Raw genomic sequence first — 72,089 nt, forward strand, 5'->3', positions numbered from 1 at the left:
AAATGATAAAACTGCGTTTGAGACAAAATCTGGCTGGGTGGTACCCAAAAAAAAGATGCAAAAGCGCCCATGGCCCGGAAGCGGCGGACTGTTCCTCCGGTAGCGTGGCTAGTGTGTCATGAACCCTTGTGCAAGAAAGGAAATGGCTCACCAGTCAGTGGCCCCCTCAAGCCCTGGAGCCCGGTGCCACTGCACCTGCTGCACCACTGGGAGCTACTCTCTCGTACCCGACCTGTTTTACAAATCTCTCGAGACTTCCAAATAGCCCATTTCTCTCCCGGGAAAGCTTCTGCTAAAGGTTTTGTTGGTCGCCGGTGGGAGGAGCCCGTTTCCATGCTGACAGGCCACAACAAACGCTCACAAAAGCAGGGAGCGGTGGCACCGTGACCCCCTGCCTTCAGCAAACAGATTCTGAGAAACGCAGCGTTGTTTTTTTTCCCTGCATGTTCTACGGCGGCTCCGTTTCAGCTGATTCAGGAAAAAAACAGCTGAAGAACTTCATTTTAAGCACGAGGCTCCCTCCTACGCAGAAATCAGGGCATACGGCCGCGAGCCAGAGGTGATCCATTCCTTACACTGTATTTAGTTCATTGCTTAAATAATGCTGCAGCTGTACTTTTTTTCTTTGGATAAAAGCACATGGGAATATTGTTGACGTTTTGTTTAGTGCATGTTTTATTTACTGTCATGTTTGCCAAGTTTCAGATTATTTATGTGTGACAGTTCCATGGTTTTAGTGTGCTTTTGTGTGTCATTCCATGCTTTTTGTGTGACACTATGAGTGAAACTTAATTGCGATAAAAACCAAGCAGAAAAATACACGAAAAGATGAATATCAGAAAGGGCCCCACTTGGTGCCATATGAAGAGGTAGAAGTGCCAATTGCTTTTGATTCAAAAGTGCATGCACCGAGGTAGTGCTAGTAACTTGCTGCCAGGGTTGGATGGGGATGCTAAACAGGCCTGGGAGCCCTAAAAAAGTGACCCACATTTGCGGATTGCACCTTTTTTTGCAAATCACTGGTTCAGTGTTATTATAAGAAGGGGGAGGGGTTTTCTAAAGGAGTCATGTTTTCTTAACTTCACTGAGATAAAAAAAAATGCAAATGCTGACTGGATTCTCTTCATGGATTAGTTCATAGTGGTGAACCACACATGAATATAAGCGATGCCACGTCTACTCAGGCCCCCAGCCCCATCTCAATCTGCATTCCTTAATGGGCTGTCTCAGAAAGAGACTGGGAATGAAACCTCTGCCCTGTTGGTAAAAGAGAGGTAAAACAGACTCATCTGCCTCTGGTAAGGCCACTCCAGCGCCCACTGGGCCTCTGACGACATTAGAACAGCACAGAAACAGCCCAAATCGGCCACCATGCTGCCCAGAAAAGCGTCCCACAGCTGCAACTCTGATACCAGCCCCTCGCTCTTTGCCTGAGTGCCCGCTTTACCAGTCCGACCCTGCTGGTCGCATACTGTCATTGAATCACCACCCACCAACAGCCTGGTAAAACAGTGCACACTGTCCGAGGTTTATCAATGACAGCTCTTAATCTTTTATTGACCCCTTATCCTCTGTCCTGGCTGCAGACACTGCTAGCAGCTGAATGCTGAGTTTCACTGACTTCCTTAGGATGCTGACAAATAGCTTTTCACACTTGTGGAACATAGAGAACTACTGCTGAGTTAAGAGGAACTCTCCAAATTGCTTGACAAAATGTTCTAGAGAGGGAATGACTAACAGTGGTGTAATCTGAACAATATCAGTGGGGGTGCAGGGGAGTGGTAAAGGTGTGGTATGCAGCATTTAGGAGCACATTGTCACAAATATATTACAAAAGGACGGTGTGGTAGGCAGCACACTCAATTACAGACAGCACATTTTCCATCGAAACGATCATTAAGGCCGCACAGGCATACAGTTTTACTGATATGCCTGTATAGTGCACAAAGTAGGTGTGGAAATTGAGTTTCTGTAAAAAATTTATAATTTCTGTTTCACATAGTAGTTTCTTATTCTTAATTTGTTTTCATACTATTAACATTTTTGTTTCCATCATACTTCAAAATTATTAAAAAAAAGTGATTCATTTGTGCTTTTCTAATGTATTTGTTTTGAAATATTTTCACAGTTCATTTACAAGTATTTAAATGGTATTGTGACATGGAAGAAAAAGACATCCTGCAGCCATTTCTTTCACACAAGCAAGATTTTTACATAGTTTACTTTACAAAATTCTTACACTTTGCAGTAAGAAAAGAAATGATAGTTTCAAAAATAGTAAGTAAGAACAGCATGTTGTTGATACACTTTTGTGTTAATAAAAGTGCATGTGGTGATTGAACACTGAACCTTTTACCGTGGCACCAAAAACCAGTGGTATTACAAAACTTGACGGGCCCCCTTGCAAAGTAACCCAGTCAAGAGCTCTCAAGCTAGGGGCCTGTGCACAGTTGCAGAGGGGCCCCCTGGAGCTCAGGCCCCCCCTGCATCGCGGGGCTGCGGGGTCTATTGTTACGCTACTGCCATACAGACATATAATTTTAAAAACTCTAGTAGATGGTCGCAGCTCCTCTTGCATTATGCATTGGCAATGTCATTATCCCATAACAGCAGTGACTGGGCCGAAGCAGACACAATAGTTAGTTCAAGATCCGATGACTTAATCAGAAGCATTATATGTAAAACTTACTCGCCGATACCAGCCACTGCCATGGAGAGCCAATGCCTAAAATGTAAGCCTGTCTACTTGATTGTTTTAAGGTGCTCAACTTTCTTCGGGTGGGTTTTCTGGGCGATGTGGCATTAGCAGCTGGCACTGACAAGTCGCCTATTCCAGGGCTACCCCACCTTACCTTGGAAATCTGCTGCCGGCCATTCCTGCTCAGCTAAAGTTTGTTTGCTGTCAATTCCTCACTACAATCACACAGCTATGCCATTAATTACCATGCTTTTCACACCCAATAGAATCCCCTTCTTCTCACTTCCTAGGGATGAATGAAAATATACCATTACAGTGTACGGGTAAACTTATACACTGGTTTACCTTCCTGATACGGAAGACAGGATTGTAGAAGGCTCAATGTGCAATAGTAGATATAGGACCATTCCTGCAGAAAGTACTGTTCAGCTTAGTAAACAGCTCGTTCAGACGTTATTATAAGGGGAACCAGTTTCAGAGTCCCCAAATCTAGTTTTCGTGGCCTTTGCTCTCCTTGCTGCTAATGCACCTCCTCTCCTCTGTCTCACCTTGTGCCTTGCAGTGCCGGTGGTGTCAGGAGGCGCAATGAATGCATGAAAAATGCACTTTAGTGCAGTGATGAGGACCACTGCACTAAAATGAGTTAGTCTACCTCCTGATGCGTGGTACTTAGCAGGTCTGTACTGTTGTGTTGCCTAATAAATGCTCTATGGCAATAGTTCTTAATCTTTTGACTCCTGAGGACCCCCACTTAATCATAACTGGGATCTGTGGACATGCAAAGAATCTTTAGTAGAATCTGGGGACCTCACTGAGGGCCAGACGTAGGTCGCCAAATACCACTCGGTAACGGCCGAATTCGGCCATTACCGACCGGTATTTGGTGATTGAGATGTAGGGGCCATAATTACACAGAATCGGTAATTTTACCGATTCAGTAAATCCCAGATGTAGGTAGCACTGTTCACAGTGCTACAGGCCTTCAGAATTCGGTATTTTACCACCCAATCCTATTTGGTGGTAAAATACCGAATTCAGGTGTGCATGCACATCTGTGCCATGTGACACACAGACATGCCCTTAGGGCATGTCTGTGTGCCACATGGCACACATGCCTGTACTTGGGGTGCTAGAGGGTGTCAAAGTGACACCCCCTGCACCCTTGCAGGATTCGGTATTTACCGAATCCGTAAATACCGATTCGGTATTTCACATTGATTCCTATGGGCTTCAAGGCCCATAGGAATCAATGTGAAATACCGATTCGGTATTTACAGATTCGGTAAATACCGACTCTTACATATTCGGTAATTTTTTACCTACATCTGCCTCCTTCCTATTTACCGACTCTTAAATACTGATTCGGTATGAGTCGGTATTTAGGAGTCGGTAAATAGGAATTACCTACATCTGGCCCTGAGTAATTATTGGAACCCAGGGATCTCGACCTAAGCAATTTAGATGATTTGAACCACCAATAATATTGAAAAATTAAAAAAAACAAGCATTCTTTAAACAAACACAAAAATTGTGAAATATTTAATTGAATTCATGAATACAAAAAATTTCAAACATTTAATTTTAATTGAAAGGTTGGAGCTTTTCTAAATGCAACTGAGGCCACCCATCACCCATACTATATTCTGTTTCAAGCCCTTGCACCATTAACCAATCTGAGAACACCAATGTAATTTTTAATCTCTAAATTCGAACTCCTTTATATTTATAGAATAGTTTAACATTTTCAAATTTGCATTTTGCTTCTTATTTATATTTATTTAATTTTCTAAGCAGTCGTGGACCCCCTGAGTTGGCATCGCTGATCCCCAGGGGTCCCCAGACCACAGGTTTAGAACCACTGCTGTATGGAATGAAACGTTGCAGTTTAATAACAATTCATTGCAGAATGTCAGAGAATACAGAATCACGTATTTCTAAAAATTGTGGCACGATTAAGAACATTTAATAGGGTCCTTGTTTAGCCGCAGTAGGAGATAGCAATTGCTACCACTTTTTGCTGTTTTCACCCACTGTGATTTGTTTTCCACTCAGTGATATTATCAGTCCAACTAGTAATCCTATAAAAGTAAGAGTGCTTCTAGCCTTTGCTGGTTTTGGTAACTGATTGTCACTAATATTAACATTTGTTCTTGAACTTTCTGTACCTTCTAGTAGAGAACAAATAAATGGCCTGCCATCAGGGTCAAATGGCGAGCAGCGACACGTCTTAAGATGTCATGTTAGAAGGGGAGGACATTAAGACAACACCACGAACATATGTTTAACAAGGAGTGGTGAACATCTGCACAATGTACAGGGCAGCCTTTTGATGGACATCCATCAAATCTAGTAGCTAATAATAGGGATGGGCAGAGTCTGTCAACTTTGCTCTCTTTACCGCAGGTAATAAAGTTACCCCGCTTTACTCAACTTTCCTTGCCACTAAGGTTTTCAGAAAATAAAAAGTTATACCAAGAACATATTCTTGTAAAATCTTTATTTGTGAGAGAATTTTCCCACCAAATGTGTATTCCCCGAAATTATCCTACTGTTAACCTTCTTTTAGCAAAAAGAATATCCTGGTATTTTTAAAAAATAAATTTAAGCTGTACAAACTTTTGAAAGTTTACTGAATGCAAAATTCGAACAATAAAAGTAACGAATCTGCAGAGGTAGAATCTTCTTTTGTACAGACCTCCGACTGTCATGCTAAAGCTAGTGGCATTATTACTGAGTGAAGTATGTTGACCCACTGCCCCATGCTCTCTGCTGTAGAGGTGGAAGCAAAATGGGAATGACATAATTACAAACTAATGGATGAAGAGAGCTGTCTGAAAGCCCCTTTAAGTATATACACACCATTCATATTTTGAGTAAAATCAAAAGGTCTTGGCTAAGACCAGAGCTAATAATAAAGCAGGCTGTGTGTTTACAGCACAAGATGACGCCAGACACCATGTTTTCTCTTTCTTTGAAGCACACTTTTTAATACTCAGGAACCAGTGCTCCTGGCCAAAACAGAAGAAGCATAGAGAGGACCCTGCATTATGTTTGACCCCAGGTCACACACTACCTTCTGACAAACCTTCCTCGTGAACCACAGAGAGAGCAGATAATGCTCACCCCAGCATTGCTCTGCCCTGCGGTGCCCTAATTTCTCTCTCTTTCCCTCTGCCCGCTGTCCGCTGACACACAACACTTCTGACATTGGCACTTACCACTTGCTCAAAACAGTTGGTTAAAATGGCACCTGTTATTAGGCTTGTAACTTAGAAAGATATGTGGAAGACCCGATATTCAAGGGTCTACATTTTATTTCCCATTCCAGTTTCATTAACTTGTTATCCCAGTTATTCGGTCTGTGGCTCTGGCACCTCACTGTCCCCTCTTTAAATAAAAGGCAGCGGCGACTCCTCCGCTAAGGTGGAGTAGCGTCACCCCACTGCTTTTCAGCAGTGCAAAAAAGGACAAGCATTTAAGATACAATAGTTCCTGCAATAGCGAGATTTTCAGCTTTTGGCATTGTAAATGCAATGTCTTTTATAATATTAAAAGGCATTGTCATTTACAATGCCACTAGGTCAAACTTTAGCAAAAGCCAGACATATTGATTTGTAGAGCGTGGTGTCCATGAGGCGGCCGTCACGCTCACCAAAAAAGTAAAAAAAAAAAGAAAAAGAATCAGAGCACGGTGTCCCTGAAGTGGGCGCCGCGGTCATCATTAACGTTTAAAAAAAAAAGAAAAAGAAACAGAGCAGAGTCCCTGAAGCGGGTGCCGCACTCAGCATTACAGTAAAAAAAAAAATTTAATTGAGCGCGGTGTCCCTAAAGCGGGCGCTGCGCTCACCATGCAAATAAAAAAGTTGAAAGAACGCGCGGTGTCCCTGAAGAATAATGTGGTGTTCTTCTAAAAAGTAATAATAAAATAAAAAGCTTCACCATTGTGCCGTGAGTGCTGTGGGGGCAGGGGGAAGCCGCTTTTAAAATTAGAGCGGCATAGCTCTCTACACGAAAAGCAGTGAGCGCGCTGCAAAAACAAAAAAGCAGCCGCCATTGTTTGTCCCCATAGTCAATAAACAAAATAGTGCTCACCTACCAATAATGCAGATGTTGTAATAAGCCAAATAAAAAGGTCCAGTCGTTATGGGAGCTAACAAATGCAGAATCAGAACCTAGCATTTATGAAGGGCAATGACACAAGCCAATGACAAATATGGGCGGAGAGTGGGAGGGGCTTCCAGAGCATACTCCAATACAGCATGCCTCGCAGAGCGAGCAACACATGTGCACTGCCCTTAGGCGCGACCTAAAAAATTTAATTATAATAACACAATGTTATCATTTTATTTTCCCGTGTTAAAGACAGTTTTGGAGTGGGGTGGGGCTTGGCTGTCATCACAGCCAGCAGGGGCAGTGGTTTGTGCACTTAAGTGTGCATGATGGTTTGGATGGCCATCTTGGACCAACGAAACAGTCAAACACACTTAGTATGTTCTCCACCCAGCTGTATTGCCCAGCCTGTGAGGAGAACATGCACAGGCTCCCACTCCCTGCCTGAGCACCGAACCAGGTCGCTCAGACCAATCACGACGCTGCGGTCATGCTGGTGCCACCAACATTGTGATTGGCTAGGGGAGGCTGTGAGCCTGTGTGCTTCCAGTTGACAAAAGAGGACAGAAGAGAGGTTACAGTCAGCCGGCAGATAAGTGATATTTTCTTTCTTTTGTTTAACCCCCGCCTCACCACTACTGCCCTGGAGCTGCCGTCCATGATAAAAGTATACTTGTAATTAGGACCTAAATGGTAAGCGCTTTTGTGAGAAACTTAATCACCAGGTAACTGGCTCATCTGTGCTTTGTTGGGGGTCTTTGAAATGTTCTAAGTGGGATGAGTTTATTTAAAGTGCGTCTGATGGTGATTGTTGTCGGTAATTATGTTAAAGTCTTCAATTTTGCGTGTTGTGTTGGTTATGCCTGAGATGTTCTGTTGCGACTGTGAGTGGTGTGTCTAGGTGGCTAGTGCATGTCATAGGTGTGGTGCATTAGAATCATGTGAAATATGTCTTTCCTCAGGTGGATGCATGTCCGATTTTCTTTCTAATGCATTTTGTTGCATTTGGCTTGGGAATTATATCTGGGCAGTGCTATTGGAAACACTATTTAGTTGTGGGCTTTCGTTCATAAATTATGTGAGGATAAATGCATTTAAGCCTGGTGTGAGATTGTGGTGTGAATAGGATCAAGGATGAAGTCTCCCGGGTCATGACTTTGCCTGTTTTATATTGCATGAGGGGCAAATGTATTTTCCTTGAGCTTCATCCCTATACTTAGTGCATGCTGAGTTTGTTTTTCTTAGTAGATATAGGCTTGTTTCTTCATGGTGTGTTGACTGGTCAACCTTTCATAACTAAGCTTACAATTTAGGATATTACTGTATCACCTTGAATTCCAAATGGAACGAACTGATGTCTCCGTTAGAACTCCCACTGGTAAATTTACTAGAAGGCAGTAGCTTTTGGATGTCTTTCGATCCACTATGATAATCATCCAATCCATCAACACAGCTCCGTTCCAAAAAGTTAGCTACTTGTAATCTGACTTCACTGGGTTAGTGCTTCACTCTGTCTGGCTGAGCAGGACACTGCCAGACAAGGTACTAGGACAAATCCACCCTACTATTAAGATTGGAACTCAAATATTTTAAGAAGTTGCACCATCTAATTGATATGGACTTTCCTTTGCCCTTAGATATATGGTCATCTTCAGCACTGCAAAGTGACCATTCGCAGTGTGGAAGAGCGGTCATTTTGCAATGAAATATCAGTACTATACAGTATACTAAACAAAATAAAATAAGTTAATAATGTTGTGATGTCTGCATGTGAGGGTGAAGGCTTTGAACTTCCTTTAAAATACATGCACAGTTTCACTGTAATCATCTAGAGGATCTTGGAATGGACAGTTGCCTACTGACTAGTCAACTCTATATGGCCCAAGGGGCTCTGGGGGGCAAATGGGCAATGCCACTGGCTATTGTGAATCTAATCATGGAAGCCATATACAACTTCTAACTACATGGATCGGGAAGTACCTCCTTTTCAAACCCAAACTTTCACTGGATATTTAGGACAAACCATCAAGGCTTACTCTTGAAGTCTGGCGTGGTATACAGAGTTAAATACAGTTTACACATGGATAACTCTGATTGCTATCAGATAAACAGTGCAGCTAACCGGTGTGGTTCAGTAAAAAGGTTATTTACCAAGCCCGTCATATCTGATCAACATTTCCTGGTGCCTCTCTTGCTTTATCCTTTGTTAGCCTCCAAAATCACCCCACTGCCCTTATTTCTTCCTATTATGCTCATGATACCTCACAGGCAACCCACTTTGTTTCCTCTCTGTCACGTTTTTTTGATGGTGGTGGGGCCGCCATGAAAACCGTGGTGGAGAAGAAACTCATAATATGCCTGGCGGGACCACGGTGGTCCTGCCAAGCATATTGCGGCCTCAGTACCGCCATGCAACCTCCAGGAAATGGTGGTTCCCTGGTGGCAGTGGCAGTACCATGGCGGTTTGACTGCCCCACTACAAGAGGGGCGGTTGGCCCGCCGGTGCGGTGGTGGCTGTACCACCACTGCCGCGCCCCATGAGACTGCGACTTGTAATCAGGGCCTCAGTGTCCAACTGGCTGAGAGAGACTTCTGGAGACTAGCAAAACTGATTCCATGGAACATGATAGACAACATTGGTTCGTATTTCATTTTCCAGCAATCTTTATATAAAACTGGAGGTTGTAGTATTGAAAGTAAATAGCAATTGACAGCAAGCACAAACAGCCAACTACTAAAATTGGCAAAAAAGGAACTTATATTGTCCATGTTGTTCCAGCCTGTGATAAAATGTCGGACATGACAGAACTTCACCAAGCGGCTGCTTTGGGAGACTACGACCTTGTGGCGGAGGTTTTGAGGACAGGCTTGTGTGATCCGAATCACAAAGATATGGATTGGAACGACAGGACTCCTTTGCACTGGGCTGCAGCCAAAGGTAAGCCTTTATTTTGTTGTATATTTTCTTGTATGTGATTGTATATAAGGTAAAGATGGTATTTGCAAAAACAAAATAGGGTCCCTGGATACCATAAATACCAGGAGAGGGAGGCAGGGAACAAAGAAGAACAAGAACAAACCTCTCCTAGGTATCACATCAATATATCGGTGATACTGTGTTTCCTTACCTCATGCAGACCTTCTAGCCTTTTTATATGTAAATATTCTCTAATACATGCATTCCATTTTACTGTGTATTTATGTACTGTATTTTATTGCATCTTTTATGGCCCATGTGGCCGAAATAAAGAATTTTTGGAATTGGAATTGGTAATATATCCTTCATTGAAAAAATATCAACATTGTCCCACAGCAAAGCTTATTTAGAAAACATTATTCTTTTTATTATAATTTTCTGACATAAAAAATATAATCATAACACAATGGTGTAATCAACATACTCATTCTATATGTACAGTATTTTCAAATTTACAAATATAATATATACAGTAACCCCCAAAGAAAAATAGCAAAAAATGTAATTCATTCATCTGATAATACCAAGCATCCAAACATTCATCCAGAACTACCAAACACAGCTAAACCACAGTGAAGCAAATAAGACAAAACATGACAGTGAAAAATTACATACATTTTACATATACAACATAGCAACAAAAAAGAAGGTGCCGACGCGCGTTTCGGAAAAGGACCCTTATCCACAGTTCCTTCGTCAGGGCGCAGTAGATAAAGTTCTTGGTTGACGTACCTTTTCCTTTGAATTTTGCGAAATAAATCAAGATAATAGAATAACAACAAGGGGGCTCATTCTTGAAATTGAATCAGACATGATAATATCATCATGTGTTCCGCTATGATCCAAAAATATATAAAGTTGGTAGGTTTGCACGACACAGACTGGTCGTGCTAAGTACCGTAATCCTGATAGCCTAATCCTGGTAGGTGAAATGCCAAAACCTATCACAGAAGTATCCGAGGTAAGGTAAAAGGCGGAGCGAATACCCCAGCAGTTAGCAGGACGGCCGATGTCCTAATGCGCTATAGGAATAGCTGACAATGGTAGCACAGGAAAGTGACTTCAAAGTTGACTGGCGGGGTCCAATGATAAACCTCCGGAGAATTTCGTAAGCACTGAATGAAACAAGCGAAACCTCGTCAGGCTAAGATGGTATTTGCACCGCAGTAACTTGGCACAAACGCAAAATTCCGCTATTTACTCCAAGAGCGATCTTTGTCTCGAACAGAGACTGAAATCACAATTTCAGTAACATTCCATTGACAGTGAAGCATATTTTTCCCCACAGTAATGACAGAGAGGAGCAGATTGCAAACCCCTGAAGGGTTATTAAAACGTTAGTAAAGTTAAAATCTCTAATCAAATCAATAAGTCAAAATCGATACTCTTCTGAATACAGCATACATCAATATGATCCAAGCAGTTCAATTAGGAATGGCAATTTTGCATTTTGCAGGGTAGCTTATGCAAATCAAAGCAAACTCTATTTCCTGAAAGGAAACTCCCTAATTTTGAGATAAAGTTGTTGGCAGGTCAGGGAAATTCGGAAACAGCTGATATTAGCAAATATAAAATCGAAAGAAGAACCAGATAAAGGAACCAGATAAAGGTTCCAATAAGAATGGGAAGAAATGTACTTGCTTTTGAGAGTATCTCTATGAGCAGAAAAAAAACACATTGGTCTCAAGAGATGAGAAAGGATGTCAGCCTACAAAGGTGGATAGGGCAAGTGCAGGGCCGTTCTTGCCTATAGGGCAATCATGCTGTGCCCGATGGGCTGGTCTAACAGATCACTGTGTGGGCCGTTTTTACAGCTGGTGTGGGCTGGTTTTATGGCTAGGTGGGCCAGTTTTTACTTTGGAACTCCCTAATATAAAATTGTTTTAGTTATATGCTTCACTACTGGGGGCCACTTTTATTTTGGTGCCTGCACCCATTGTGTGTCCCAGTCCGACCCTGGGCAAGTGATCTAACTAACTAAAAAGCTTCACACCGTTAAAACATAACATTCTGGTCAAATGATGCAATTTTCAGGTTTTCCCACCAGGTGATGACCAATCAAAGCCCAGTGTTCTCTCTGTACTTGGTTTCGGCCTCCTTCTCGCAGAATAATACAATCCCAACTTCTTCTCCCACCAGGACCTTCACAATATCACGCAAAGGAGTTTTGCGTCCTCAGTTTTCTCATCCACAGCAGGAGTTGAAGTTTCGTTCCAACTCAACTAATCACTACACTTTGTAAGCAAGCAAACAAATAACATTTTAAAACAGCACACAGGGGCTCTGGTGTTTGAAACAAAAAAGTGCAATGCACTGCAAACCGAAATAAAACTTTAATTCCAAGATGGAGTGAGGTACCTAGGCCCACCCATGTCAAATTTAAATGTACTTTGTCTAAATAAAGATAATAAATATATGGTTCATTCTGCTAAATCTCAATTGAAACAATATGCAAAATAATAAGTGACATAATATGAGTACATAATGAATAAATCGTGTGTTAACCATGAAACTAGAGTTAATGCGGGTTACAGATTAACATATTATTTAAGTGCAAATAACCAAAATAGTTTCTGCGTCATCACCTGGTATACCGAGGGCTACTAATTGAATTTCGGCTCACCTTAACCTCCTTGTGACCCATCAGTGGAACTGCTATATTTTTGGAGCCCGATCTCCTCGCTACCAAGATTTCTCTCTCAGCCCCTCCCCCCCCCCCCCTCCCACACCCCCACCTCCAGCTGGGACTAGAAAAGCAGATGCTCCCAAGGGAGCAAAAGTCCATCATGTTCTCCTCCTTCTGGACCTTGGCAGTTTTTCTTCTATCAAGAGCTTACTTACTTTGCTCTTTGTTTGCAGTCCGATGTGGCCCTCGGTTGTGCTGCTGAGCGTGAACAAAATAAGGTAAATAGTACATGTAGGCAGAGACATTATGCAAGGTAAATGTTGAGTGTGCGTTACTCACATGAATGTAGCAAAACAACAGAGCCACAATTTTGCAGATAAGTCAACAGACCTTTAATTTTCCAGCTAAGGCATAGCGAGGCTGATAGTGTTTTTTTGTGGTGTCATTTTAATTATTTTCTGAATCTTATAAAGTTTTACACCTTTTGATTTTGACTGGTCGGGTGGCTTGACTCTGACTTATAACTGAAGAGCACCCGAATGCAGATATACAGATTTAATTTGGAACACAACACGGTACACTCCAACGCTTGCGCAATATTGGGAAATAGTGAGGTGCTAGATTATGATAATAGCTACACCCTTCATCCCACTACACTTTGTAAATGATGAACAGGTTTACGTTTTATTCTGGATTCCACCAGAAGCCAATGTATTCTTGATATGGTTGAGTGTTTAAATACACACATTTTTTGGCCACTTGATTGTAGAGTCTTTGAAAAAGGGAAATTAGATTTTAAGAAAGTCATAGATCAAACATTTTATAACCAAGGATCATTTCAACTTTACTCAATGTTTAGTTTGGTTGAATGGGATACTGTTCCTTATCAGTAGTATTTTAATGTTGTTGAGCTCTACAACTGTGTTTTGGTGTAAACCAAATGTTTCATCCCTAGGCTTTATGCCAACTTTACACGCAGGTTTGTGGACTGAAGGAGAGATTGGGTTCTTACTTTTTGTAGTTAGTAAGAAGTATCTTAATTTTAGGATAAAATTCTGGAGAAAGGTTTGGATCCACGTTAAAGAGAGGCAAGTCAACTGATTCAGCCCTATAGACTTTCAGGTGCATGGTGAGGTCATCCTTATCACAACGTGCTGATTGGTTGAAGAATATCAAGGACACTTGTTCACCTGCGTCAAGGGTGATGCATAATTCTTCCCTGACTTTAGCCAAAGGGGATTCTGTCCCTTGTATTTTATTTTACAGAGTTTTATATAGCGTGAACTTGACCTGAATCGGGTATCAGAGCGCTTTACATAGCACCTGTTGCGTTACACGAGGACACATTCATTTTTGTTAGGCACAGGGAGATTAAGTGATTTGCCTAGAATCACATGATGTTCAGTGTCATTGCCAAGACTCCAACCCAGTTCCCCAGATTCGAGGTCGACCGCCCTAGCCGTTAGGCCAAATCCTCTCCCCTGTAGAGATTTGTCACTTCTCTGAAGATCAATCTAGATACCGTTTTGCTCCATATATTATTCTAGTTGTTCTTTTCCAGGATAATAATAATAATAATAATAATAATAATAATAATTATTATTATTATTATTATACCGTTTTGCTCCATATATTATTCTATTTGTTCTTTTCCAGGATGTGACTCACAAATGGGAGGTTAATGATTGGATAGTAGTCATGCCTAACTGATACAGTCCAAAAAACATATGTCGGGTTTATCATGCTTAAAATGATTCCACCGTTTAAGGTAAAAAGAATAATAAAAATAAAATCGTAAATCTATACCATAAAATGTTATCACGTTGTAACTGTGCTGTTTAAAATACTCGGCTTTTATTAAAGCAATGTTCACTAAGAATTCTGATTGCTATTCTTTCTTATGAGAAACCATGGGTCAATGTTACCGTACTGAGTTTCAGCACCATGGACAGCAGTAGCGCTGTCCAGACAGCTGAAAGAATTCAACATGGGACATAATGGAGAAGCTCCTGTGGTGCTTTACAGAGAATATAGATATCGACTTTAAGAATACCCTTGTGGGACTGTTTGTTGATCCTTCCACTAAAATGTGTATTTTTTATGGTAAATTTTTTAACAAACCCAAATGCAAAAACAGTGAATTCACAATGATATCAAACGTTGATTAAACATTTTAAATCCTATTAAAGTGTCAATTTTACCGTACGTTTCTCATCAGCCCTGGTGGCCTAAGAGGGCCCTGGACAAATGAACTGACCAGGTTTTTTTACCTGCCGAAATCACTTTCTTTAACATGGCAAGAGCACTTTGGGTGAAAAAGGAAAGATTGAATGGCAGTCCGTCGTGTCATGGCTATAGTTTTGTTTTCCAAACACAATCATTTAAGGAGGAAATTTGTCTTTGAAAAAGAATAAAATAATGTCCTTGTTATGATGGGAGTTTTTAGATGTTCAGTGTGTGGGACAACTTATCATTTCGGGCGTAAGTATGATTGACCTATTTCTGGAACATATGACCACACTGGTGTCAGAAATGCTGGACTGTGTAAACTGGGCACTATGATACCGTTCTCGCGAGGGTGGGAGATTGTTTCTGATGGCAGAAGCTGGTGAGAATCTGAAATCAGAAACAGTATTTCCTCCACTTTTAAATGAGGCGGGGTACCAAGAGTCAGGTGGGCGGGTCAATCGATTTTTGATGATGCCCGCAACCCACTCCCCAACACTGAGGATTGCTCAGGGAGAGGAGGATTTTCACTATCACAGACGTCAGTGTCTCTTTACTTTTTTGGGTTGGAAATCGTTTTCTGGGTATTTGTTTTGAATGGGTTTGTAAAACTTTTCATTTTTGCAGTTTAGATTTCTCAGTTGTGCCAATCTGTGTGCCCATGCGTGAAGGAGATTTCAGTACGTTCGGTGACCCTTTATTTTAGGTTGCTCAATTACACTTTTAGTTCACACAAACGCATACACCTTGGTGAATTTAGCCTTCTGTTTAGATTGACAAAAGATTCTGTAATGGGTATTTTCTGCCCCATTTGCTTGACGTGATGTTTGATTTCTGTTTGTGATGACAGAACACACCGCAGTCTGTCTATCTTGGCCACTCTTTCTTCCAGTAAGCCACATGAGTACTAACGAGTAGCATAATGGTACTGTTTGTTATGGTTCTCTTTGTTAACCGCAGCGATTGCCCGAAGAAAACGGAGAAACGATTTGTCACTCTTATTTTTTTTACCGAGAATGAATAATAAACTGATCATGGGCTGGGGAAATATGTATTTGGTTTTTTAGGCTCATTAAGGTGTTGGGCGTGGATCCTATTAATGAAAGGAGAGTACGATAAAAGTAACAGGAGAAGAGAGAATCACACAACCCATGCATTTACCCATCTATTCATTTATTTAAACACAAGTATTCTTCTAGCCATGTAACCATATCTTCTGAGCATTCACCCACCTGCCCACTAATACATGCATTCACCTACCCATTGATCCATCTCGTCATAAGGTCAAGCGTCCATTCTCTCACTCACGCAGGTGTGCATCCAGCCATTCATTCATACAATAATATGTTGGCTGCTTTAAGACACTCAGTGAATCCATGAGGCTACTTCACAATGCTGGAAGGTGAGAGGAAAAGACGTGCTGGGAGACAGGGAACCATGGTGGAATCTAGTGAATAGAAAGTGCAGCACCAAAACAGTTATAATGCATCAATTGGCTGGACAGAGGGTAGGAGCAGAAGAGCATTCGTGCAACACCCTCTGGTGCACTACACATACAAATACTGTTGCATGTTTCCATCCATCCCTCCAGACATCATCCATACCCTACTGACATCCATCCATCCCCTACTCACAAAGATAAGTTCCTCCTCATCCAACAATTCACTCACACTCAGTCACCCTCGCCAGTCAATTCATTGACCCATCAACTTATGCATCCACAAATTCATGTATTCACCCATTCAGGTATTTTACATATCAATTAACTCATTTATACAGCCATCCCCCACGTATGCACATCCGTATACATCCATACTCCCATTTATGCCTTTATCAATGCATGCACCCATCGTTCCATGAGTCCACCCACAGATGGACGGACTCCCTTATCCATCTCCCCAGCATGTGCATCCATCCATCTGCCTAGTCATATACCCGAACATTATTCCTTGAACCTTCTCGTGCATCCATCTGTTCAGGTCCTGGTTGTCAAGCAGTGTCAATCTCCAAGCCGAGTGAGCCTCTGCTTGCTTTCAGCAAAGCGCAGAAAACCTGGCTCTTCTCTAACTAATGTGTTGCCTCTCAGGCTCTGGCTATGCTGTCCTGCGCATCTGCCATCGCCAGGACACTTTTTAGGTATCTACGTGCTCTTACAAATTAATGAATAAAAAAATAGTCAACCCCCCTCTCCCATGAATGCATCCATATGCAAAGCAACTGATCTGTCAAAGCAATAATATATATCAGCACTTATGCATCCTTCAATCTATGCATACATTCTGTCATGCATGTATCCACCGCCTGATGCATCCATCAAGCGCCCTCTCGAGCTTCTACACTGACACTCCCATGGACTCACGTACATATTCAGCCATCCATTGACTCACCCATGTGCCTTGTAACAACTCATTCATTCATGGTTCTCTCATGCATCTATCATGGTTGTAAGTTGCTACCTTGCTTGTTTTTACTCCAGTGCCCGTCGTAAAAGGGAGGCAGACTCTTTTCCACCCCAGTGTTAGAGCTGTCTCAGGTCCCGAGCTGATGTCTGAGCTCAGATCTGTATGCACAATGTCTTGCTGTAACCTGTTCTGTTCTTTCCTTTCCGCAATGGTGTCAATTTGCGTGACAAGGTGTAAACATGTACTATCTTGTAATTACTATTTAAGTGTTGTACTTCAGAAATATGAATAGCAATGAATAAATTAAATGTAATCCTGCACTATCTTGTAATTACGTTTGACTCTCAGGTATTATATATATATATAATCATTATGACACTCAAAACATTAAGAAAAGTACTTCATTCAATGTAAAGCGCCACGATGGAAAGATAATGAAAGCAGCTTTAATTGTACTCACCTACGATGTACCAAATCTATTGCTGACTTGTCTGACATCTGTCCATCCGTCTATTGAAACAATTGTCCATCCATTCATTGATGCATCCAGTCATCGGCACATGCATCCATTTACATGCATTCGTGTAGTGATCTGTCCGACTGTACTTTCATCCTCCCTTTAAACCTCCTATATCTATCCCTTCATTTGTTAGCCATCCCATCTATCCACCTCCCTCTATATCCATTCACTGACCTACTCATGCACCCATTCATCCACCCCTCCCTCCATTTACATTCATTCATCCATCTACTTAAGCACCCATCCCTCCACCCTTTCTTCCTCCATCCATTCATCCATTCGCATGTGAGTCATCCGCGTTCTTGTGAGTTTGTTTTCTGTATGTGCATATCTGGCTCGTTGTGTTGTCTATTATCTGGGCTCATGCATGTGTTTCTCTTGTATGCACGTAGGTACATATGTAGGCCTGCATGCCTGTGGTTTGGGTGTCATGGGTGCCTATATTTGCTGGTATGTGTTTTGGTCTTAACCCCTTCCACGCTCATGACGAGCTGGGCTCATGAGCCTGCTGCTACACTGATGACGAGCCCAGCTCGTCATGTTGTGTGGGATTGACGATTTCTCAGCACAGCAGGGGAATATACTGAGCATCTATGGGTGATTGTGTATCAGTAAGTTTGCTGTCTTCTGTCGGCATAGATGCCCGGAGATGTGTTGAACTGTGTGCATGTGTGAAGCATGTGTGCACGCATGTCGTATGCTTTTATCTGCAAACATTAGACCCGTTTCGCTTGTTAATGCCATGTTTGACGGTTCTGGCAGTCTCCCCTTTAACCCTGCCTGTCCCCTGCAGGGCAGTCGGACATGGTGAAGCTGCTGATCGAGCATGGGGCCCGCCCCTGCCTGCGGACCGACTCCGGGTGGACGCCGGCCCACTTTGCCGCCGAGTCGGGCAGGCTGGTGGTCCTGAGGTGCCTCCATTCACTGCACGCGCCCATGGATTTACCAGATCTAAGCGGCGACACCCCGAAAAGGATTGCACAGATCTATGGGCACCAGGACTGCGTGAAATACCTGGAGACGTGAGTATTTGTCCAATCAAGTGGAACTGCTTTATTGGTGTCATAATAGGAGTCACAAAATACAGCTCGCATATCAAAGGAACACACACACTTAGCCAGCATGTGTTCCCACTTACCTTCTTTTTCAGGGCACCACAGACCTTATTGTATCTTTTACTTACCTAGTACTGTGGATTGGTTGTACCTTTCCTGTGTCTTTTTAGGCCTAGGTCTCTGACAGCTTTAGCTGCCTGTTGTCAAATCCTGTTGTCTCGAAAACAAAACATACACTTGGTCCTTATTAGGGTCTGCCCGCACTATTAGGACTGTGGCGGTTGGACTGTCATGGCACCGCTGCTGTTGCCAGGGATCAATGATCCCTGGCGGTGACGCAGTGGTCTGAAGCCCCTGATATGCTGGTGGTGCTGCAGTGGCACCACCAGCATATTAGGAGTTTCCTCAGCTGCGCTTTTCATGGTGGTGAGGCAACAAATGGGGCCCTACAGGGCCCCCTTGTGTCTTTGCACCATATAGTGCATGCACGGGGGCAAATGGTGTGCCCCACTGTCTGCATGCACCGAAATGCACAACATTGTGCATTTTGGTCCGCGCAGGAGCATGCTTTGACGTTCCCATTGCGGTGCCTAGTTCAAAGGTACCGCCATGGGAACGCCAAAGAACTACCCGACAGCGACTTAAAAAGGAGTAATCTGGCTGGCAGTCTGTTTTGGTGGTGTGGGAGTGGGACAGCAGCAGATCAGCCCCGCTCCCACACTGCCAAAAGTCATAATAAGGCCCTTGGATTGTGATTTGTTCCAGTTCCTTGTTCATGGTTGGATGGCTTTGATGACCATCCCAGGTATCCTTCAACCACTGACTTGATCAGACTCTTTAGGCTCTGGCTACAGACAACCATAGCTGTCTAGGAATATCCTTAATTCACCACTACCCACGACACACAACTCGCAACGCAACAAGCAACACACAGCATATGCATACATACAAAAATTAGCTTTTAGTCAGCCCTGTCAACCACTGGCTTCTTTAGGTGAGACCCTTTTAGCCATGAACTACCTGCCACAGGACGCCTCTCCAAACTCTTTCCATGCCCCTAAATCTCCCAAGGTTGATTGCGGAGGGGGGTCAAAGCTCCGCAAAGGCCCGCTGGAGCCCTCTCACACCAACAGCCTGACAGCACCCAATAGAGCCCTCTCCCACCACCTGCAGATGTACAAAGCCTTTTCAACCTCTCCCGCAGATTGACGTCACCACCAGCGCACGCATGTGACTCCACCCCCTTTCCATACAGCGCCTAGCGAGCTTGTAGCTGTAGCTACCAATGGGGCATTGGCACCAGAAGGCAAGTCTACCACGGTCGGAGTGGAAACCAAAATTAGTCCTTACAAAAATGTTGAAATCAGACCCCCTCTGCAGTAGGACTCAATTAAAATTGGGTCAGATGGCATACTTGGGTCATGACAGCCTATCCTGCTCTGAAAGCCTTGAACTTGCAGCCTACTGGGGAAATGCCCGTGCAGTTGAATGGCCAACCTCTGCAGCTCGCCCTTGAATACTGCTGCTCTCTAGGTTCAGGTCTGCAAGCACAGAACAGTGCTCCAAAGACAGATATCACAATCTGGTGAGATTCGTAATCCAAGGCTGTTGGTCCCTACTGCACCTCACCTCTTTTACTGCTGTGTAGTGGGAAAACACAGCAATATTTGCTAACAGCTAAAGCCAAAAAGAGCAGAAAAGTCCATGGAAATTATTCAATTCTGGAACTGGGCTATTTCTGCCAAGAGAAGTACAGTCGCTGAAGTACTTAATGAGATGGACACCACTCATCCAGTATTCAATGCCCCGTAACCCGCTGATGTGTCCTCTTGTGCTGGGCCGGCAAGTCAGGCTCATGCATGTCCTGAGACCCCCCTCACACACTGATGCCCTAGTGTACCATCCCAACCCCATCGGACACTTTCAGTTGCAATGACATGCACCACGTAGCATTTCTTAAAGTGTCTCTTAGCCAACCTGGTATAAACACATTTCCCTGGTGGGTGGGGTGCTGTGAAATTCAAAGAGTTTTGAAAAGCAGGCCACTTTTCAGAACATCTTTAAAGCTCACAGTGCAAAGAATACATAGCTGATATCACAACTAGATGCGGATCACAGCTAGACATTTTACTTGCTCTTGTACAGGATAGATATATCTAGTTCAAAATCCACCGCTCTAAGATAAATATTCTGGCGGTATGCTTCACTTTGCTCACTTCTAGGAAAGATGTAGATTCTGTCGACATTTTTCACTTGCTCACTTCTCAAACTGAGATCAACGCATTAGCCAGCTTGATCAAAGGAGCGTGTCTTGTTATTTCATTTCTTATTTTCAGACAGGGAAACAGTGATTTTTGCCAAAGGGCTAAACCAGGAGAAGCAGCATAGCCTGTGAGATTTATTGAAGGAATACATTGACTAACATAACAATTGACTGTTTATCCCCATTTCCATTCTTTGCCATTGTAGGTTAGATTGTATGCTTTACTCAGCTAGATGTTGCCAGTGTTTTCTCTGTGTTACTTATCTTTGAAGACAATGGCAGCAGTTTCCAGGTGTTTGTTCTTACTGTTGGTTACAGGGAATAAAGTAGCAAACGTAACCATAGTGAAGAGAGGAGGAAGATGTTTTGGCGAATGTGCTCGCGTCTCAAAGTGATGAGAAGACAGAAGTATAGTTTTTCAGGTGAATGAATGGATGAATGCATATCGGGATTGGTAAAGCGCATGGCTACTACTAGAGTGTCCTGGCACCAGGCCAATGCAAACGATAGGAAACCCCAGTTTAATCTTTGAAAAGGTGTGTTTTCAATTGTTTGCGGAAGGTTTTAGTATCAGTGATACCTCTGAAGGTGTGCCTTTAAAACCAACACTCGGGCCAAGATTGGACTTCGTGGACATAAAGGTGTGGAATGGTGTTTACTGAGGGCTCGATTCACAAAGGTACTTACATGTAGTAAAGATACGAGCAGGGGCGGCTCTAGGCTCATGGCGGCCCTGGGCAGGGAGCGTAGGTAGGGGGCCCCAGAAGAGGGGGTCCGGGCGGGGCGGAGCGCGGAGGCCAGTGAAGAGGGGGGGGGGGGGGGGTCAGGGTGTTTGGAAGTGGAACTGAGCCGGAGGCCGCCAAATTCCTGCCAGGGGCCGCCACGCAAATATGTATCCATCCACAGAGGATTATTATATTAAGGATATATATTGGCGTGGTGGCCCCTGGGGTTTGGTGGCCCTGTGCAGGTTTACAGCTTGCACATGCCTCAGGCCGCCCCTGATACGAGGGTGGAGTCTCCGCACTTGTGGCGGAATCCCAGAACAGCATACTAAGTGCACTGTTTGGAGATTCCGCAGTGATTGCAGAGACTCTGCCATGAGTGTTGCGACTCCACAATCGTAACTTTACTACACACAAGTACCATCGGAAATCGGACCCAAAGTGGTTAACATTTCATTGCAAACCCCCACAAATATAAAATGGAAATGCCATTCGCTCTGTAAGTTTCTATTTACAGTGCACTTGCATGATTGTCTGGCAGCTATGGACTACTGTTCCACTGGCCACTGCGTACATGATAAGTCTGAATCATCGTACACATACACTTTCATACTGCTCTTGAATGACAGCATCTTGCAAGCCAGCATCTGTGAGTGACTTTTTCTTCTCGTAACAGTTTAAGATATGCTCCAATGATGTGTCTGTGTTAGATTTTTTTGCTGTGTTCATTTTCATTTTTCGAAAGAGTCACACCATGGCAAATTTATAACACCTTACAGCAGGGGTCTTCAAACTGTGGGGCGCGACCCCCAGGGGGGCCATGTAGCAATGCAAAGGGGGTGGCGCCTTCACAGTGTCACTTCTGCCCTGGCTTCCAGGGCTTCAGCCCCCCGCCTCCCCCATCCTGTGTCTCAGCCCAGGCTGCTGCAGTGCAGCTCGCGCTCCTGGGGAGTTTTTCACAGGTCTTTAAAGACCATTAGAATATTTACATGCCTTTGTTAACTGATTACCAAAGCTTAGTTTTTTTATGGTGCCAGTACCCCCTGGGCCCCCACTCTGCCTATTCCTTACATTTGTATTTTTACTGCTGTAGTGTGAGAATGCATTTAATGAAAAGAAACATAAAGTTGGGTTACCAAAAGAAACATGCCTGCTATGTGTTGTTTAAAGATCCTGAAGAGACCTGCTCTTGACAATAAATTGTTATAAATAAAAAAGTATGTATTAATTAGTTATGTGACTTTTCTGTCTTTATTCTCTTTAATTATTAGTCATGGGTCATTAAGGCATCCCTAGAACACAATTAAAAGTGCTTTCTATTTATATTTGCTGTTCTAAGTATTCACAGATAAGTGCAAAAAATACAGCTGTAGGTGACTGCTTATTTCTGGGCCATCAAAATAATGAGCTGGTAACCCTAATCATTAGACTGGAAGTTTTTTGCAGGATCAGCACATTTTTATTTCCTCCACCCTCGAACCCTGATTAATGCCATTATAGCAATAGTTTAACTTATATCTGAAAACCTACGCTTCAAGTTTCTGGGAATGCACCCTGCTTTCAGACTACTCACTTCTCATTCTCGCCTTCACTTTCACGTTCACCCTGCACTCCCAGCGATCACCATGCACTCACACTGATCACCATGCACTCACACTGATCACCATGCACTCACACTGATCACCATGCACTCACACTATTCACCCGCTCACCCTGCACTCACACTATTCACCCGCTCACCCTGCCCTCACACTATTCACCCGCTCACCATGCACTCACACTATTCACCCGATCACCATGCACTCACACTGATCACCATGCACTCACACTGATCACCATGCACTCACACTGATCACCATGCACTCACAATGATCACCATGCACTCACACTGATCACCATGCACTCACACCATTCACCCGCTCACCCTGCACTCACTCTGATCAGTGCACTCACACTGATCACAGTGCACTCACACTGATCACAGTGCACTCACACTAATCACCATGCACTCACACTGATCACCATTCACTCACACTGATCACCATGCACTCACACCAATCACCATGCACTCACACTGATCACCATGAACTCACAACATTCACCCACTCACCCTGCACTCACAGTGATCATAATATACTCAGTGATCACAATGCACTCACACTGATCACCATGCACTCACAACATTCACCCACTCACCCTGCACTCACAGTGATCATAATGTACTCACAGTGATCACAATGCACTAACAGTGATCACAATGCACTCACACTGATCACCATGCACTCACAACATTCACCCGCTCACCCTGCTCTCAAAGTGATCACTCTGCACTAAAAATGAAATGAAAAATTGCACTTGTATAGCGCGTAACTACCCGGAGGCCTGTCAGGAGGGGGTCCTTACGCTTGAAAATGTTGACAGGGGGGGTCTCGGCATCCAAAAGTTTGAAGACCTCTGCCTTACAGGCAGCCGCGGTCCGTGCAGGTAACAGCGGTGGGGCAGTGGGTCTGGGCAAGGGGGGATTCCGAGGGACAATGCCGAGGGAAAATTAGTAGGGAAAATTAATTATTTATTTATTTCGTCCCTCAGAATCCCCCCTTATCTGGCCCCACCGCCCCACCGCTGCCACCTGTGCAGGCCGCAGCTGCTTACAGGCAATGACATAGTTGCAGAAATCAAAGTAACATGTGGATTGTTCACTTAGATATAACAGGTTTATCTGAAATAGATTAGTTGTCCTGCAGTACCCTTGTTCTTATGAAATTGATGTTAATGTATGAATGTTTATGCATTTATACCAGGGAAAGATGTTTTCATATAGCACACACTAGAATGAAATGGCCTCTAAGCTCTCAAGAAAATGCACACTGTGGAAAAGGTGATCATAGTTGGAGTGCGCAGGGGAGTGAATCATGAACATTTTACATATAACCATGAGATTGGATGTACAGATCATAAAGATCTTTACACGGTCAAACTTCTCAATCAGTGCGGCTCAGCTCTGCGCCCTCTCAAGCACCCTCTCAATGCAACCAGTACCAGCCTGTGGTACTGCAGGCTTCAGGGTGCTCACTCTTAGAAAATACAGCAGCAGCTTGCGGTGATGCTCTCTCTTGGGACATCAAGTAACAACCTGCACCGCAGGCTTTAGCTGCTGCAGAGGCGTTTTTGTAATAACATCGGAAAATAATATTATTATAATAATATCATTATAGTCTATAATAAATGTGCAGGATTAATGAAAATAAAATGTGTTTAAATGCAAACATTGTAGTAGGCAACCATATTTACTTGTACTAGGTCTCAAATGGCTAAAGAAACACTGCCTGACGAACTGACTTGACTAGAAACGCTTAATATGCATAAAACGTTTATTTCGTTACCTTTCTGTGAACATGTTTTTCATAATAAATACCGGTTGCATAAAAAGTTTTAATATATTTCCACAGAATCTTCCTGTTTACACAAATATCACTGTTAACAAATGATTAGAAAGTAGTCTTTTATTGGGAGTAATGAAGAGTTCATATATGAAGATGCAGCATTTTTAGAGAATAAGAATGGTTGCTGTGCTAAATGTTTTTCTTTTCGTTATATTTATGTTTGAACTTCTGCATAGACCATTGTTAATAAACTTGATATATTAGAAGGTTGGAAATGTAGTTTATATGTGGGAAGTAGACCTGAGTGGAAGAATAACCCGTATGAACTTAGAACTGATAAAACTTAGTTGCAAACTTTAACATTGTTGTCTACGGATTATAGTATTCCTGTGAGAAGATGAGGAGTGATTCTGTTCCCATGAGAGCATTGAAAGCTGATCGGCTGACCGGAGACGGAAGGATCAACATGTTGCAAAGCTTCAGAATGTGCAGTCTATAACAGTGTGTGTTCCTAGAGTATGAGTGACTTCCCTTTTTTCAGACCATTCTACCATGCCATATACTCTGCCAAACACTCACGTTGTTGGAGACTTTACTGACTTTTTTTAACTTCTCTTTATGGGAAGTTCTGCTTTGATCTATTTCTGATGTACTGAGCTGACTTTGATGCTAAAGCTGTATGTTTTTCGTACTCTCTTAAACTAGAACTCTTTATGGGTTCTGACTGACACCTTTTCCCCTATTCTTAGAATAGGAATTCTTTCCTTCATGGAATGCACTTAATGCATTTTATTATGATTTTCATTGATTATTGATTTCTGTTCACATTTGATGATTGAGATTAATATGAATTAACTTGCGACCTTAATAAAGATAAATTACTAAAAGATTTGATTATTAAGACGTTTGAACTGATACTAAACCCTCCCTATTGACTGAAAATAGATTATTGATTATGATTATAATTTATTTGATATACAGCTCCTGATCTTCTCTAGAACAACAACAAAGATCCATATGCCTCAGTAAATGGACTTGGATTAAGCTTGAATGATGGTAAACCGACATTCTTTAAACTGAAAACTAATTACCTCTCCAGCACTGCTCAAAATTGCGACTCTTGGCATTGGCAAAACCAACAGGTCTGGCTTTGATGTACTAATGGCTGCAAATAGCATTTGTGCATGCATGTGTTGGTTTGTTTGAGGACGTTGAAGATAGATTGATTGGCCTTGCCAATCTTTCTTATATTTTTCCTTCCTACTCAACGGAAGCACATATGTTTACTTGCTCTCCCCACTGCTTGTTCCTGGGCCTTCCTGTGCACGTTCTTTTTCTTCATCTCCCTTCTCTGATAGTCTCCATCTCACTTTCCATTGTATGTATTTATTTATTTATTTATTTATGAAAGGCCCAGAAGTGTTATTGGGCCACATGATTCCTTATTTTGTGGTCATGCACACTTTATTTTAATTTTTGTTGTTGTTATTCATTACCCTACAATGGTTGTCCGGCATTTCAGAATAGTAAAGAAAAAATGGCCACCACCTGTCACTATGGAAGTGCATGCACATATCACAATTTATGATTGCAAATCTGTTGTGACACGTGTGCGCATCCATCATGATGCACACATGTGCATGAATTACAAGATGTCTACACAGTGGTGGCCATCCTGGAATGGGACTGCTTTAGTTGAAATCCTAGTTCAAAATTGGGCTGTGTGTTCACATGCATGCACATTGATGTATTTGTGTGCAAAAGCAAATAAAAAATCATTGTTATAGCCAATACCTTGACCGAGACATATTGTCTTTGCCGTTCTGTGTTTTAAATGCTTTTCAGTTGTGTCTCACCTGTGCTAGCCAATTTCATCATGCATTTGTTTCAGTTCCTAGATTTGTTTTGGAATATTATTCTGAATTTTTGTCTCCAGTTTTATATTTTGACCTCTAGTTCTAGGGATAGCCGTAGGCTGACAATTGCTTCAGTTTAATATTTATTCATTTTATGAGTAAATTTGTGCCTATCAATGCAATCAAGCAATCAATCAGGGGTTTTAAAGTGTGCTACTCACACGTGAGGGTCTCAAAGCACTGGAGGGTGGGGGGAGGTGCGTGCAGCTCCGTAGGTAATTCAAAGAGCCAGGTCTTGAGGTTCTTTCTGAATTGGTGCAGTGTTGGGCTTAGTTGGATGCTGTGGGGTAGTTCATTCCAGGTCATAGCCGTGAGGTAGGAGAAGGATCTGCCACACGCTCTGGTCCTGTGGATGCTGGGGACTGTGGAAAGGGTTAGGTCGGCAGAGTGGGGCGTGTAAGGAGATTCGTTCGTTGAGGTAGTGGGGTCCCAAGTTATGGAACGCTTTGTAGGCGTGTGTGAGCAATTTGAAGGTTATTCTTCATTCGATAGGGAGCCCGTAGAGGTTGCGGAGGTGTTGGGTGATGTGGTCATGTCATGGGATGTCGAAGGTAAGTCTGGCTGAGGCGTTCTGGACGGTCAGGAGTTTGCGGAGGAGTTTTTGGTTGATTCCGGCGTAGAGGGCGTTTCCGTAGTCCAGTCTGCTAGTGATAAGTGCGTGCGTGACGGTCTTGCTTGCGTCAAGGGGGATCCATTTGAAGGTCTTACTAAGTATGCGGAGGGTGTTGAAGCAGGTGGATGACACGGTGTTGATCTGGTGGTTCATGGTGAGTGAAGTGTTGAGTATGATGCCGAGGTTGTGAGCGTGGTCCATTGGGGTGGGTGGGATTTAGAGGGCGGGGGGCCACCAGGTGTTGTCCCATGTGGAAGGAGTGGTGCCGGGGATGAGGACTTCCGTTTTCTCCGAGTTGAGCTTCAGGCAGCTGCTGCTCATCCATATTGCAATGTCTTTCATTCCTTCTTGGAAACTGTGCCAGGTGATGTCGGGTTCCTTGGTGAGGGAGAAGATAAGCTGGGTGTCATCTGCATATGAGACTATGTTGAATCTGTGTTTTCTGACGATGGATGCGAGGGGGGCATGTAGACATTGAAGAGCGTAGGGCTGAGGTAGGATCCTTTGGGTACTCCACATCTGATCTCTGTAGGTTCGTAGAGGAAGGGAGGGAGTCTTATTCTTTGTATTCTGCCTGAGAGGAAGGATCGAATCCAGTCTAAGGCTGTTCCCTGGATGCTGGTGTCGTGGAGTCTGGCGGCTAGTGTGCGGTGGGAGACGGTGTTGAAGGCTGCTGAAAGGTCCAGGAGGATGAGGGTTGCAACCTTCATCCTATTGACCCACATTTCTCCAGCGTACATGTGCTCAGTGCTTTTTGTAAGGACTCCACCTTTGTGTGGTTGTCTGTTTTTATCCTTCTGAACATCTGCAGCCATATTCCGAAGTAAGGAAAATGTATGAAACGACACTCAGTGTACGTTTTCATAGGACACTCACAGTCTGGAATTTCCTTTCTACACTTCATTATTCCGAACTAAGGCCAAGTAAGGGAAGAGAAGATGGGCTTATCAGAAAAAGCAGAGTTCACTGTACCTGCATTATTTATTTCCCATAAATATTTAAATCCGGAGTCACATGAGTAGTTGCAGGTTATCCTGAACACGTAGCATAAGTGCTGAACTATCTCAATAGGACCAGGCCCCCCCAAATGAGCAAGAAAGAGCAGTGCATCTCCTTTTGCTTGAGCACCATTCGCCTCAATTTGTAAAACACTGTTCTGCTCAGGGGTGTGGGCCTTGCTCCTGAAGGACATCAGGCAGCCTCTGTACTAGGTTTGCACCTAAGTTCATCCTGTCCAAGCTCTACACCATGTTAACCCTTCTAAGCCGAGGGTGGGAAAGACCATATCAACCCTCCACATCATCCAATGAGATCGGGTTGGGAGTCTTTCCTAAACAAGCATTGAAAATGCAATAGGTCTCGCAATAGAAAAGTTTGACCTTTTGGTGTTGCAAATGTTTTTTGTTTATATTTTTTCAAATTATAAAAGTATTCATTTTGTTTTTTGTAAAGTGAATAGTTATAAATCTACCAAATGTTACATTTATAGCATTAGTAAAGTTACATGTTTAGTTTTGTCCTTTTTTACATGTAAAAACTTTTACCATTAAAAATTAAAAACAACATTAGGTCACTATCCTTTATTTATAACATTTTACACAAAATTGTGAGTTTGCACATCAATACATGTAAAAAGGGACAAAACTAAACATGTAACTTTACTAATGCTATAAATGTAACATTTGGTAGATTTATAACTATTCACTTTACAAAAAACGAAATTATTACTTTTATAATTTGAAAAAATATAAACAAAAAAAAAGAATTTACATTTGCAACACCAAAAGGTCAAACTTTTCTATTGCGAGACCTATTGCATTTTCAATGCTTGTTTAACATTAAGGTAGCTACTTAGGGTTTGGTGCAGCGTAAGTATTATCAACCCACAACCTGACACACAGAACTGACAATTCTTAGTTCCAGATAACAAACCTTGGCCGCATCTCACTTTGAAACAAGCTCTTGGCATTGCTGTGGGCGGGAGCGCATTGCAATTAAGTCTGATGGCGTGCGCGATGTAGTGGGACGGAGGGAACGACCTGAGCCGCATTTGACAAACTGAAAGTCACCCGGCAGCTGCGTCCTGAAAAATCGAGCTATTTGACCTATTGCATTGTAAAGTGTTATTTGTTTACACGGATGGGTGGGCGGATCGTGGAAGCTACACGAGAAAAGGAGGTGGGTAACAGCAATATGGGGAGGTAACAGCAACGTAAGAGGGGGCCCAAAACCCAACTGGGGTGGAGAGCTGGAGGGGCCACATTTGGGGAAAGTAATGAAGAGAAACACACCAGCGAGTGAAAGAGGGAGAATTTCTTGGGAAACAGCAATACAGAGTGCATGGAGTGCTTGACACAAAGTAAACGAATGAACTGCAGGGAGAGAGAGGGGAGGTGCTGGTGGCTGGGGAGGGGGGGAGGAGAAATGCGAGCCTGGCGGCCGTGAAACTGCAGGGAGAGAGAGGGGAGGTGCTGGCGGCTGGGGAGGGGGAGGAGAAATGCGAGCCTGGCGGCCGTGAAACTGCAGGGAGAGAGAGGGGAGGTGCTGGCGGCTGGGGAGGGGAGGAGAAATGCGAGCAAGTCTGTGTGCGGGGAGAGAGAGGGGAGGTGCTGGCGGCTGGGGAGGGGGAACAGATGGCGAAGACTGGCGATTTGATGCTGTGCACGTGCATTTTAACTCATTGCGCTTGAGCATTGAGCTAAAAGCGCACATGCACTGCATCAAATCGCCAGTCTAGTTAAACTCTGTTTAAGCCCCTATAGTCTTGCTCCGCTCAATGCGCATGCGCATTGACAGGCGAGACCCAAAAATGGCATACTATGTGTTTAAGAAAAATTGTATAGTGCTTAAATTTGGGCCGCTTTCAGGGCCAGATGATCTTCCTCCACCCGGCTCTTATAACACCCACTGGTAATAAGTCCACTGGGAGGTAGTGCAGCCATGCCTAGGAATTTGTATTCTGAATGTGTGTATTTAGCACAAATTATGTTGGAAGCAACAGAATTTTGTACATTATTGGGGTTGGGGTGGGGGGGTTGTGAGAGACGATACAAAATTTCACACACAGAGTATTGATTCGAATGTTTGAATTGCACAATTATATTTTATAACTGTGTCACTAAATTACATATTTACTGTTTCAGGCATGGGGTAAAGCAATTTGCACCAAAACAAACATTTTCGAACTTAATGCTAATGTTAATAGCCAGGGCTTAGCACCCGAGTTTCAGAATCCAAATCTAAGCCACTATAATACATCTTCTAATGTACCTGACACAATCAGACGGAGCAGGTAGGTGAAAGAGTATATATGCTGCTTACAATGAATAGGAAACGTAAGTTGATAAACTCAAATCTGTCCAGAGTCCAAGAGGGAGCATCATAGTCCCATCAGGTCAACAGAACCCCCCGCCCCCAACATACCCAACATCCCATAAATAACACACAGACACCAGTGTTAGATTGGGAAAAAGTTGCTGCAGGTTTATTACATACAACGTTATGTAATCACGGTGGGTTATCTTACGGACGATCCAAGGGCAGGCCGCATTCTTGCCACCTGCCCGCCTGATGAGCCAAGCAGCACAGTGGCGAACCACCCATCTGCTGCGCCATTATGGTAATCACTCTACTCACGCCCCTTGCGGGGCGTATCTAGGCAAACCCCCGGTTGCACAGGCCCACAACCGCCCGAAGGACTACTGGGGTGCCGACACGGGTTCCCGGATCTCCCATGAGGTTCGAGGTTAGGCTCTGGCATCCCTATGTGCCCGCTGAAGTACAATGTTGCACCTCTCTGTTTTCGGATCGCCCTGTAACTCCGCCTGCAACGACAAAGAACACATTAAAGCTCCCCCAGGTGCCCACCCCCCCAAGCAGACACTCAGGGTAAGAGGTAGGGAGAAAAAGAGTGTCCCGATGCACGACGCGTCCGGAGCGACAAAGAGGCAACTAAAATGGCGAGGGGGAGATATATACCCCCTCGCCTTGCCTGCCGCCCCGGACGCGCGTCACGGCCTACTAGGCTCCCCCTGCCCGGGGGAGGAGTGGAGGTCCACAGGCTGGGGGCGGGGGAAGACCTTTGGGACTAAGAGGCCCGCCCTCCTGATGGCCACCGGGTGGCCTCAGGCAGCCGCATTACACGAAGGAGTCTGAGCTATCTAAACTTTAAAGTTCCCCAGACTGAACTTACCTGGGCCAGAACATTCAGTACTTCATTGACGAGGAAAATTGGACATTAGTGTCACTGTATGCTAACATACCCCTTTGTCTCATTTCTTTGTTTACTAGCGCTGAAATGGAATGCCGGGACTTCCGGCTCATGGCGGCACTACGGGGAGAAGCCTTGGACGAGACAGATGAAGACTGGGAAGACAAAAAGAGAGAGTTTGAGGAATCTGAACTATTAAAGAAAAAGCAACGCGCAAAAAACACAGAAAAGCCAAAGGCGCCGCCCACCACCTCGGCCAAGAAAAGATACGGGAAAGAAACACAAACAGGAAGACGCTGAGCTGCGGCGGAGGCAGCTGATGGGTGTGTGATAAAGCAGCAGGAAAGGACACGCTATTCTGGAAGCAGACCATTGAGATGTACTTTAAAGCAGCAATTCAAATGAAAAATGTTCTCGGAAAAAAAACATATTTCTAATTTTGCAGCGTCTTTCTGTTTCTTACTGCCTGACGAACATACCTCTTTACCCCACTGCCTAAGAAGATGGTATGGCCAGGCTTCCTTTAGCATAGTATATGTGACCATGTGTACCCACAGAACATCTAGGGGCAGCCATATGAAAAGAGAAGGTACCACACATTTTCTGAAAGAAAAGGATGCTGCTGGTAAAGCCGTCGCTGCAGAGGCTGTTCGTCGGACGGAGGTCACCGTGCATACAATAGAATGTTTAAGTGTTTTTTCCTCAGACTGAAATTTAAGTCGTAGACTTGCCGGGGTCCTTCTCTAGTTAGCAGAAACAGCACTTTTTTGGGAAAAGCTCCAAAAAGTCTCAAAAGAGCATCCTCACTGCAAAAAGTTACAGAGTGGAATCTGGAAATGAAATCCAACACTTACATTTTGCCTGATTTATACCTTTGAACATTATTTCTTAGGGCTATACCTTGGTGAACCCTAAAGAAGGCACTGTTTACTGAATAATGATTTGTAGTTGCTCTCTGTATGTGATATTTATTCATTCAAATATTGTAAGTTTTGATTCCTTTCCTTGCCCTAACTGAACTAAAATGCCTCAGTGATACAATGTAGGTTTCATAGTTCCAGAGACCACTCTCCAGCAGGCAGTGATGCATCTAAAGGGGGCATTGAGGCTCCCACTGGAAGTTAATCCATTGTGCCATTGTTGAGTTTTATTTTGATTAGTCTAATAAAATCAAAACAGTAGTGCTTGCATTTTTAGAATCGCTTTCACTTGTTCAGCCATTCTTTGGATATGTGTGTTGTTTGCATAAGCACCCGCGTTCCAACACTATATGACCTTCTGTATCTTGGGACACATGTTCTTTATTGACAGTTAATTGTGTAGTAAATGAAGATGCTGGGTAGCTAATAGTGTATGTGAAACAGGATAAGGATTATTCTCAAGATAGGAGTCTCAGGTTTCAGGTAAAGATGGTAGTAAGGAAGCAGGAAGGCCCCACTGGGAGCAGCATCCTTGCTTCTCAGCCCATGCATTCCAACTGACCTTCACTCAAACCAGGCACACGTCAGCATTCTATCGCCTCACAGTGGCTAAGCAGCAGGGGACATAACACTAAGGGGAAAATGCATCCACAGAAATGGAGGTCCACCAGTCAAAGCACACCAGCAACTCGTGCCAGTTCAGTCATCTGTCAGAGATGCCCCACATACCCAGCCTATAACTGAGAAAAAAGATGTCTTGTTCTATTTTTTAAATGAAATGTACGGTAATATGAATAAAAAAAAATAGTCACAAGGTGTATGGTCTGCCCTGGTGACCTGACAATAGCTGAATGGGTAGGGATTGCCGATAAAGTGATACATTCTTTGAGGTCTCTCCTTGTACTAGTTGCAACTCTATCTTGGAATATGCAAACAAAGTGTAAAATCTGCACTTCTAAGCCCTAACAAAAAGTCCCTTCCTAAATCCTGCCTCTGTGTTTGGCTTTAGGATAATTGATTATTATAAAAACAACCATCAAAAGCATTAAATGAACAAGCAAAAGTAAGGGGTGCATTTTTGATGTAATTATTTGTAGTTTTATAAAATGTAGATCATGTCCAGAGGGATGCTGGGATGCTGGGCAGTAGGGGGAACATCCAAGATCCGAACAGAATTTTCTGATTCAACCAATCTTTTTGCGTGATGCATCCAGGTGCTGGGTTGGAAATGTGCTGACCTTCGAACTGCAAGGCTAGTGTTGGTCTTTCAACCTTAGCTCAAATGTTTAATGGCCTCCTTTTGGATACTCTAGCACAGAGGTGTTTGTACATCTGGATCATCTCTTACTGGCACTATAGCTATAGTACACTGCCACAAAGCAGTAGCAAAAGCATTTTTAGTTTGGTCTCCTACATTACCTAATACATATATTGGTTATTAAAAGGGATGAGGGCTGCCTTAGGCAATTCTATTTAGGAAACAAACTGTTGGTCCCACAGTTACCAATAAACCATTAACAAGCTAGAAGAGAATCACTCTAAGAGTCTGTAGACATTACAGCCAAGATCTTTCACTGGATCGAACATGTGATACCTCTCACCGCTATTCATATCGAGGGTCGTTCATCCCATGACTTTTATCTGAATGAGAAAGTGTTCAAAACCATTTGTATGAAATTAGATGTTCCAGCGGTGGACCTTTTTGAAGGGGGATACTCATACTCTTCTTTTTTGTTCTACAATTCAGTAAGAGAGAGCTTGAGGGATATGTGCTCTGTCTTGACCTTGGCCAAAGGGTCACATTTATGCCTTTTCTACTCATTTAAGAGTTCCAAGAAGGATAGGAAAAGAAGCTTGTTGGAAATGGCCCTTTCTGCAAGCTCAACCCCAAACTATTTGCCTTCCTCCTCACCTTTGTTTGCCAAATTTCTTTTTGCTGGCTTTGAGACTCTGGGCACTTTACCACTGCTAACCAGTGCTAAAGTGCTTGTGTTCCTTCTCTAAAACATGGTAACATTGGTTTATCCATTTTTGGCATATTTAATTTACTTATACGTCCATAGTAAAGTGCACTACCTGTGCCCAGGGCCTGCAAATTAAATGCTACTAGTGGGCCTGTAGCACTGATTGTGCCTCCCACTTAAGAAGCATGTCAGGCCTTCCATTGCAGAGCCTGTCTATGCAGTTTAAACTGCCATGTTGCCCTTTAAGTTCAATTCTTGCGAGGTCCAAACCTTTCTTTTTTATACATAAACATCTCCCCTAGGGTAGGCCCTGGACAGCCCAAGGGCAGGGTGCAGTGTAATTTAAAAAGTAGGACATGTACTTGTAGGTTTTGCGTGTCCTGGTACTGAAAAACTCTTAAAATCGTTTTTCTATACTGCAAGGCCTACCTCTCCCATAGGTTAACAATAGGATTACCTTAGTACATTTTATAAATGTAATTCCTAACTGCGAAGAGATAGACTTTCCATGTATGGTGTCTCTGGAGTCCAATTTAAAATCACAATTTATGGTGAAGTCGGATTTTAAATTGCAATTCTGAAAATGCCATTTTCAGAAAGTTTTTTACTCAAGGGAGACTTGGATCCTTGTGCAAACTAGATAGGACCACTTCTATTTTTATACAAACAAATTATCTAGTTGCTATGTTTGTCAATAGTTAAACAACAAAACAAACCAATGTTTTTAAGTCATTAGCCTGCAAGATTTATTTCACTTTCCTTTGGCTTATTCAGAAAAATATTTTTTTACATTTAAGGCATGTCTTCATGAAGGGCAACACATAGTTCTTGAACACATTTGAAAACAAAATATTTTAAACACAGTTGTGTTGACATAAGCGACATATACAAACTTACTGACATATTGCTTTACTTAAGTTACATATACAAGCTTACTGACATATTGCTTTTTAAGACATATTTGACCAGTCCTAATTAACATATGAAACACTAGGCAGAAACATTCACTTTCAAATTATGTATTTTATCCTGCCATTGTGCATAGCTCTGGGAGTGTAAGCCTAAAGTGTTATAAACATGGAGAGTAGTAGCAATACAAAGTCTCTCCCAAACACACTACGAATGCCTTTTTGCAAGAGCGGGGGTCAACGCGTTTCAAACCCCAAGGGCCAGATGTAGGTAATCCCAGATTACCGATTCTTAAATACCGAATCATACCGATTCGGTATTTAAGAACTGGCAATCGGGATGTAGGTAATTTTACCAAATTAATTACAGAATCGCATGATTCGGTAATTACCGAATCGGTATTTGCCGATTCAGTAATTGCCATTCATTCCTATGGGCCTGGAGGCAGAGGACAGGGGGACAGTGGGGGCCAAAAAACGATAATACAGTAGAAAGTGGCACAAAATATACACAGTGAAACAATAGCAATCAGGAAGAGGAACCAAAAAAGAACCAACGATGGGCAGAGCCTAAGCGGGCTTGAACCCTGGCAGGAGCTGGCTGGGAGCACTGGCGCCGAGCAGGTGGAGCTGCGCGGTGCATGGAGCGACCTGCCAGGAGGCAGGGAGAAGATCACATACATACTCATATGATTTACAGTGTACCTTATATTGCTTGGAAATGTTGAGGGGCGCAGTGATCCTCAAATGAAATTTCCATGACTAATCATTTTGGACGGAGACAGCGGTATTTTCATGTATGGTAACAATTCTGAGCCCTATCAGGAGAAAGATTGCACCATTTTCAATGGTTTTGTCGAAATGCAATATGTATTTAAAGCAAAGACTGAGAGGGTGGAAAAATTACTTGGCTTGTGACTGGGAGCATTAATCATATGAGTATGTAGAAGTAGAACAGGGATTTTTGAGTCATTAGGTTGTAACACAATCATTTTCACTTATTTTCAGCTGAAATGACCAGGTCCAGGTCCTGAAGAAAACCCCCCAAAAGACTTGGGGTTTGAAACGCGTTGACCCCCGCTCTTGGGAAAAGGCATTCGTAGTGTGTTTGGGAGAGACTTTGTATTGCTACTAGTCTCCATTTTCACAACACTTTAAGTTTACGCTCCCAGAGCTATACACAATGGTAGGATAAAATACATAACTTGAAAGTGAACGTTTCCGCCTAGTGTTTCATATGTTAATTAGGACTGGTCAAATATGTCTTATTAAGCAATATGTCAGTAAGTTTGTATATGTCACTTATGTAAAGCAATACATCAGTATGTTTGTATATGTCACTTATGTAAATACAACTGTGTTTAATATATTTTTGTATTTTGTTTTCAAGTGTGCTCAAGAACTATGTGTTGCCCTTCATAATGACATGCTTTAAATGTAAAAAAACATTTTTCTGAATAAGCCGAAGGAAAGTGAAATAAATCACGCGGGCTAATGAATTAAAAACATTCGTTCGTTTTGTTTTTGAACCATTGTCAAACTTTCAGAAAGTTGGCATTTTCTTACTTTAGCCATTTGGTACCTGCTGCCTGTCTCTGATCACTTGTCTGGAGTGGGTGACAGCTGGGCTTTGTGTATTCCTTCTAGACAGCCACACCCTATGGGAGATTAAGTGCAACTTAATGTGCCATCCTGGAAGGATTCGGAGGAGGAGCTGGAAGCAGCCTCACACTTACACCTGAATAGGCTGCGTCCTGTCCCAACACAAAGGACGACTTAACACTCTGTAGTGATTCTGGAGCTAGGGTAGGAAGGAAGGACCTCTGTGCACTTCAAAGCTTTCCTCCCCCATTTCAAAGGGTTGTATGTCAATACAACGCGGGCTTTTACCCCGCATGCCATTACAACGCGGGGATTACAACGAAAGTCGTTACAACGACTTTTGCTGGAGGGCACTGGATAGTGGAATAGTTTAATTTTCTATTCCAACTCTAGCCCACGTTGACAGTAGGGAAGGTGTTGGATAGAAAATTAAACTATTCCCTATCCAACAGCGCCCTCCAGCCAAAGTCCTTGTAACGACTTTCGTTGTAATCCCCGTGTTGTAATGGCAGTGCGGGGTGATCCCCACGTTGTTATGGCTGTTCTCCATTTCAAAGGCACCAGTGGGTATAAGAACTGGACCTCAGGCACCACTACTTCAGTACACTCCTGGATCTGTGGATACTCTACCAGGAATAAGGACTACTATGCTGCTGAAAGGATTCCATTCTGCTGGACTCCTTCCTGCTCTGCTTGACTCCTGCTCTGCTGTGCTGACTGGCTGCCCTCTTGCCTGTGTGAGAAGGATTGGGGCCCACATCACTTGAACCCAGAACCCAAAGTGACTCCAGGGCTTGCTGCCTTGTCTCCTGTTCTTAAGTCCCAAGGACATCAAAGACTTCCAACTCACCCTATTACAGATGCTGGACTCTACTGTCTGTGATCTGCAGTGCCAAGTGGTGCCAACCCAGTCCTGGATCCTTGAAAACGGGTCTGAAGTGCTGTTCCAGCACATTTTACGCATCGCAGTCAAAGCGAAGTGCTCGGAACCGGCACATCTCCTCATCTGCAGTTGCATCATCACCGTTGCAAGGATCAACTGAAATGCAACGGCGACTGGACGGTGCATCAGCTCTATTCCTGATGCATTATTGTCACTGCACAGTTTTTAACCGACGCATCGCCTAAATCTATAGATTGTCAAGAACACATCACCTCCTGTGCTCCTCACAACTCATCCTCGACGTCCACGCAAACAAGATACTTTGCAGCTGGCCAAGGCTGGACCCTGTATCCAAGCACTGCTCCATTACAGTTGGGCTGAACTTTTGGATTTAACCAGCATGACCTGATAGTCCCGGTTGGCACTTTATGCTTTTAAGCAGTACAATTCTGTTTATTCTTTAAAATTATTAACTCCGGTTATACTTATTAGATATTTGTCGTTTTATTCTTGTTTTGTTCATTATTTTACGCCCCAAAAATCCAACCCATGAGTAGTATCTTCTTTTATGATGTTTTCAGTGTTTTAAGTGTTGCACAAATAATTCACATATTGCTGTTTAAGTTATGTTCTCCTGCTCTGTGTCAAGCTACAACGAGGTAAGCACAGGTTCATTTAGGGTGTGTTTGTGACTTACCCTGACTAGGATTTTGGTCCCTACTTGAACATGGTGTATAACTGTTCCAACCAGAAACTCAGTTTCTAACAGAGCTGTTCAATGATTCTGGTTGTTTTGGCTTGGCCCAACTCATCTGTCGGTCTGTCTGCAATTTTACTTTCCACCTTGCGCAGGAATCTTAGTTCCAGAAGTAGCTGGTTTTGTTTCTGCTGATTATAAATGCCAATTCATTCATTCTGCCATCACATTTTACTCTTCATGCATCTAGTAGCAAGGTGACAGAATGGGTATTTCCAACTTGGCCATCTCCTGTTCGATCTCCAGTTGTAACTTCTGATCCTGTCTGACTTCCTATTGTGAGACTGGAGGTTGAGAAGATGGGTTTACACAATAAAAGTCTAATCGGAAAGTTAGTAATTGCAGGGCAGGTCTCTAGGCGAGATCTACTATTCGATCTTGTTCTCTTTATTGTTTTTTTTTCCTGTGGCCTATCTTAAGCTGCAATGGGCCTCTCAAAATCTGTCGAGAATTCTGTGGAGAGGTGGGCTCGTTTGAGTCCTACGCATTATGCCATCTGAGGAGTAATTGAAAGTTTTAATTTATTTTTTCCTGTGGCCTATCTTAAGCTGCAATGGGCCTTTCAAAATCTGTCGAGAATTCTGTGGAGAGGTGGGCTTATTTGAGTCCTATTCATTATGCCTTCTGAGGAGTAATTGCATTTTCCGTGCTACCAGGAAAAGTTCAGTTCCAAGTTAGGATTTAATAGTGTTGCTTGATGCAATACAGCTGGAACCTCTAGATATATATCCATGCTTACTTTATCACACTCACTAATTATCGGGAACAATAAACGTCACCCCACTTTTAACTCTGATCCCTGTTCATTATGTGGGCCATAATCAATATGACTAGAAAAAGAAAGAACTCTGAGCATTGGAATTAATTGAAACATTGCTCTCCCATCTTTTTCTTCATGTACACACTGTCTCCCTTCTATTAGCTGCTCACAATCAGTCAAAACATCCCGTCCTATCATGAAGAGCTACTGTGATCACGTGACCACAGTTTTAGTGTGCCACCAGACACACTTGTAACACTGTCACACATTTACTTATCCTGACGCCGGGCACCACAAAGGAAGCACTAGTGTGATTGTGCACTAATGTCAGTTAACCACAGCAGTATCTTCTTTACCTTGACCTGTGCCTACTACATTGGGGACGAGGAAACCCACATGGATATAGCCCTGTGGTTCCCAAACTGTGCGCCGCGGCACCCCAGTGCGCCGTAATGAGGTGCCAGGGGCGCCGCGCACAGTCTAGGGTGACCAACTGCCCGTAAATTCCACGGACCGTCCCTACGCCTTTTATCTGTAATTGTGGCCATCACAGGGAGCAGCGCTGCTCCCCTGTGAGAGGCCTCACCCTGCTGCTGGAGCCGCCTCGCACTCCTCCAGGAGCACAAGAGCAGCCCCTCCCGCCCATTGAAAATTCTGTATGGGGCTGATTGCCACTTACTGAATGACAATGGGGCAGTCTGGGGTGTTCAAGCATGTGGTGGTGGCCTCCTGCCTCAGTGTACAGAAGGGCAATCTGTAAGAAAAAGGTAAAACGCCCAGGCTGCAACGTTAGAGAACACTTCATTTAAAGAAGCCTGTGAAATAAGTTTAAAAGAACAGGTTATCGTTCTTTCACTGTCTCATCATTTTTGAACTGAAGTATTTTCAATATTATATTCAACAAAGCCATGGTTGCTGCTTTTTTATTTTAAGGAACTAGCAACCATTGACAAAGCCAATAGTCCTGGCTTGTTGTTTGTGCAATGATACTTGCTGTATTATATATCTGGATGCAATGACATAAACAACATAATACCAGTCGGGCGCAACACTATGCTAAGTGCAGATTTTTAGCCTAGGTGTTTTAAACTGCGCTCTTAATTACATCCAACACCCCCTTTGAAGAGACCCCCCCCAGTTTTTTACACCGCTTAAAGCCCTGGAAACAACACCATGTTACAGTAACCTCACATCCTGGCACTGTCCATCATGTGTGACTCACGACTTCTACTTTTTCAGTCTGCCTATGTGCAGGGGCATAGTGAACTCTCCCCCACCGCACCCCACCCCTTGCTGTAGTTCGTTCTTGATAGGACTCTTCTGCCTGCAACTCTGCAGACAAAGGCTCAGCTCATAATGTGGAAAGGTGGGTGAGTAAATAAGTGAAGGAATGTCTGAATGGCTGGATGGATTACTGAAAGGATGAATGCATGAATGAAAGGGGGAATGATAGATAATGAAAGAAAGGATGGATGGATGAGTGAATGAGTGGAAGTATGGATGAGAGAAAAGGTGAATAGATGGATGTATGGGTGGAAAGGTAGATGGATGGGTAAAAGTGTGTTGATGAGTGTGTGAAAGGATGGATGGATGAGTGAAAGGGCAGCTGATGGGTGAGTGAATTGGTGGATGGGTGTGTGAAAGGATGGATGGATGAATGAAAGGGTAGATGATGGGCAAGTGAATGGGTGGATGGATGAATTGATAAGTGAAATGGTGAATGGATGGATGAGTGAAAGGGTGGATGTAAGGATTCATGAGTTAGTGAAAGGGGGTAGATGGACAAAAGGATGGATAGATGAGTGAAGTGAAAGGGTGGATGGATGAGAGAACGGATGGCTGGATGAGTTAACGGATGGTTGGATTATTGAAAGAATGCGTCCCAATTACTTTAAGGAAGATAACAGGAGGTACATACCACCCACCCACCAGTAAAAAAAATGGTGGGGAGCCACGGCCAACTGCAGATTAGGTCGAGGGAGCCACCGGTCAAAAAAGTTTGGGAACCACTGATATAGCCCATGCTACACCACCTCAGAGTCTGCTTGCACACTGGTCTGCCCTTCCACCAACGCATGCTGAAGCCACACTGTGATAGTGACGGCACCAAGGAAATACCTGCAGCCAATGGCTGGAGACACTTACCTTTGCTGCGTTTCCAAAGAGTCTCCAGCACCACCTCACAGAGAAGCCCTGAGTCAGAAAAAAAGGGGAGAACAAGGAAACTTTGGAGCCTGCAGTGGTAGCAGTAAAGCTAGGGTGACCAGAATTTTAAAGCCAAATACCAGGACATTTCAAGGAAATAGAAGAAGGACTACAATTTTACTTCACGCATGACAGTGCTCCCCAGCAGAGAATTACAGATTAGGCAGTTAGAACATACATAAAAAGCAATTTTTAAACCCAGTAGCTTGCCTGATAATTAAATTGATTCTTTGAAACAAATGATAACGTTCCCTGCTTTATACACATTAAAAAGCACCTCCTGCTGTTTTCAGTCGACCCTCTCTAAAAACTGGGACAGGAGCAACATTCCCTGAAATCTGCCGGGACAGCTGGTGAAAAACCAGGACCGTCCGGGCAAATCCGGGGCGCCTCGTCACCCTAAGCGCCCCTACCCTTAGCTGCTCCCCTTTGTCAGTCCCTTGCTTGTTCTCCCTGTGGCAAACCATGCCTCATGACTACAACTGCGGGTTACAGATGGCAGAGGGCAGCAAAATCACACCGAGCTGCAGCTCCAATGAATGAGAGGCTGCTCCCAATCAAGACCACTTAAAACATCCTGAGTACAGTTTAGTACTGCAGGTGCAGTGTAGGTGAAAACAACGGTGGTCTCCCCCAAGGGGGTTGGGGGGGGGTCGCCGACCGCAGGGAGGTCCCCCCCCCGGGCAGTTTGGGAGGGGCGGGGGTGGGTGGGTTATGCAGGCTTGAAGCATTAATTTATTGGGCTCCTTTTTAGTAGCGCACAATGGGAGCTCAATCCCTTCATATTTTGCTGTCTTCTCCCCCGGCCACCATTTTAGATTTCGGTGACCTGGTGGCCCGGGTGTAGCTGGTTGATCTTTTTTGGTAGTGTTTGGTTTGTGAAATTATCTGTTTGTCACATTTTCTAATGGCGGCAGAAGACTATCGAGTATTAGAAGCAATCAGGCTTCTAAGTGAAGCAGGGCGCTTGGTCCTCGTCTTGGGGGACGCGGCCGGGCCTTCCCGACCGGCGCGTCAGGCCTCAGCTGGAGTAGCAGCATTCGTCGGCGCCTGCATGACCCCTAAGAGGCCCAGGGTCGAGGCGGTAAGTGAGCGGGGCCGCCCGCGTTTGCAGAAAGCGGCCCCGGGTTTGAAAGCGCGCCCGGCTTCGGTACTGGAGGCGGGCGCTGTGCCCCGGCCTCAGCCGGAGTTTGTTGGGCACATGAGGGAGCAGGTCGGGAACATTCTAGAACTGCTGGAGCTCTGTCCTGCGCCGGCGGTTCAAGTCCGCGCTTCTTTGGCCCCTGCACAACGCGGGAAGCGCGGGGGGAGAAGGGCCACGAAGAGACGTGCAGCCTCGGCGTCGGTGGCCCCTAGGAAGCAATTGGTGCAGGGAGCTGAGAGGGCAGGGGAGCAGGAGGTTTTTTCTCCTGCTCGGGAGTTTGTACAGTACAGCGATTTGGGAGGGGAAGAGCTTGAAGTTGTGTGCCCGTCTCCCAGGCGTTTTATGAGGGCAGAGAGTGTAGGGCAAGGAGGAAGGGAGCTGGGGGTCTATTGGACTCTCGGGCCTCCTATGTTTTAGGGGCTGGCAGCATTGGGGGGAGACCATGCAGTTACAGGAGTGTGAGCGAGAGGAAGCAGGGGGGGAATGGTGTCCTGTGAGCCCCCTCCTTTTTTCTCCTCCAGATTCAAATAGGGGCAAAGTGGTGTCTGTACATAGTGGTTCTGTGGGAGAGGGTGAATGGGCCCAGGTAGGTGGGTGGGGGCTCACCCCAACACAGGTGGCAGGTTATGAGGCAGGGCTCAGGACCCCCCCCCCGCCCATACTTGGGTTACCGGGGGGCAGGTTCAGGGGGGCCAGGGAGGTGCTAGGAAAATGGTAACAACGTCAAGGGGGGACGGGGGACATGGGGTGATTGCTAGATCCTGGGAGGGGTTGGATATTTTCCCTTCATGGGCAGAAGGGTTGCGGGATGCTGAGTCGGGGGAAGCTGGGGCAGTTTTTGGCCGTCAGCAGTCCATGAGCAGGGTGGGTGATCCTACAAGTCAGCCTAAAGGAGCAACAGGTGGGCTGCAAGGGCACAGGTGGTTTCAAAGGTAGGTAACAGGGTTCAAGAGGGTCAGGTTTTGGGCCCAGCGATGTCAATCGTCCAGGCCATGCTCGATTGGAGTAGTGAAGATGAGGTAGGAGACTCCCACCCCCCTGGGGTGGATGCTGGCGGGGCAGATGGGAAAAGGTTCAGGCAGGAGGAGATGGAGAGAGGTTTGTGGTCAGGGGCAGGGATTTCTAGTGGACAGAGGGATTTTGGAGTGTGTAGTTTTAAGAGTCCCGGCACATCATTCCGAAATTTTTCTCCACAGGCTAGGGATTTTCACGGAACAGCTGACTCGGTAGGGCGAAGTGCGGCCCAGTGGCGCCAAGGAGAAGGGAGGGTGGATCCTTGCGCGGCACATCCCGTACCGTCGGGGGATCCCGGCGCGGTCAGTAAACGAAAGTCCTGCGCGACCTCACTGGCCCCAACTATAATTCCTTCACGTCGGACAGAATGGACATCAAGTACTGTTTATAACCTTGGTCGAGGATTGGGGGAGTATCGGCGGGTACAGTCGGCTCCCCCGCATGGTGTAAAGTTAGGGTCTAGTCAGACCCAGGCAGGTTCTGAAGGGTCCGGTAAGGCCCGTGGTATTTTGACAGTGGCTGGCCCTTCACAGATGGAGGAGCCTCTTGTTTTGGATTACAATGAGGACAGCCCCGAGAAAGGGGAAATACGTGAGGTGGAAGTTGGGGGGGCCTTCTCATGTTTCTCGTAGTTTTTTGCGGGCACCGGCGGTGATACAGCCCAAGGGGGCAACAGCGTCTGGACACAGGAGAGAGCGCGTCCCTCGATGAGGGCTCCTCGATTGGTGGATAACGTGGAACACGTGTCATGGTGGTCGGTGCCTGGTCAGGCCCCCTTGTTAGAGCCAGGTGAGATTTGTGAGCCACAGGCCAAACCAAATATGGTGTCTGTGGGGAGAGGGGGAGAGGACGTTGGGGGGGCGAATGAAGGGAAGCTTTATAAGGGTCGTTATGTTAAAGATCAAGGGGTAGGCACGAGGGAGGAGGAAGGAATATTGGGTACAAAGGTTGAGAGTGGGATGAATACGGATGACGTTGCCATAATCAAGGACCCGCTACATAGTAAGGAGTTGAAAATTAAGAAACTGCCCTATATGGACGTTACAAAACCTTTGGGTGCACATTTGATGTTGGCAACCAAGGAACGAACTTGGAAAGGGGAATATGTTGAAATTCTGAAATTGTTGCACAGAGAGGTACGATCGAAAGAGGGTTTCAAGGAGGAAGAATATGAGTTAGCTAAGCGTCCAAAGGTACCTTTAACAATAGAAAATTGGATAGCAGCATTTCTAATTTATGCCAGCATTTATTGCGAAAAGTTCCCAGAGCGCTGCATTGCCATTTTTAAATACATGGACGTAATAAGGAAAGCTCAAATTACTGGTAGTGGTTTTGCATGGGCCCAATACGATGAGGAGTTTAGGGCTCGCATGGATTGGGACCCAGAGGCTAAGTGGGGGGAACTGGATACCGATCTGTGGCAACACACGATGGGAGCCTCAACTGGGGATAAGATAATATTCACAGCTAGTGGTTTGCCCTTAGTATACCGACCCTTTCAGGGGAAGCCCACCCGGGGAGGGGTGGGAAGCGCAGCAGCAACACAGACTGGAGTCGGAGCATGCTGGGACTTCAACAAGGGCCTGTGCACCAGAGAATATTCTAGATTCCGACATGAATGCTCGCAGTGTGGTAAGAAACATCCCTTGGTCAAGTGCTGGGGGGCAGGGAATCCAGGCAGTTAGCAGTGGCCGCGGCAGGTGGCCAGCACTCCAGGCCCATCACAGCAGTCCCAGGCTACCAGAGGGGGAAAAGGTCCACATGGGTCTGGGCCCAAAGGCTCATACTCCGGTTAAGTTAGAGCATTTAGCGGAGGGGCTGCGGGCGTACGGGATGTGAGAGTCAAAAAGATGTTGCTGGAAGGATTTGTAGAAGGGTTTCATCTTTGTTACAACGGGCCGCGGCTGCGGCGTTGGTCAAAGAATTTTAAATCAGCTGACAAACACAAACAAATAGTGCAAGGAAAACTGGACAAGGAGGTGCGGGAGGGAAGAATGGTGGGGCCATTTGATGATTGGCCCTTGGAGGATCTGATTGTGTCTCCGATTAGGATAGTTCCCAAGAAGGAGGCGGGTCAGTGCAGGTTAATTCAACACCTAACATGGCCGGAGGGGTCCTCAGTCAATGATTCTATTGATGAGGAGGCGGCCTCCGTGTCATTTTCCTCGGTTGACGTCTCCATGTCACTAGTGGTGACCGCGGGCGCAACTGCAGAAATGGCAAAATGCGATATTAAATCTGCATTTCGACTGCTGCCAGTCCATCCAGATGATTGGAATCTTCTGGGGATCCATTTTGCTGCAAAATGGTACGTGGACAAGCATTGCCGATGGGTTGTTCAATGTCCTGTTCCCTTTTTGAGTCTTTCAGTACCTTCTTGCAATGGTTTTTCACACAGCGCAGTGGCCATGAGCTAGTGACGCACTATTTGGATGATTTCTTTTTTGTGGGCTCCCCGGGTTCTACGGAGTGTCAGGCAACTTTGGACACATTTCAAGAGCTCATGGAAGAACTTGGGGGGCCATTGGCGCCAGAAAAGACAATCGGTCCTTGCGCGACCATGTCTTTTATGGGAATTGAGATTGATTCAGTGGCAATGCAGGCCCGCTTGCCGGTTGAAAAGAAGGTGAAAATGTTGGAGCTCTTGGAGATCATGTTGAGGAAATAAAAGTGACAGTGAGGGAGGTGCAAATTCTGCTGGGCCAACTTAACTTTGCGTGCAGGGTGGTCAGGGCGGGGAGGACTTTTTGTAGGCGACTGTGTCGGGCACTGTCCGGTCAGCACTTGCCTCATCACCATGTTCGTTTGTCGGCCGGGGTCAAGGAAGATCTTCAGATGTGGTCAGTCTTTTTACATTCCTTTAATGGTGTGCCTTTGGCCAGGGAGGAGGACTGGGATTGGGATGTACAAATTTTCTCAGACGCAGCAGGCAGTGAAGGTTTTGGCCTTTATTGGCAAGGCAGGTGGTGTGAGGAGAAGTGGCCAGACCAGTGGAAGGACGGTGGGAGGAGCATTGCCTTTTTGGCACTCTTTCCTGTGTTGGTAGCCTTAACATTGTGGGGTCAGGACTAGGCACATAAGAAGGTGCTTTTTCGAATCGATAATATGGCCATAGTGGATATCATTAACAGACAGTCGGCCAGAGATAAACAGATTTTGAAATTGCTGCGAGTCTTTGTGTTAGGTTGCCTCAGATTTGACATCAGTTTTAGGGCTTTATACATCCCCGGAGTGAACAATGACATTGCGGATGCTTTGTCTCGTTCGCAGTGGGAGAGATTCCATGGGCTTGCCAAGGATGCGGACAGGACACCGACCCCCATGCCGGACCATTTGTGGTAGGTAGGCAACGCAGGGTCATACAACTGGTGGTAGGTTCTTTGTCAGCATCTACTCAGGCTGCGTACGCACTGGCTTGGAAAGAGTTTTAGGCGTCAGGTGCTTGCAAACGGGAACCTGGTTGGTGGCGGTCTGAAGATGTCATCCAGTTTATGCTTGACTTAATGGATAAAGGCCTGTCTAGAGTTATGATAGCTGGGGAGCTCGCAGGCATTACATTCATGGGGAAACTCCTTTGGGGCTACACCGCTTCTGCAGGGGAGGTGGGGAAGAGAATGTTGGAAGGTTGGGCTAGAGAGCGGGGAATGGACCGGTCAGTTCGGTCGCCTTTGTCTTGGCAGACGTTAGCCAGGGTAGTAGAGGCCTTGCCATTAGTTTGCAGAGATAATTTTGAGGCGTGCCTTTTTTCTACACTCATGGTATTTATGTTTTTCGGAGTGTTTCGAGTTTCTGAGTTGTTAGGTTCTAAGTTTCTTCAAGGCATAACATGGAAGGAGGTGCATTTGTCAGACAGAGGTGTCCATATTTGGCCGAAGAGATCTAAAACAGATCAGAGGAGTAGAGGGATAGGGATCTGGTTGGTAGCGTCCTCCCACCTTGAGACGTGCCCGTTACAATGGGCCCGGCGTTGGTGGGTCTTATCTGGTGGGGTTGTTGATGCCGGTGTTTTTCAGCATGCCAATGGGACCCGGGTCTCGGATTACCAGCTTCGCATTGTGCTTTATAAGGCTTTGCGGAGCATTGGTCTAGACGGTTCACAGTATAGTACTCACTCTTTCCGGATTGGGGCTGCAACCGAGGCACATAACCGGGGTTGGTCTAGGCAAGATATCATGCGCTTAGGGCGATGGTCTTCTAATTACTTTCAGCGCTATGTGAGGAGCGATGTGGGGGAGGCGCTTGCGTCAACTGTTTTGTCATAAGTCTGATACTGCTATATGTTGTTGGGCACTCTTTTGTTAAATGGGCTCATGTTCAAGCATGCCATAGTTATTTTGGGTCCTTATTGGGTTTTAATGAGCGTTTGTTTAAAGTTGTGTGGAAGGGTAAGGGAGGTATGCTATGGAGGGAGTTAATTCCTGCCCTTAGTTCTTGGTTGATTTGGGGCCAGTGCCCAGATGTGTTGTTAATCCATTTAGGGGAGAACGATCTGTGTGGAGTTAAAGGTGTGGTCCTGTTGAGGGCTATGAAGAGAGATCTTTCTCTTTTGAAGGAACAGTGGTCAGGTTGCCACGTGTTGTGGACTGAACTGGTTCCACGTAGAACCTGGAGAGGCGCTATCAAACCTAAGGCTATCGATAGTGCACGCAAAAAGATAAACTTGGAAGTTTCTAGATTTTGCAGAGGCCTGGGTTTTGGTAGGGTGATACATAGAGACATTTGTTTCGACGCTGTAGAATTTTTTAGGAGTGATGGAGTCCATCTTTCTAGGATGGGTATGGATTTATATCTCTTGGAGCTTAGGGAAGTTTTGTCTCGGTGTCTGAAGGTACAGGAGTTCGTCAATTAAAGTCACCCGGCGGTGGTATTTCATTCCTTCTGTTCTGGTTCTGGGGGGCAGAAAGGGGGGGGTAGTACTTCTTCCCCCTTCCGCTTTCTGGGTGGCGGGGGTTAGTTGTGTTTTTTGCAAGGATTAGCAGGATTGTGGTACTTCATTTGCTTGGTTGTGGCATCGTCAGGGTTAGTTGGGCAGGCTGAGTTGTTGGGGTGTTTCCAGGGGTTGGGGGAACAACATTGGTTGAGGGGCAAGCAGGGGAGTTTGGATAATGGTTTGGGGGATTTGTTAAGTTTAAACGATTATGCAAGGATTTGCATTGTTTGTATTTTGTTATGACATAATGTATGGGTGGGGGCGGGGCCAATGACGTGTTAGGGGTGGGGGCAGGGTTCGGGGGTTAAGGAATGTGTCATTTAGTGAGGTTTAGTTTTGTAAGGCGTTTGGCCGAGGTTTTATAATTTGTTAATGTGCACCTGTTTCAATAAAGCAGCCTTTTTCACACTCAAAAGCTGGTTGTGGTCTGCTCCCCCCCACCCCTCCCTCCCAAGCAATGTGAGTGAACAAGCACATGGCCTCCATAGGGAGAAGGGGTACAAAGAAGCCTGCACACAGGGGAAACACCAGACACAAAGGAAGGAGTTACATCAAGGAGATGCCTTCCTCCGCGCACCCTATTGAACAAGACTAGGTGCACAAACACTAGATACATAAACATAAGGAGCAGACTGGTGGGATCACTTAGAGACTCCAGAAAGAAGGGAGACAATGAACAGGACAACTCAAAGCGCTCTCTAGAGCTACAGCTGCCATTAACACCCACTTCCACCTACAAATGTACCCAGATTTTCAGAGTCTCAGTATGAGGCAAGCCTGACAGCGAGAACGAGAGTCTAGTAATATGTTTTATGCCAGGCTGCGAGAACTAGCCAGTACCTGCATCAAGGATGATGCAAAGAGGTGAGAGCACAGATAATACACAGTTGCGAGCCTTAAGACGCAGATTATCCTAAAATCAGGGATGTTGCTGGATGAAATACTGACCCTTGAGAGATGCCATGAGCTCTCCAGTGACATAGCCAAGTAAATGTAAGAATTCACGGAGGAGCGGCTGCTTCTTTAAGGCTGAGGAGCGTCGCTCCACTAAAATAGTTCCCCCAGAGATAGAAAAATAAAATGGTAATAAAAGTTAATTATTTACCCTTTTATTTTTCAAAACCCTATCCTGAGTGTCAGACTTACTTGTAGCGGAAACAACACTACACGTGTTACTAGAGAACGGGGATTTATACCCGATATGTAGAATTTGGGGAAAACCGGGACGGAAGTACAACCGGCATTAAGAAACTTAAATCCAGCAAAAGAAACAGCCCATAGGAAGTCGCGGGTTAAATCCTTTGGTAACGAAACATGTGTTGGCTAAAGCCCAGATTCCTAAGAACCAATTGAAAAATACAAGAATGACAAGAAATTTTGAGATTATGTTATTTATTTATGTTACGTGAATACGATTATGTATGGTGATATTAGCATGTGCTGGAGGATCAAAAAACATGAAAGAGGTGACAATGTATCATAACTTCAAAGCTATTCTGAACAGGGGCCCTCAAAATATGTTTGGCCCAGGGCCCCTAAAACTCTTACGATGTCCCTGCAAGCAAAGGCAGGGCTTTAAGTGTCCTGGGTCCTGCTGGTGCTCAGGACTGGTAGTTCTTACAAGCAGGTGCTAAGACAGGGCCCTAACGGGCTCTCCATGTTTGCCCCACCCAGGGTGAATAAAAATCTAAACTCTGCGGCATCACCACTGCTCAAAGCCTTTGATGTAACTTCAAAGAGACTCGTTTTAGTTCTTTCACAGTCTCATCATTTCAGAACTGAAGCATTTTCAATGTTATATAAAACAAGGTCATCGTGGTTGCTTTTTTATCTCATGCAACTAAAAACCAAAGACAAAGCCAATAGTCCCTTCTTGATGTAGGTATAATGTTACATGTTGAATCAAGTATCTGGATGCAATGACAGAAACAGCAAAATACCAGTCAGGCGGCACACTATGCTAAGCACAGCACAAATTTTAACAAATGTGTTTTTTAGCCACACCCTTAATTACATCGGCCACGCCCCTTTGAGAGACCCTCTTGTTGTTTCATCCCACTTAAAGCCCTGAGCAAGGGTGTTTCCGATTCACTTGCCTTTAGTATGTTGACTGCACCCACACTGACTACAGAAATTAATCAAAATGTTGCTCCAATTGCATGCAAAACTTTCCAGATCTAGGGCCAGATGTAGGTCGGTCGGTAACGGCCAAAAATCGGTATTTTCGGCCGTTACCGACCAGTATTTGAGAAATGGTATGTAGGGCCCTGTATTTTACAGAATCGGTAAATTTACTGATCGGTAAATTGACCGATTCTGTAAAATACCGAATCGGTATTTTTACCGATTCGGTAAAATTGATATGTAGGTGGGACTCTTCTGAGTCCCACAAGCATTACAGAATCGGTATTTTACCATCAAATTCAATTTGATGGTAAAATACCGATTCCGGTGTGCATGCACATGTGTGCATGCACACCTGTGCCATATGACAGACAGACCTGCCCTTAGGGCAGGTATGCCTGCCACATGGCACCCAAACCTGTTTTGGGGGTGCCAGAGGGTGTCAAAGTGACAACCCCTGCACCCTTGTGCAAATCGGTATTTACCGATTCTGTAATTACAGAATCGGTATTGCCCATTGATTCCTATGGGCTTCACAGCCCATAGGAATCAATAGGAAATACCGATTCGGTATTTCCAGATTCGGTAAATACCGAATCTTAAAGATTCGGTATTTACACATCTGGAAATACCTACATCTCCCCCCTTCATATTTACCACTTCTTAAATACCGAATCGGTAAAATTCGGTATTTAAGAAGTGGTAAATAAGAATTACCTACATCGGGCCCTTAGTCGTAGCCAGTGGTTGTCTATTGCAGAACCCTATATCATCAAAAAGATATTCACTTTGACAAAAAAAAAAACTTTGACAAAAAAAAAAGATATTCGTTTCTAGTGGGAAAGATTCTCACCCTTGACTGCTATAATCAATAGTTGATTAAAAGAGGGGTGCTGGAAGTAGGGGTGTGGGAGGTACTGCAGCAACCCCAAGAAAACCTTGTTGGAGTTCCGAAGATACATTTTCACTTTATGTTTCACTTGCCCATTTGATTCTAGTTCAAAGCAGGATCAAGTGTCAGGAAATGTTTTTCTACAAACTGCTGCCTATTTAACATAGAGATTAGAGTTTGCTTTCCTTTCTTATTGTGTAAAGTGAGGGAGTTTTGTAATGTGAAGCAAGTGACAATCTTGTTAGGGTGCAGGAAGTTTGAAAGGAAAGGCTGCATAACCTCCAATATTTTCCAAACAACAACCTTTAAATACTTGTAATTAAGCAAAACATTTCAAAATATGTAAGCAGCAAATATAGAACAAATGAAATACATTTTTTCGTAAGTTTTAAGTGTGATTCAAACAAAGAATTTAGGGGCATATTAGCAAGGAACAGCGATATTTATAGCATTTTTTTAATCGCTACCTATTGCTGGATATGTTAGCGGAGAAAACATACTATTAGCAACGTTTTTCTCCATTGTGCTAAAATATCCAGGGATAGCGGCGAAATGCGTGAATATCGCTGGAAATCCAGCGATATTCACGCATTAACGCCAATGGAGACTTAACCTGACAATCCACCTCCCATTGGATAAACAGGTAAGTCATGTTTTTAGCAGGTATTAGATTATAGCAATAATCGCGCTTAGCGCTACTTTTTATATCGCTAAGCGATAGCAGTGCTAGCGGCTACTTTCACGCAACACTTTGCATGTCATTAGCGATAAATATCGCTGACATGCAAAGCGGGCCCTAAACCTCTCGCTATCGCCTAAAAGCTGTCGCTAACTGCTGTTAGCGACAGCTTGCTAATAGGGCGATAAAAATATTGCCGCTTTAGCGGCAAAAAGTGCTGCTAAAGCGGCGATATTGCCCTTGCTAATATACCCCGTAATAGAGTCGAAACAGACCAAGACACTTTACTGTGTGATGCACAAATTATAAATCGCACGTTAACGGTTGTGCGCCGTGCGCCGTGTATGTTTAGGTAAAGCTGGATGTCTGACACTAATTTACTGGCCTAATTAAGGGAGCATTTCAACCGAAAAAGTGCTCTATGTAAATGACAGACATTTTGCACAACGTTCTTTATGCATATTACTGGGTCATTGTGTTCCAAAATGCCCCACTGGACGTACATACCCAGTGCTTAATTTGTAAATAAAAATATGCCAGTGTCCAAAGTTCTCCTCTGAAACACGCGGTTGCTGCAATTAAGTGTGCAAGCACATACTACTGAGGCAGCTTAATCCTAAAGCCACCTCAGACCTCTTCATTCTATTTACAGCCACTTCCTGCCCCTTCAGCTCACTCTTGCACCTTCCTGCTTTCTCACTTTGTGACACTTTCCATCTTTCTCTTCCTCCGTCTTTATCATATGTGTGATTTGCTCATAGTAAATGCCTGATGCTGATGCCTGGCATCCCCCAAAAATAGGTGCTGGTGCCCCTCACCTGAAACCACCGGCTCAAACTAAGCACTGCACACAACTCCCAACCATTCTTCTGCTGAATGGGCGGGGCTCTTTTGCTACACTTGTTCTTTGTGCAGTGCTTGGATTTTTCACCATCCCTATTTCTTTACTGACGTAACATTGAGGGCAGCACCCACTCTCAAAAATGTTTCCAGCGCCCTGGATCTAAATACAAATAGCTTCCTCAAAACCCCTGCTTATCATTTGACAAATGTGGTAGGAATTAAAGGGCCATTTTTACATTCAAGCTCTCAATGTCCCCTAACAAAAATACTATAATTAGAGTTTGGCGGGCAGGGTACTCCATCAAAAAAGTGTCAGATGTCTCATCCTCCACATTAAAAGTGTGCTACTCTCAATGCAATTTTAAACCGGGCTAAGGGGATATAAACCATGCTTTAATAGAGGAATTTGTGCAGCAACTATATATATATGGTCCTATACTTTGGGCCCTTTCGTGTAATTTGTTGGCGACTAGTGGTGTTTCCCAAGATTGCTGCTTTACTTCCTCTTATGGAAGGGCCAGCCCTGCGTATAAATCCTAGTGTCATGTGGCATTTTTATTGCCTTGTTTTAAAAACAACAGCTATAGTGTTCCAAAATATATGTGGGAATCCAGTCAGAGTGGACGATTCTTTAAACTAAGGAACTAGAACAAAGGCTGCTTTCTAGAATCTAACCCTGACCTGGGAAGCCCCCACACAGTTGAAGGCATTCAAATACTGCTATGTTAGAGCTGCCTGGAGCATGTACTCTGTACTTGTCAGAGCAGAAGCAAAACATGCTGACAGAGGGTCACACAAGGCCTGAGTTTCAAAACTGATGAAACTGCTAAACGCCACTAAACATAAAGCACAGCATATGTGTGGCTCACCTCTGTGCACAGTGGCACACACACAAGGTCACTGAACCACTCCCAGAAATGTTTACATAGAACAAAAGCAGAAATAAAACAGAAACTGGCAGGGACACAGTAAAGGCCTTTCTGTGGCAATAATGGCCCTTTGTCTTCTTTCAGTTTCTGTTCTAGTGTCTCCATTTATGTTAAAATTCGTTAAGGAGCTTTAGTTCTCCAGGTCAGTGCACTCTGCTGTCATCCGGGCAATAACCTCCTTGTATTGAGAGGGGTGTTGTAATATAGGATTTTTATAACATTTCAAATTGATTCAGAAGGCCTTCCACAGGCCCTGAACGCACATTGATTTGTATTTGAAGGGGATACCATTTTAAGTGTTGTCTGTGGGATGAGGTAACTGAAAAGATAACATTTTGGAAGTGAACGAATATTTGCTGGTAGTACAAATAAAAACTTTAGGAAAATGATGGAAAGTTGGCAGACTGAGTTATCGGGGAGCTTTTCTCAAATGTCCATTCAAAATAATGGGATTAGTGTAAACATGGTGCCCTTTTTAGGGTTAAGTCTGCCTCACTTCAATCAAAAACAATCTGCCCACTCCAACCCTCCCACCCCAATCCACCCCACTACAATTCAAAACAATCTGCCCCACTCCAATCCAAAGCAATGTGCCCCACTCAAATCTGCACCACTCCAATCCGCCCATTCCAATCCACCCCACTCCAATTTGCCCCACTCCGTCCCAATTCACCTTACTCCAATCCAATCCAATCCACCCCATTCTCATCCAATCCACCCCACAACAATCTAATCCACCCCAATTCTATCTACCCCACTCCAATCCATTCCACTCCAAACTGCCCCACTTCCTTACTACCCCACTTCAGTCTGCCCCACTCCAATTTGTCCCACTGATCCCAATCCACCCACTCCAGTCCACCACAAACCACCCACTCCACTCCAATCCAATCCACTCCACACAATTCCAATACACCCCAATCCAGCCCAGTCCAATATATCCCACTCCTATCCAATCCATCTCACCCCAATCCAATCCACCCCACTCCCTCCCCAATCTACCCCACTCCAATCCAATCCACCTCATTCCAATCCAAAACAATCGTCCCCACTCCAATCCAAACCAATGCGCCTCACTCCAATCTGCCCCACCTCAGTCCAAAAAATATCTGCCCTGCTCTAATCCAAAATAATCCATCTCTCTCCAATCTGCCCAGGGAGCTTTTTTCCAATGTAATTTCAAAATAATGGGATTAGTGTAAACATGGTGACCTTTTTAGGATCAAGCCTGCCCCACTCCAATCAAAAACAATCTGCCCACTCCGTTCCGTCCACTCCAATCAAAAACAATCTGGCCACTCCAATCTGCCCCTCCACCGCATACCAATCCAAAACAGTCTGCCCCACTCCAATCCAAAGCAACCTGCCCCATTCCAATCCACCCCAATCCAATTTACCCCACTCCAATTTGCCCCACTTCAATCTGTCCCATTCCATTACGCCCCACTCCATCCCAATTCACCTCACTCCAATCCACCCCACTCCCATCCAATCCACCCCACACCAATCCAGTCCACTCCAATTCTATCTAACCCACTCAAATCTGCTCCACTCCTATCCACCTCACTCCAAACTGCCCAATTCCTAATCACTCCACTTCAATCTGCCCCACTACATCCCAATCCACCCATTTACAATCCAACACAATGCACCCCACTCCAATCCAATCCACCCCACACCAATCAAATCCACCCCAATCCAGCCCAGTCCAATTTACCCCACTCCAATCCAATCCAATCCATCTCATCCCAGTCCAATCCACCCCACTCCCTCCCCAATCTACCCCACTCCAATCCAATCCACCACAATCCACCCCATTCCAATCCAAAACAATCTGCCACACTCCAATCCAAAACAATGGGCCTCACTCCAATCTGCCCCACCTCAGTCCAAAACAATCTGCCCAGCTCAAATCCAAAACAATCCATTCCAATCCAATCTGCCCAGGGAGCTTTTCTCCAATGTCCATTCAAAATAATGGGATTAGTGTAAACATGGCGACCTTTTGAGGATCAAGCCTGGCCCACTCCACTCGAAAACAATCTGCTCACTTTAATCCGCCCACTCCAATACTCCACTCTAATCCAAAACAATCTGCTCCACTCTAATCCAAAGCAATCTGCCTCATTCCAATCTGCACTACTCCAATCCCCCCACTCCAATTTGCCCCACTCCAATGTGTTCCACTCCAATTCACCCCACTCCATCCCAATTCACCTCATTCAATCCAAACTACTCCCATCCAATCCACCCCACATAAATCGAATTTACCCCAATCCTATCTACCCCACTCCAATCTGCTCCACGCCACTCCAAACTGCCCCACTTCAGTTTGCCCCACTCCAATTTGTCCCACTCCATCCCAATCAACCCCACTTCAATCCACCACAATGCAGCCGACTCCAATCAAATCCACGCCACACCGATCCACCCCCAACCCAGCTCAGTTCAATATACACCACTCCAATCCAATCCATCTCGCCCCAATCCAATCCACCCCACTCCCTCCCCAATCTACCCCACTCCAATTAAATCCACCACAATCCACCCCACACCAATCCAGTCCACTCCAATTAAATCTAACCCACTCAAATCTGCTCCACTCCAATCCACCACACTCCAAACTGCCCAATTCCTAACCACCCAACTTCAATCTGCCCCACTCCATCCCAATCCACCCATTTCCAATCCAACACAATGCACCCCACTCCAATCCAATCCACCCCACACCAATCTAGCCCAGTCCAATTTACCCCACTCCAATCCAATCCAATCCATCTCACCCCAGTCCAATCCACCCCACTCCCTCCCCATTCTACCCCACTCCAATCCAATCCACCACAATCCACCCCATTCCAATCCAAAACAATCTGCCCCACTCCAATCTGCCCCACCTCAGTCCAAAACAACCTGCCCGCTCCAATCCAAAACAATCCATTCCACTCCAATCTGCCTCATTCCAATCCAAAACTATGTGCCCCACTTGAATGAGCCCCACTCCAATCCAAAACAATTCACCCTACTCCTACCCAGTCCACCTCACACCAATCAAATCCACCTCACCTCACTCCAGTCCAATCCACCCCAATCCCGCCAAACCAATCGATCCCACTCCACCCCACCCCACCCTATCCCACTCCAAACCACCCATCCCCACTCTAGTCCAATCCACCTCAAACCAATCCACTCAATACAGTCAACCCCACTACAATCAAATCTGCTCCACTTTAATCCACCCCACCCCATGCCAATTCAATCTACCCCACTCCAATACTCCAATTCACCCCACTCCAATTCACCAAACTCCATTCTGCCTCACTCATTCCACCCCACTCCAGTCCACCGGCTCCCCCACCCCACTCAATCCAATTCATCCCACTCCAACCTACCCCACTCTACTCCAGTCCACCCGACTCCAGTCTACCCCACCCCAATCCAATTCACCCAACCCCAACCCCAATCCACCCCACTCCAATCAAATCCACCCCATCCAGTTCTCCCCTCTTCAGCTCCCTCACTCCACTGTAGTGCAATCCACTCCGCTCTACCCCAATCCAGCCAACCCCACCGCAGTTCAGTCCACCCCACTCCGTTGAATCCATCCAGCCCACCACACACCAATCTGCCCCACTCCGATCTAATCCACCCACTCAGTCCAATCCACCTCACTCCAGTCCAATCCACCCCACTCAAATCAAATCCAACCCAAACCACCCTTCTCCAATCCAAACCACCCCCTCCAGTTCCGTACAATCTGCCCCCTCTACTCCACTCCACTCCACTCCACTCCACTCCACTCCACTCCAAACCACCCTACTCTAATATAATCCACCCCACCCCATTCCATCTCACCCCAAACCAATCCAATTCACCCCACTCCAATGCACCTCAATCCAAGCCACCTCACCCTATTAATCCACCCCACTCCTATCCAAACCACCCTATCCAGTCCACCCACTCCAATCCACCCAACCCCACTAAATCCCTTCCACTGTACCCTAATCCAATCCACCTCAATCTACTCGAATCCACCCCACTACCTCGACCCACCCCACTACCTCCATCCACTCCAACCCATTCCACCCTATTCCACCACACTCCACTTTCCTCCACTACATTCTACAACACTGCACTCTATGACACTCTCTGCCACTGAACCACAGAACTCTATTCCCCTCTACTCAACTCTACGACACGCTACTCCCCCTACACCACTCTACAACACTTTACTCCAACAAATCCAGTCTATTACACTCTACTTTCAACCAGCGGCGGCTCCTCTGCATCGGCGGAGGAGCATCGCTCCATTGGGTCAGAGCCAGTAGCTGAAATAGAAAACAATATTTTATTATTGTTTTATTTTTTACCTGCTGGCTGAGCCTGTGTGTAGGGAGGACCGGGCCATGGGAGGAAGGAGTGAAGTACACTTCTAAGTGCACATGTCTGTTAGGCAGGGTGTCTTAGGCCAGCTCAACAGATATGCACATTTAGCTTTCTCCATCCTGGCTGGGCAATACAGCTCAGCTGTGTTGGAGAAACCTTACTGGGCATGTCTGTTTGGCTTGACCTAAGACAGCCGGCCAAACAGCACAGACACCCTGTGCCTGAGAGAGTGATAAACCAGCCCGCTCAGGCCAATACCCGCACTTCTGTCATAGGATGAGAGCAGTGCGGGATTGCACAGGGAGCCTCTGATGCTGTCCCAGTGTTTGCTGGGACCAGGAAGAAGAGGACCACCGAAGCAAGAGGAGAGAGGTGGGCGGCAGCTCCAGGTAAGTCTTTAAAAAAATTATTAAATCACCTGCACTTCCCTTCCCGCCCTCCCCCACGCCTGCTCCACTGGCCCCACCACTTCCTGTTTGTGTCGGCTGCTACTGCTCCCCTCACTCCACTCTAGGACACTCCAGCAGTCATACAACGTGGCATAAAAACATTGCCAAAGACAAGAGCCAAGATCTCTTGTATAGGCGAATCCTATTGTCTTTGCCAATGCTTGTTTATTTTGGCCTGTCTTGTGTAGTGCAACTCAACTAATTTTGCCTTTTTAAAATGTTATATGATGGGTGCAAATCACATTTGGTTTTAAAAAAAATTCTGCTTTCAAATCCATTACCTATGGTTTGAATATTTTACATTTTGTTATTTTAGTGCAGTGTTAAACATAGGTTTCTTAATTTGAAATGGAAAAGAGCCTGATTTAGAGTATGGCAGACAGGTTAGTTCATCACTAAGGTGACAGATGCCCCGACCTCTGTATGACAAATGCCATAGGTCATAAAATGCACTTGTAATACGACAGACGGGACATAGACCTTGATCTCACACAAAATTTTCAAACAAGCTGGATTCCAACACGAAGACGTGAACCATAGGAATAAAAGTTTGTTTCCTAATCTTCTATTGCTCCCTTCTCTTGGCTTGAGTAGTTGCACTAAAATTGGGCATCAGAATAACCCATCCACCGTTTATCTACAAGTCATGTTTCAGAGATGCTGATTTCTCTAGAATGCAAAAACAACAGTTGATGGACAGAATGCAGAACAACATCATACATTCACCCCAGTACTGAGATCTGGGCCAAAATCCTTTGTTTTTTTGCTCACCATGCCATTCCAGTTTGAACCCAGCCATATGCAAATCAGTCTTGACCCTGTGCCCCATGGGAACAGTCCAGCCCGAACTGCCAAGCCAGGTCCTCCCTGGACTGGAAATAAGCATCCTAGGACTGGTTTCGGGCTTTCAGCCCTCATCAGCCAGGATAGCTTGATTCCAGTGGCATGGAGAGCACAGGACTTACGTCTGAGCTTACCCGTCCCACTCGGGGTGACAAATGCAAAAACAACAGTTGATGGACAGAATGCAGAACAATGTCATACATTCACCCCAGTACAGAGATCTGGGCCTAAATCCATCGTTTTTTATTCACCATTCCATTCCAGTTTGAACCCAGCCATGTGCAAATCAGTCTTGCCCCTGTGCCCCATGGGAACAGTTCAGCCTGGACTGCCAAGGCAGGTCCTCCCTGGACTGGAAACAAGCATCCTAGGACCGGTTTCGGGCTTTCAGCCCTCATCAGCCAGGATAGCTTGATTCCAGTGGCATGGAGAGCCACGCTTTCTCTAGAATAGCATCCAGTGGATGAGTGTCTCCAAGTGTCACATTGATAGCACCCCCAGTTTTTGTTGAAGGACCCGCAGACCTGGAATGAAGCCTCTATGCTTTTGTCACCACCTCTGTTTTAGTACTCGTTAGTAGGCCTGACACACTTTATTCCACTCACGAATACCCTTTCTATACTGCGAGCCATACCAGGAAAAAGTTATACTTGTGTAAGGGATAGCCAACTGCTCCTTCTGATGAGCTAAATTCTACCAGATGGAGTGTTTATTTTCCAAAATGTGTTCACATTCCTTTATGTTACTCTGAAAATAGGAGCAGGTATAAAAGCTTCCTTAAGAAGTCGAAATGCTTCTTTTTGTTCTTGTCTGTAAAAGTTTGCAATTTTTACTTTGATTTACATTTTGAGGTGGATGCCATTCCACAACAGATTTTACTTTTACCGGGGCCATTTGGACCCCAGAGGCATATATGATAAATCCTAGAAGTGTGATTGATGATCTTTCATAATATTTCACAAACTCGCTATATAAGGAGTTTTCTTGAACTCTTCGCAAAACTTCCTTCAAAAGTCTTTGTTTGGTCTTAAATAATGAAGATATTGTCTAACAAAATATCAACAAAATTGTCTAGTACCTTGAAAGACATCATTCACCAAATACTAGAAAGCTGCATGTGCATAATGAAAGCCAAATGGCATGACCAAATACTCAAAATTTCTGTATCTGGTATTGAATGCCATCTTCCCTTCTTTGACACCATCCAAGATATATAGTTCTCGAAAATTGAGCTTGGTGATTACTTTAGGTGTCTTTACTTGATCTAGAGGCACAGAGATCAAAGGGAAAGGGTAGCGATTCTTAATCGTTACTTGTTTTAGCTCACTGTAGGTAAGATCCATTTGGTTTGGGGATTAAAAAGACAGGCGCCCCTGTGGGTGATGTAGAATGCCTTATGTAATCTTTCTATAAATTCTCATCTAAATATTCTCCTAAGATTTGATCTTCTTTCAGAGTCAATGGTTACATTTGACCACGAAGAAATTTAGCTCAAGGTATAAGACCAATTGTACAGTCAAAGCTTCCTTGTGGAGGTGAAGTATCAGCTCCATTAGGACACCAGCAAAATATTGATATGGTTCTAAGAAGTGGATTTTCTGTATCTGTCATGTCTGCCACCAAAAATCACAGAGGCTGAATAATTGTTAACTCAGCAAGGGGAAAGCAGTAGTTTCAGAATGTAGAGCTGACAAAAGTGTATGATTTTTCGACTCAATCATAGGAACTTGCAAATGGAGCTGGGTTATGCCCAGGATCACTATGAGAGCATCTGCATCAATTAAATTAAAAGCAATTTCTTCCACATGTATGACGTCTGTGGCCACGATCACTGCTTGTGTTTCCCACAGTACACTCCCTGATCAAGAGCATACAGTTAGTACCTTGAATTGCCTGTGGTCCCTTCTTTATTAAAAATATCCAAGTGTCGTTGTGAAATTTGTGATCCATAACACAGCCTGTTGCTCCACTATCAAATAAACCTAAAATGAGAATTGGGCCTATAGTTGTAGTGCAGGAGTCGCCAACCTTTTCTGTAGTAAGAGCTACTTATGTTCACCAAAATGTTCCCAAGCTACGGTAACTAGACAAAATATCGAAAAAAATATATAGAATGGACAGAATATCGAATTCAAAATATAGAATGGACATAATATCGAATGAACATAATATATTGGTTAATAATATCGAAATGCAGGTAAGTAATATCGACTGTCAAAATATCGAAGTACATAATATAGGCATTAAAATATATCAAAGTTTTAATAACATCGATTTTTTTTAAAGTGTTTTTTATGTTAGTTTATGTGTTAAAAGTGTATATTATTTTTGTAATGTATGTTTAATTTTTTTTAAGTAATGAATTTTATGTTATTTAATTTCTGGTTAATTTAATTCCGTAGCGGGTTGTGGATTTATAGGGGAATAGGGTGGGAATTAATTTAACTGAAATTGAGTAAATATTTATTTTTAATTATTTGTATTGATATTTAATCATTGTTTGATAATTTGGTAATTAATTTTTATTAATTGGTAATTAATTTTTATTCATTGATTAATTGATAATTATGTTAATTGTATTCATGTATTATTCGGAGCAGGTTGTGGGTTTATAGAGGAATAGGGTGGGAGGTAATTTAATTGTAATTAAGTAATTATTGAAATCATTTTTGTGTTTTGATAATTAATGTATTGTTAATTAATTATTAATTGGTAATTTTGTTATTACTTATTACATTTTTTGTATTGAAAATTAATTGGTTGTTAATTAACTATTAATAGGTAATTATTTTTTAATAAATAATATTTATTGGTATTTCTAATTAATTATTTATTAAATATTTAATTTTTTATTGGTATTGATAATGAATTTATTCTTATTTAAATATTAAATCATTACTTTCCCTACTGTTGCACTCACTGGAGTGGGTATAGTAATTTCTACCCCTATGCTATCCAACGCTTTCCCTACTGTTGCACTCTCAGGAGTGGGAATAGTAATTTTTACCCCTACGCCATCCAACACTTTCCCTACTGTTGCACTCTCTGGAGTGGGAAAAGTAATTTTTACCCTCCCGCCATCCAACGCTTTCCCTACTGTTGCACTCTCTGGAGTTGGAATAGTAATTTTTACTCCTACGTTATCCAATGCTTTCCCTACTGTTGCACTCACTGGAGTGGGAATAGTAATTTTTACCCTCCCGCTATCCAACGCTTTCCCTACTGTTGCACTCACTGGAGTTGGAATAGTAAAGTTTACCTTCCCGCTATTCTACGCAAAGAATATTGAATATTTTTTAATAATATTAAGTTAATATATATGTATTAAAAAATAAAAATGCATGTTTATTTTTTTAACTTACATTAATTATTTCTTAATTTTACGGTTATATAAGTATTTTTAAGTATGTTTAAGTTAATTATATTTATTATTTCATTAATTTTATATTACTTTTAAGACATTTAAAAAATTCAATATTTTATCAAACTATATATTTTTTACAACGATATTTTGGATTCGATATTTTTGTACTTTCCGTTTTGTAGATAGGAATTCGATATTCTGGCATTCTGTATTCCGTCCACGATATTTGGCAGGTCGATATTTTGCTCCTCGATATTCTGTCAGTGATCCCCAAGCTACTAATGCTATTAATGGTGTAATAGTAAAACATCAGATAAGATTACATTGATGGTGACGTCATTCAGGACTATCAGCAGTGATCACCTCAATGAATCAGGCAGGGTCAACAACAGTAATGTAAAAAAAAAGGCATTACCATTTTGTCATGCCTCTACTTGGTTAGTACATAACAGCCATAGTGGAATGTCCCTGGCATAAATGCAATAAGTCCACAGCTGTACGAAGCTGTCTTTATACATACTATGCCAAAGTGAGGTATAGTGTGCACAGAGTCCGTGGAACCCCAAAGGTAGGCAGAAGTAAAGTTAGATAACACCTCACTCTCTATTTGTGGTAGTGTGGTTGAGCAGTAAGGCAGTATCAGAGGACAGTGTTAAGCATTTGTTGTACACACTCAGTCAGCAAATGAATTCACAAACTCAAAGACTGAACTTCAGACCAATTGTTTTTGAATAAAAAAAATCTTTTAGTTGTTTTATTTTCTAGAACCAAGCAATCCTGGTACAGGTAAGTGATAAGTACTTTGCAGTACATATACAGTTGTAATACAGTTTGGATTTATAATAGTATATGGACTTTGTATTGACTTACAGTATGGTTTCAGAGAAATGCAATACTTTGTAAAAACAGTAAATAGACTTGAATGGGATTTTCAGTAAAATTACAGGTAAATTACTTTTTGGGATTACTTTTCTTACTCAGATTAGTATACCTGGATACTACTCTGCGACATTTCCTGTAAACAGGTAAGTAAAATTGCTTTTGTTAGTTAGTGCAATTTTAAAGAATTTCTTTAGGTTTTCAAACTCCACACTTGGAAACTTTTCACAGAAAAACAGTCAATGTTATCCTATGGAGGAAAACAGTATTATCGGTTTTGAGGTAAGTATTTGGTAGTGTGAGTTGAGGTTCTGGGGGTAGACTCAGTGGTCCCCCAGGGTCAAGGATGCACCCTTGTTACACCCTCAGCGGCACTAGGGCGACCGGGTGCAGAGTGCTGAGGCCGATGTTATCCAATGGTGGCTGCTGACGAGCAGGCCACTGGTTTGTGGGAGCAGAGCTCCGAACTTAAGCTCAGGGCAAATGGGTAAATAAAGTTGTACCAAAGATGCACCCTCAGCGGTACTAGGGCAGCCAGGTGCAGGGTGCTGTTTCGACATCAGGCGCCCTGTTGTTTTCAACGGGGAATCTCCGGTTTGCAAAGGCACTGCAGGCTTGGGGACGAAGGTCTTCTGGGTGCAACCACCATTCCGAGAGGTAAGTTAGGAATTAAGGGGTTGTTGGGCACCATCGGTTTGGGCACACAAGGACGTGGGGCATCTGGTGCAGGGGTGCCTTTTGCGGTCGGATCTTCTTACCAGCTCCTGATCGCGGTTACGGGGACCTTCTGGATTTAGGCTGCAGGCGTCACCTGGAGGCTTGAGGCAGGTCAGGGATCACCAGATCTCGGGTCAGGATTGCCGGGGGGACCTCCTCTTGGTGTTTATCCCCTCGAGATCGGGCCATGGACGGCGGGTGCAGAGTGGTGCGGTATCGCGGTTTCCGGCTGGGGCAGATGAACAAATCCGGTGTTCACTGGAGAAAAAGTCTTTGTGGTTGAAGGCAGGCAGGTCCTCTGGGGTTTTTGAGGTTGCTGGCTGCATGACACACTGGGATTTTGGAGGAAAAGGTTCGAGGTGGAAACAGGCCGGTAAGGCTGGGGCCAAGTCAGTGGGGGTATTCCTCTTGTTAGCTGCTGCACGCTGTTCGGTCCTTCTTCTTCTTCTTGAAGTTTCTTCTTGTCTGAGGAAGCAAGGTTCAGGGGTGCCCCTAAATACTAGCTTTAGGAGCATTACAGGTAGGTAAAAGGTATGGACCAATGGGTCCCTTCCCTGGGGTGAGTACACCCCCTATTATGCCACCCTCTAGTTGGAGGGGGCATGAGCCTGTCCCTAGTTGGCTGAGTCTCCCCAACTGCAAGATGGCGGGGACTGAGAGTTGTGCTTCACCTCACCTCCCCCACTTGAGGGGTGGAGTTGGCAGAGGTGGGCACACCTCTCTCCTTTATTGTTTTTCCTGCCAGTTCTCCCGCCCAAAATTAGGATCAGAACCAGTTGCTGAAAGCCGCAAGTGGCCTGGGAAAGCTCACAAAGGCGGCAAGCCTTTGAAGCTTCCCCTTCGTGAACCCTGCCCATCCTGGGGGGGGGAGGCTTGGCACCTCATCCCAGGATGTGCATTGTTTCAGGCCCCAGAGAGTAGCAGGCTCTCGGCCCAGGGGTCCAGAAACATGTCTGGTGGTGGCAGCTGAAAGCAGCCACTCAGCCTGGACACTAGTGGTAGGTTAGTTTTCAGGGGGCATCTCTTAGATGCCCTCTGTGTACATTTTTATTAAATCCGACACTGGCATCAGTGGGGGTTTCATCTGCTTAGAAGTTTGATACCAAACTTCTGAGTTTTCAGTGTAGCCATTATGGTGCTGTGGAGTTCATAATGACAAGCTTCCAGCTCCATATACTCTTAATGGCAGCACTGCACTTACAATGTCTAAGAATGGACTTAGACACTGTTGGGGTACAGGGCTAATGCACCTGAAACTTCACCACTGGTATAGGGGACCTAGCTAGAGGGGTGACGATCTATGCCAGGGCAGTGGTTTGTAGGCATGGCACACAGGGATGTATGCCATGTAGACTCTTCACTTTATCCTGCACCAAAACATGCAGCATGCAAAGGCAGTGTGTGTGTGTAAAGGTACAGGGTCTCTAAGGGTGGCACAATAAGTGCTGCAGCCCTTAGAGGTCTTCCCTGGTCACAGTGCCCTGGTTACCTGTGGTATCATTTACCAGCGGCTGACCTGTGGCTAGAGATGCCAATTGGGTTAGTTTTGGGGAAAGAACACAGGCCCTGGGAACCTGATTGGCAGGGACCCAGGGCACATCAAGTCAACGTGCATCAGTAGTTTTGCAAAAAGTTGGGGGTTTACTTCAACAGAAACCCACTTTCCTACACCCACCACATGTTTTACCACTCAAATATTAGCTTTAAATATAACATAACGTAGATTTGTAAAGCACATATGCATCCAGAATGCAGCACACATAGAGCTAGTTCTAGGACACCCCCGCGCCGCACGGCCACCAGCTGCTGCGTGTGCCCCCCGCCTGCCTCGCTGACCCTGCCTGCTGCCGGCTGACCACGCCCCCTGCCTTCGAGCGGAGTGGTCTCCTGCGGTCTGGGCATATGTAACTGTGTTTTCTGTTTCTGATTTCTGTTGCCTATTTAGGCTTTTGTGCCCCGCTATTCTCCTTCTGTGTGCCCCATTGTGTTAATTGTTTTGTTTCTCGCCTGTCCCCCGGTACTGTACTCCCCTCTGTTGCCTTGGTGCCCTCTCGCCCCGCTCCCCGCTTCCCGCCTCCGTTTGGTTGGCCACGCCCCCTTTCCTTTCTGTGCCCTCCCCGCTCCCGCCTCCCAGCTGCTCCTCCCTCCCTCGCACTTGGCCATAAATGGCGACCGTGCAGCGCAGGTGAGTGTGACCTAGTTCTAGGACACCCCCGCGCCGCACGGCCACCAGCTGCTGCGTGTGCCCCCCGCCTGCCTCGCTGACCCTGCCTGCTGCCGGCTGACCACGCCCCCTGCCTTCGAGCGGCGTGGTCTCCTGCGGTCTGGGCATATGTAACTGTGTTTTCTGTTTCTGATTTCTGTTGCCTATTTAGGCTTTTGTGCCCCGCTATTCTCCTTCTGTGTGCCCCATTGTGTTAATTGTTTTGTTTCTCGCCTGTCCCCCGGTACTGTACTCCCCTCTGTTGCCTCGGTGCCCTCCCGCCCCGCTCCCCGCTTCCCGCCTCTGTTGGGTTGGCCACGCTCCCTTTTCTTCCTGTGCCCTCCGCGCTCCCGCCTCCCAGCTGCTCCTCCCTCCCTCGCACTTCGCCATAAATGGCGACCGTGCGAACGCACAGTGTTGACGCGCAGCGGGCGCGCCGATGGTGCGCCGAAGGCGCGCCAAAGGTAAGCCCGTCCGCGCCTGGACCGCGCCCAGCGCCAGGACCCCTGGCTCCCGCCGACACCAGCCCACCCGCCGAACCTACAATGCCACCAAACTCTACGCACTCAACGCCGGCCGAATCCCGGGCTGCTATCAAGCCACCCCGAGACGCACCCACGGACCCTTCTGCTGCCACTCCTGCAAGTTCACATGCTCCCGGACCTCCACCACACCAGCACAAACCAAGCCGAACTCCAGCAGCAGCCACCTCAAGTGCATCCTGCTCAACACCCGCTCCGTCCACAGACACACCGTTGAGCTCTGGAACCTGCTCGACACCACAGCCCCAGACGTCGCCTTCCTCACGGAAACCTGGATGAACGCCTCCTCAGCACCCGACATCGCCATCGCCATCCCAGACGGCTACAAGATCATCCGGAGAGACCGCATCAACCAGACTGGAGGAGGCATCGCCATCGTCCACAGGAACTCCATCCGCATCACGACCAACACCGACGACACCCTCGCACCCGCCGAACACCTGCACTTCCAGATCCACATCAACCCCAAGACCACCCTCAGAGGCACCCTCATTTACAGACCCCCGGGACCATGCACACAATTCAGCGAAGACATCGGCGACTTCGTCAGCCCGAACGCCCTCCCCTCCGCTGACTACATCCTCCTCGGGGACCTCAACTTCCACCTGGAGAACAACAACGACCGCAACACCACCACCCTGCTGGACAACCTCGCCAACCTCGGTCTCAAGCAGCTGGTGACCACCCCCACCCACTACGCCGGACACACACTCGACCCCGTGTTCTCATCCAGCAAGGACATCACCTTCAGCCACGCCACCGGACTCCACTGGACGGACCACAGCTGCGTCCACTTCAGCTTTAAAAGGACCACGATCCACCACCACCAGCAACAGCTCGCACGCAGAAGTTGGAACAAGATCACAGCCGACCAGCTCGTGGCCTCCCTGAACCTGAACCCCCCCACCAGCGTATTGAACCCTAGCCAGGCGGCCACCAACCTCGCAAAGTGGATCAGCAACTGCGCAGACAACCTCGCCCCCCTGAGGACCCCGCCCAGCAGACCCGGCAGCAAGAAAGCCCCATGGTTCACCGACGAACTCAAGATCTCCAAGAAGAACTGCCGAGCCCTCGAGAAAGCCTGGCGCAGAGACCCTACACCGAACAACATGACTGACCTCAAGCTCGCCACCCGAAAACACCACCAACTGATCCGCGCCACCAAGAAAACTGCGTTCAAGGAACGACTGGACAACAACGCCCACAACAGCAAGGAGCTCTTCAACATCGTCAAAGAGCTCTCCAACCCCAACGCTGGAAACAACAACATCACCCCTTCGCAAGACCTCTGCAACTCCCTCGCCTCCTACTTCCACAACAAGATCGCGGACATACACAACAGCTTCAGCCCCCAACTGGCACACGCCACGACTGAACCACCGCCCCCCACCACCACCCTCCGCGCCTGGACCCCGATCAGCACCGATGACACCATCCGCACGATGAACTCCATCCACTCCGGATCTCCGACCGACCCATGCCCTCACCACGTCTTCAACAAAGCCGACGCAGTCATCGAACCCCACCTGCGAGACATCATCAACAACTCCTTCGACACCGCTACCTTCCCGGAGAGCTGGAAGCACGCCGAACTCTGCGCTCTACTTAAGAAACCGTCAGCCGACCCCACCGACCTCAAGAACTACCGCCCCATCTCGCTACCCCGTTCCCTGCAAAAGTCATCGAGAAGACCGTCAACAAGCAGCTGGCCGCCTTCCTCGAGACGAACGGATCCCTCGACCCCTCGCAGTCTGGCTTCCGGGCCAACCACAGCACCGAGACCGCCCTGATCGCAGCTACCGATGACATCCGAGCCCTGCTCGACAACGGAGAGACAGCGGCCCTCATCCTCCTAGACCTCTCCGCAGCCTTCGACACTGTCTGCCACCGCACCCTAGTGCAGCGCCTCAGCAACGTCGGAATCCAGGAGAAGGCACTAGAATGGATCACCTCGTTCCTCGCCGGAAGGACACAGAGTCCGCCTCCCCCCGTTCAAATCAGAAGCCACCGAAGTAATCTGCGGCGTCCCTCAAGGCTCCTCGCTCAGCCCAACCCTCTTCAACGCCTACATGAGCCCCCTCGCGGCCATCGCACGCCATCACAAACTCAACATCATCTCCTACGCCGACGACACCCAGCTGATCCTCTCCCTCCCCAACGACCCCGCCACCGCAAGAGCCAACCTACACGAAGGGATGACAGACGTAGCCAAGTGGATGATGAGCAGCCGCCTGAAACTGAACTCGGACAAGACGGAAGTCCTCATCCTGGGATCTTCACCCTCCGCCTGGGACGACTCCTGGTGGCCCCCCGCCCTGGGCAGCGCACCCAAACCGACAGACCACGCACGCAACCTGGGCTTCATCCTGGACTCCTCCCTCTCCATGACCAGACAAGTCAACGCCGTTTCCTCGTCATGCTTCAACATCCTGCGCATGCTACGTAAGATCTTCCGGTGGATCCCCACCGAGACCAGGAAGACGGTCACACAGGCCCTCGTCACCAGCCGTCTAGACTACGGCAACGTCCTCTACGCCGGAACCACTGCCAAACTCCAGAAGAGACTCCAGCGGATCCAGAACGCCTCAGCACGACTCATCCTGGACATCCCCCGTCGCAGCCACATCTCCGGACACCTGAGAGATCTGCACTGGCTCCCGGTCAACAAGAGAATCACCTTCCGTCTCCTCACCCACGCACACAAGGCCCTCCACAACCAAGGCCCAGGATACCTCAACAGCCGCCTCAACTTCTACGCTCCCACACGCCAACTTCGATCGACCGGCCACGCCCTCGCCGCCGTCCCCCGCTTCCGAAGAGCCACCACAGGAGGAAGATCCTTCTCCTACCTGGCCGCCAAGACCTGGAACTCCCTCCCGACCCACCTCCGCCTGACCCAGGACCACCTCGCCTTCAGGAAGCAGCTCAAGACCTGGCTGTTCGAGCAGTAGCGGACCCCCCCCCTCAGCGCCTTGAGACCCTCCGGGTGAGTAGTGCGCTATATAAATGTTATGATTGATTGATTGATTGATTGATAGAAAGATGAAAAGAAAATGAGGAGAAATAAAGATATTTTTCCTTGTTGCGCCTCACCTCGGGAGGCGTAAGGTTTGAGCCTTTCCCCAGGTTTACATGATCTTGTAAATCTGGGGCAGCATCAAAATACATGGGTGTTGCATGGGAAAATCCAACGTAACGGCCATGGAACGCCTCCCGAGCGCAGAATAAGGCAATACAGCGATTTGCGCTGCCCTGCCTTACTCTACATATCTGTGAGGTCATCCAAAGCCATGCATAGTGGCTTTGCGTGGCCACATAGATATGAATTTGTAATTTGTGCCACCAGAGTGACACAAAACGTGACGCTCTTGCGGCACAAGGGGCTTATAAATAAGCCCATAAGTATTGTATTGCCCCGTGGTTCAAAGACGAGCGAGTAGTGTCTTTTGTGAGATTCGTTTTGGAAGTACACCGCCCAGTCAAAATTTGTGTACGCTGACAACTACCCATGGTTAACTATTATAATATATTCAATTTTATTGCAATTGCACATATTTTGTTGAGGAAAACCACGCAATTTACTTTTGCCTATTGTTTGTAACTGCTTTCATTTGGCTCTAGGGTTGCACTGAAAACCATTTCATGCTATGCTGCCTGGTAGATCTGGCTCAATCCTTGGGTTTTTCGACTCTTTTTACTCTTTCGTGCTGCTTTGTGTGAGCATTTATGTAAAACAACAGTAAGTAAAGTAATCGTTGGCTCTACAGCACTTTGCTCCTCATTACGAGTAGCCTACGCCTGCCCATCGGAATTACGAGATCCGCGGAGACGCCAAGGACCTCTTTACTTTCAAACCGACATTTCAACACAGCAAGCCATGTGAGAGCAGCAGAAATCTTTGTGTGAAAGTCGGGGCAAAATGAGAGATTACTGTAGAAATGAGACCCAGATTTACAAAATTCCAAGGTAATTTCTTTTTCTATTGTATGGGATGGATTTTTTACACACTACAGTTTGTTGTGCTCGCTTCCGACATTTGGGTTGGGTAAGTATTATTCCTGTTCCCAGGCCACTGGTAATGAGGACATATTTAATTCCCTCAGTGGGTACTCCCACATTAAACAGTAGCACACCTTTTACACGTTTCACGTCACGGCATCACATATGTTAACATTTTTCTAATTTATTTTACAAGGATTTACGAGCATTGTTCTTGTAGCTCAACTGCAATTGAATCTCTTAGAAATCTAATATGATCTTAGAGTGCCATCTTGTGGTGAGTTATGATAATCTCCCAAATCTTTCCTGCATCATATGTGAATAATTCTGCCAGGAATTCCCAGCATGAGAATATCAGATGAATCACTACTTTTTAATTATTTCATTATTCAAACAAAAAACACAGAAAAAGAACACCAGTCACTTTTTTAG

The 72,089-nt window shown here is 45.2% G+C and overlaps 1 protein-coding gene across 1 annotated transcript; it reads left to right on the forward strand.

Moving 5' to 3' along the window:
- Positions 1-9,598: 9,598 nt before the first annotated feature.
- On the forward strand, positions 9,599-32,185 carry LOC144761310 (ankyrin repeat domain-containing protein 66-like). Its single transcript, XM_078646752.1, has 3 exons — positions 9,599-9,746; positions 18,353-18,581; positions 31,805-32,185. The coding sequence occupies exons 1-3, from the start codon at positions 9,599-9,601 to the stop codon at positions 32,022-32,024; spliced, it is 597 nt and encodes a 198-aa protein (XP_078502878.1). The 3' UTR covers positions 32,025-32,185.
- The last annotated feature ends 39,904 nt before the right edge of the window (positions 32,186-72,089 follow it).

Source organism: Lissotriton helveticus, chromosome 6 (assembly GCF_964261635.1).
Source record: "Lissotriton helveticus chromosome 6, aLisHel1.1, whole genome shotgun sequence".
Classification (NCBI taxonomy): domain Eukaryota; kingdom Metazoa; phylum Chordata; class Amphibia; order Caudata; family Salamandridae; genus Lissotriton; species Lissotriton helveticus.

Excerpts from the sequence above, each read along its gene's own strand:
- LOC144761310 (XM_078646752.1), top strand. The coding sequence starts at position 9,599 with ATGTCGGACATGACAGAACTTCACCAAGCGGCTGCTTTGGGAGACTAC. Across the intron at positions 9,747-18,352 it reads GCACTGGGCTGCAGCCAAAG|GGCAGTCGGACATGGTGAAG; the intron begins GTAAGCCTTTAT and ends TGTCCCCTGCAG. Across the intron at positions 18,582-31,804 it reads TGCGTGAAATACCTGGAGAC|CGCTGAAATGGAATGCCGGG; the intron begins GTGAGTATTTGT and ends TTTGTTTACTAG.